We start from the raw sequence: 72089 nt of genomic DNA, 5'->3' as shown, positions 1-72089 counted from the left end.
ATCTTCTTACTATCAATGTTTGAAATATCTTGAAGGTGGAATTGAAAGAAAGATAGTTGCAGATGATAATCATTTCACCGAAGTGGAGACACACTTTGCTGATGCAAAATTCTATATGAGAAGTTATGTTGTTAAAGGGGTCAAATCCAATGACGTCAAATCAATCAAGATTGATAGTATCGTAAGTAAAAGAATTGATGCAACTATCGATAAGGCAAAAATTGACACTAAAGACTCTTGTCCCATTCTTAATGAAGGGAAGATCCTGTCTTCAAAGAAGAAGCAGACTTCTAGGCTTTGTTATGTTCCAAAAGCGAAGAAAGAACAAGATCAACCATCTAACCTTGAAGAAAATGCATTAAGAGGGCTAACTCTTCCTATCAGACGGATTGATGCAATAAACCTTTCTTCTAAGTTGCCAGAAAAGTCAGTCGCTCAAGATCAAGTGCTAGATATGACTCTCCCTACAAAGCGCACAAGAGAAGGTTTTGATCCCAATGCCTACAAGTTATTTGTGAAGGCAGGATACAACCCCAGCGAGCCATCAGCACTAGGGAAACTCCCATCAGAAGATACAACTAGGAAAGCGCGTGAAGGCCTAGGTTATAGCCAACCGCCGCCAATTCGCATTTCCATAAGAAGGGCCAGTAATAATCATATAACTTTTGAAGATGACGTCACTGCTCCCAATAAAAGGCCTTCTGTCTTTGATCGACTTGGCGAAGCGACAACAAGAATTTCTGTGTTTGAGAGGTTAGGTCCTCTAAAGAAGAATAACAAGAACCTGAGAAGTTATTTAAAAGTTACAACGCCTGCTTCACATTTGATTAGAAAAGATTTCAGAAGTTTGATTCCTTCTAGGATGAAGCGACGACTGGAACTTATGGTTTCCTGTAAAGAGGAACTCAAGGCAAAGGTTCATACTGTGGTTTACACCAAAGAGCTCGAGGAAGATGAAGAAAGTGTAGGTTCCTCAAATCATGTTACAATCCAAAATGAGTACGATTCTTTGCCTCAAAAGAAGATTGTGGAAGAGGTAGAAGATATTGTCTCGTGTTGTCATATATCGGTCAATGACAATGATCCTGTGGAAGAGGAAGATGCTAAAGATGCTCCTCCAGAACTTGAAGAAGGAGTAAAGATCACAATAGATCCTTTGAAGGAAGTTAACCTTGGCACTGATGAAGATCCGAAGCCAACTTACTTGAGTGCGTTTCTAGAAATTGATGAAGAAGTCGCTTACATGAATATACTCAAAGAATATAGAGATATATTCGCTTAGAGTTACAAAGAAATGCCTGGATTGAATCCTAGAGTAGCGGTCCATCAATTGGCAGTCAAAAATGGTTCTCGTCCAGTTAAACAAGCTCAAAGACATTTTAGACCAGACTTGATTCCATTGATAGAAAATGAAGTTAACAAACTCATTGAGGCAGGCTTTATTCGTGAGGTCAAATATCCTACATGGATTTCAAGTATTGTTCCTGTGAGGAAGAAGAATGGTCAAATTCGAGTTTGTGTTGACTTTAGAGATCTCAATAATGCATGCCCTAAAGATGAGTTTCCTCTTCCCATTCCAGAGTTGATGATTGATGCCACCACTGGTTATGAGGCAATGTCGTTCATGGATGGTTCTTCTGGATATAATCAAATCCGCATGTCACCAAAAGATGAAAAACTCACTGCATTTCGCACGCCAAAAGGTATTTATTGCTACAAAGTGATGCCATTTGGTTTAAAGAATGATGGCGCCACATATCAAAGGGCTATGCAAAATATCTTTGACGACTTGCTCCATAAAAATGTTGAATGTTATGTTGATGATTTGGTAGTAAAGTCGAGGAAGAGGGGTGATCATTTGAAAGACTTAAAGATGGTGTTTGAGTTACTCCGAAGATATCAACTAAGGATGAATCCATTGAAATGTGCCTTCGGAGTTACTTCTGGCACGTTCCTTGGCTTTATTGTGAGACATCGAGGAATTGAAATTGATTAAGCCAAAGTCGATGCAATATCAAATATGCCTGAACCTCGAGATATTCATGAGTTAAAAAGTCTCCAAGGAAAGTTAGCCTACTTGAGAAGGTTCATCTCAAATCTAGCGGGGAGATGTCAACCATTCAGTCATCTCATGAAGAAAGGTGCTCCTTTTAATTGGGACCAAACATGTAGCGAAGCCTTTAAAAGTATCAAATCGTATCTAGCGAAACCTTCGGTTTTGGCAGCCCCTATACCTGGAAAACCATTGATACTCTACATTGCAGCACAAGAAAGGTTTTTAGGAGCCCTGTTAGCTCAAGAGAATAGTGAGGGCAAAGAAAATACTCTTTATTACTTAAGTAGAACGATGACGCCAAATGAGCTAAATTATTCGCCAATTGAAAAGTTATGCTTGGCACTGGTCTTCTCAATTCAAAAGATGAAGCATTATTTTCAAGCTCATGTTGTCCGCCTTATTTCTAGAGCAAATCCCATCAAGTTTGTTATGTCAAAACCTGTCCTTAGTGACTGACTAGCAAGATGGTACCTCCAATTCCAACAATTTGAGATTGTGTACATCCCTCAAAAATCCGTGAAGGGACAAGCACTAGCGGATTTCTTAGCAGACCATCCTATACCAAATGATTGGGAGTTAACTGATGAGTTTCCTGATGAAGATGCGATGTTAATTGAAGTTCAACCTCCTTGGAAAATGTACTTTGACAGGGCTGCACATCGCGGCGGAGCTGGTGCTGGTGTGGTGTTCATCAGTTCACAAGAAGAGATTCTACCATTCTCTTTTACTCTAAAACAATGTTGCTCCAATAATGTCGCTGAATATCAAGCACTGATACTTGGACTTGAAATGGCCGTTGACATGAAACAATTACATTTACAGGTCTTTGGTGACTCTCAATTGGTGATTAATCAACTCTTAGGAAGTTATGAGGTAAAAAAGCCTGAATTGCGACCTTATCATGATTATGCTCAAAAGTTGATAAGATGGCTTGGGGATGTAACCCTTCAACATGTGCGTCGAATAGATAATAAGAAAGCTGATGCATTGGCTACTCTAGCTTCAACGTTAACCCTTCCTGATCAAACACAAGTAACTGTCTGTCAAAAATGGATAGTACCACCGTCAAATAAGGAAGAATATATTGAAAATAAGCTTGATCATATCGTCGCCATTGTTGAAGCTGCGAAGGAAGATTGGAGACAACCCATCATTGACTACCTATGTTATGGGATACTTCCAGAAAATCCAAGAAGAAGAACTGACATACGTCGTCGTGCAACTCGTTTCCTTTACTATAAGGATACATTATATAGAAGATCATTTGAGGGTAATGTTATTACGATGTTTGGGAGAGGAAGAAGCGATTCAAGCTCTACAAGAAGCACACGCAGGAGTATGTGGATCACATCAATCTGGACTAAAACTTCATTTTCACATAAAGAGGATGGGGTATTACTGGCCAACCATGGTGAAAGATTGCTTATATTATGCTAGAAAATATGATGCTTGTCAATTTCATGCGAATTTCATTCATCAGCCACCCGAAGTATTGCACCCAACCATCGCATCTTGGCCATTTGACGCTTGGGGACTGGATATTGTAGGACCATTACCAAAGTCTTCTAGTGGACACTTGTACATCTTGGCTGCAACTGATTACTTTTCAAAATGGACTGAAGCTGTCGCTCTTAAAGAGGTGAAGAAAGAGAATGTTGCAAATTTTATCCGAGTAAATATTATTTATCGCTTTGGCATCCCTCGCTATATAATAACAGACAATGGCAAACCATTCGATAACAAGTTAATGAACAAGATTTGTGATCTTTTTGACTTTAAGCAGCGTAAATCTTCTATGTACCATGCTGCCGCTAATGGTCTTGCTGAAGCATTCAATAAGACTCTATGCAACCTGCTCAAGAAAGTTGTCTCCAAATCCAAACGGGATTGGCATGAATGAATGGAAGAATCTTTGTGGGCATATAGGACAACATATCGCACACCAACTTAAGCAACACCATATTCACTTGCTTTTGGAGTTGAAGCAGTCCTGCCACTCAAGCGTCAAAGACCCTCCTTAAGACTTGCTATTCAAGAAGGGCTCACTGAGGAAGAAAATGCTCGATTGCGTCTTGCTGAGTTAGAAGCACTTGATGAAAAGAGGTTACAAGCCCAACAAAACCTTGAATGTTATCAAGCTCGTCTATCTCGTGCTTTTAATAAGAAGGTTCGCTTGAGGTGCTTTCAAGTTGGAGATCAAGTTCTCGCGGTAAGAAGACCCATCATTACTTCGCACAAGTCTGGGGGCAAATTTACCTCAAAGTGGGATGGACCATATGTGGTACAAGAAGCATATTCAAATGGTGCTTACAAGCTTGTTGATGTTGATGGCTTAAGGATCGATCCTATTAATGCCAAATTTCTAAAGAGATACTATCCTTGAAGGAAGATGATGCTCCTTAAGGTACGAACCTAAACTGCATGTCACTCCTGGCCCGCAAGAGTATACACTGTGTACGGCACAACCACAAAAAATAAAGAATAATCACTCAAATCCCCAGAACTACGTTGTGACTTGATCCTCTTTATTGAGGTACGTAGGCGCTTAGAACCATATTCTAAGTTCAGTTGCATGAGTGTCAAAAAAAATGTTCCCACTTGATCTATTGCATGAAAGTCAAAGCGATATATGTTTTATTTTTATCTTTTGTCTCATTAAACTTAAGACTTGCACGAAGTATTGATGGGTCTATGGAAGGGGCAAACCCTTATAAAATTTGAATCTCTTATAAGTACGGTGGAAGTCTTTAAATTAGATCAAGTATGCAAATTGGAGTCTTTATATTTTTCGAGTTTATTATTTGAAGTATCCAAATTCTCTAAGTATTCAGGTTGAAGTATTCAAATACTTTAAGTATGAAGGTAAGACTTCAAGTATATAAGTAGAAGCCTCCAAATGCGTATGTGATTGAATTTTATGCCTAATGGTGCGCGAGTTTTGTCCCTTTGCACCTTAAGCTAGCTTTGTTGCGGATTATCCCTCAATAGATCTTTGAATTCCTATGTTTTAAGGTGGACAAACTTGTCCCTTTGCACCTTAAGCTAGGCCTTTTCACGGATGTATACTTAAAAGAACCTTTTTAAATTTTCATGTCTTAAGGTGGACAATATTTGTCCCTTTGCACCTTAAGTTGACCTTTTCACTGGTGTATATTTAAAAGGATCTTTAAATCTTTCATGCCTTAAGGTGGACTATATTTGTCCCTTTGCACCTTAATCTAGCTTTGTTGCGAGCTTATCCTTCAACGAATCTTTAAATTTCTATGCCTTAAGGTGGACAAACTTGTCCCTTTGCACCTTAAGCTAGAGTTCCGACGGATTTATCTTTAAAAGGATCTTTAAATTTCCATGCCTTAAGGTGGACAATATTTGTCCCTTTGCACCTTAAACTGGTCTTTTTACGGGTTTATCCTGTCTCAAGTTGGTTAAGCATTCAGGACCTTGTAACACCTTGAGTTTATCTTCAAGGCAGGAGCGTTACACGGTATCTTATTAAAGCTTCAAGTTGGTTAAACATTCGGAACCTTGTAACACCTTGAGATTATTTTCAAGGGGGGAGCATTACACGGTATCCTATTAAGCTTCAAGTTGGTCAAGCTTATCCTTCAACGAATCTTTAAATTTCTATGCCTTAAGGTGGACAAACTTGTCCCTTTGCACCTTAAGCTAGAGTTCCGACAGATTTATCTTTAAAAGGATCTTTAAATATCCATGCCTTAAGGTGGACAATATTTGTCCCTTTGCACCTTAAACTGATCTTTTCACGGGTTTATCCTGTCTCAAGTTGGTTAAGCATTCAGGACCTTGTAACACCTTGAGGTTATCTTCAAGGCGGGAGCGTTACATGGTATCCTATTAAAGCTTTAAGTTGGTCAAGCGTTCGGGACCTTGTAACACCTTGAGGTTATCTTCAAGGCGGGAGCGTTACACGGTATTTTAGTAAAGGTTCATGGTTAAGCATTCGGAACCTTGTAACACCTTGAGATTATCTTCAAGGCGGGAGCGTTACACGGTTTTCTAGTAAAGCTTCATGGTCAAACATTCAGGACCTTGTAACACCTTGAGGTTATCTTCAAGGCGGGAGCGTTACATGGTATCCTATTAAAACTTCAAGTTGGTTAAAGCATTCGGGACCATGTAACACCTTGAGGTTATCTTCAAGGCGGGAGCGTTACATGGTATTTTAGTAAAGCTTCATGGTTAAGCATTCGGGACCTTGTAACACCTTGAGGTTATCTTCAAGGCGGGAGCGTTACACGGTGTTTTAGTAAAGCTTCATGGTTAAGCATTCGGGACCTTGTAACACCTTGAGGTTATCTTCAAGGCGGGAGCGTTATATGGTATCCTATTAAAACTTTAAATTGGTTAAGCATTCGGGACCTTGTAACACCTTGACGTTATCTTCAAGGTGGGAGCGTTACACGGTATTTTAGTAAAGCTTCATGGTTAAGCATTCGGGACCTTGTAACACCTTGAGGTTATCTTCAAGGCGGGAGCGTTACACGGTATTCTAGTAAAAGCTTCAAGTTGGTTAAGCATTCGGGACCTTGTAAAACCTTGAGGTTATTTTCAAGGTGGGAGCATTACACGGTATTCTAGTAAAACATCAAGTTGGTTAAGCATTCGGGGCCATGGAACACCTTGATAGTTTTATTTATTTATTTTTTTAAGGCATGGCCATTAAGCACATTTTTATGTGATAAATCCTTTGGTTATGTAGCCTCCATAAAATATAAAATTCCTTTTGCTGATCTACAAAAAAAAGAAAAAGAAAAAAAAGAAGGGAAATACAAGTGAAGGAGAAATTGTTACCTGTCAAGATGTTTGTGACTCGAAAGGTATTAAATCTTGAATCTTGGATGTGTTGTAGACCTTTATGTCTAGATTAGAAATCACCAAGTGGATTGTGATTTCGCTGTTCCAACGTCAAGACACGAGATTTTTAGTAAGTCACACAAATCTGAAAATTTTTAGCATGGCAGAATTTAGAGCTAACTTCAAAAAATCATCTAGACGGATTCTGAAGGTGTTAAATTTTGAGTTTTGGATATGTTAGAGATCGAAAAGTCTAGTTTCTGAAAAATCAAACGGTTCATGGTTTTGATTTTTCTACAATGAGATATGAATTTTCTACGATGAACATGTCAGGCTGTAAAAAAGTGACGAATTTTTAGCATGACAGAATCTAGAGCTAACTTCAAAAAATCATCTAGAAAGATTCTGAAGGTATTAAATTTTGAATTTTGGATATGTTATAGATCAAAAATTCTAGTTTCTGAAAAATCAAACGGTTCATGATTTTGATTTTTCTACAATGAGATATGAATTTTCTACGACAGACATGTCAAGCTGTAAAAAAAAGTGACGAAAATAAATAAAAAAGAAAGGAAAATTACCTTGAGTATGTCCTTTTCGTCGTAGGCTCAAAATCTGTAATTGAAGATAAAATTATGGAGACAATGTATCTATTTATAGATGTCATGTGGTGGGATAGAATCCTTCTCCTAGTCCAATTACAATTTCTTTTTGGATTGGGCAATAAAACATAATATGAATATGAAATTGAGTAGGATTACAATTCCTAGTTCGATTACAATTTCTTTTTGGCTTGGGCAATAAAACACAATATGAATATGAAATTGAGTAGGATTACAATTCCTAGTTCAATTACAATTTCTTTTTGGCTTGGGCAATAAAACATATATATGAATATGAAATTAAGTAGGATTACAATTGTTAATTCAATTATAATTCGTTTTTTAACTAAGGTGAAATTAGTAACCAGTTAATGCTTCAAGCCTAGTCTCTAAAAGATAAAATATCTCGACAAGACTTGAAGCAGGGGGCATTTGTAATCATTTAAAATTTATTAAATATAAATTTATAAAATGATTCGGATTATATTGAATTCATAAATATATTAATCCAAATAAATATTGTGGATTGATATAATTGAGTTAAATATTTAAGTCCAATAAATATGGATTTAATTAAAGTCTAAATTAATTGATTTGGGCTACATCGGATGAACTCAATTTGTTAAACCCAATCTCATCTCATTTCTAGAGCCCATCTTGGCGCCACGTGTGCAGATGATGTGGCATGCCAAGTCAAATAAGAAAACCAATAGAATCATGACATGTGTCAAAGATGACAAGCCCGCTCCATAAAGCCCAAATGCCATGTCACTTCAATCTGATTGGCTGAAAGGAATCATATTCCAATCGCAACTCCTCTATTCTAAAACTATAAATAGGGGTCCTCATAATTCAGAAAGGAGAGAGAAAATTCTAAGCAAGAAGCTAGAGAAACTCTGTGGTACAAACGCCATTTAATTCTCTACAAAGCTACAAGTTTAAGAATTCAAGCATTCAAGTTCAAGAACGATCAAGATCAAGACCACCGAATTCAAGAACAAGCTCGAAGCCCTTGAGTTCAAATAAAAGTCAAGATCAAGATAAAGTTCAAGTTCAAGTTAATCGTAGATTCAAGAACAAGCTTTAAAGCCCTTGACTTTATATTTGAAAAGGCGAATTCAGAGGAATTATAGAGATTGTAACACTCGCATTTGAAATAATAAAATCGATTGTTGCTATAATTTTCCGCTCTTGATTATTATTTTCTCGACGCGAATTTTTATTGTCTATAAATACACAGTCAGAATATTTATATGCATAAATACTTGTATTGTTATATAAACTCAAGTTGAAATGTTGATTCGCAATTATATATGAATACATAAGTACTCTATCCAATTTAAAAGATTAATTAGAGAATACAAGTAAAGTTGGTTATATTAATACTGTATTTTTATAATAAAATACTTGAGTTAACACTAAATGTCAAACATTACAAAAAAAATTGATCAAAAAGATATTGACATTTATTGGTTTTTTTAATTTTTTTATATAGCTGATTACTTATAGAGTTTGATATCCACACATTTTATTAATTTTCATTTTCTTGCTTTTGAGTTGTCCAATGCATCTATCTTATGTTTAATAACAACGTATTCATATATATACTATACTAGTGAACTTAGCCGCACTTCGCGCGGTTATGAAAAAGATTAAAATAAAATTACATATTAATATCAATAATTACTTTAATAAAAAAAATTTTAATCACATAATTTTATAGAAGAGAAACTATGAAAAATATTTAGATTAAATATGAAATTTATTAAGAAATCAATATATGTGAACTTCGAAAAGTTAAATATTAAAAATAAATTTTATAGAGAAAAAGGGAAGGTAATAAGAATTGGATGATATTAGAACTACTTAAATGTAAACTTGTGATCATTTTTTTCTTTTTTATTTGAGATTTTCTTAGTATAATTTATATATATTTATGTAAACTTTACATCTAATCGTTCTTTTATGCTTATTTGTAATTTTATAAATTATATTCTTAGTATAATTTTTCGGCAATATATAACTCGGATTACTATTAATAGTTAGTATTCATGACTATATAGTTAGCCAACACTATTATAAATCATTATCCACAATTACTATTACTTGTTCTCGTCATGACTCAATCATCACATGTTTTAATTATTTTTATTGTACAATATTAAATTAATTTAATATTTGTATTAATGACTTTTTAATAATTAAATTTTAAATAAAGAAAAGTTTAAAATCTTAATTAGTTAAATTTCATACTTATTATTATTATTATTATTATTATTATTATTATCATTATACTTAGGTTTAAATATCCAATTATTTTTGAGATAACTTATATTTAAAAAAAAATATGAAATTTAAAAATAACATAAAAGAGAACAAAAGAGAGAATTGGCTACGAAAAAAAGATTCAAAAAAATGACACATACACAATTCTTATTTCTTTTAATTTTATTTGGCTTAAACACAACATATTAAAAAATATTTTTCACATTTTAAATAAATATTACATTTAACATAATAAATTCATAAGAATAAAAAGTCACAGTAATTAAGAGGTAATATGACTTTGAACTTTTGTAACATAATAAGAGTAATATTTGTACATTATTACACTAATAAAGAACATTAATCATAGAAAATGAAAAACAAATAAATTAGAGTTATTGAGACAAATATTTTATTATAAGTAAATAGATAGGTAGGAAAGCAACTAAATTTTTAAAATTATAAATTAATCATAATTTTGAAATAACTTTAGAACTCTCGAAAAATGACAAACATGAAAATATAAAGACTTATTAAACAACTTGAAATATTCTAAGAAAAACAACAAAAATGAAAAATTTAAGAATTGTAATTTTACATATTAATAAATAATTTATTTTTGATAAAACCATGTGTATTTTAAAAATAATAAATTAACTTTACATTTTTATGATTTATCATTTTTGTTAATAAAAATTGTTTCACCGGATTATGAAAGTATATGTTCACATATTTTTTTAAGTAGCATATCAATTTCTACTTCTATGTTTTAAAATATTATAAGTCACAAACACAACAAACTAATATTATCAATAAAAAAAGTGAGAGATTAATTTACCTAAACAAATAATTATTTTGAAGAGTGTTATCATTATATATAGTTAAATTATCTATAAATCATATAGAGGTCTAAGGAGAATAAATTAGATGTTTTTTTTAAAAAAACTCAGATTTCTATCTTCATGAATATAAACAAATAATATTAATATATGATTCAACAAAGAAAGAGTTGTAATTATATTAGACATATCAAATTATTTTTCCTTGTAAACTCAAATTATGCAAGAATGTCTAACCATTTTCATTATAGATATATCTTCTATAATCGGCAAATCTGATTAAATAAGTTAAAAAATTATCTACCAAAATAAAAAAAAAGATAAAGAATAAGGAGAAAATTATATTTAAACACATATAATCATTTTTGACAAAACATAAATAATTCAAAAAGAAATAATATAATAGAAACATTACTTCTTAAGGACCTAAAAAAAATAAAGAATAATCACTATATAGCTCAAAATCCATTAATCTCCATCTCTTTATGTTTTCATTTCATCCTATATATAAGAGTCAAGAAAAATAATAACAAATAAATTATTAGTCTTAAAATGAATCTCAAAGTTAACAAATTAAAATATTACATCTCATAAAGGATAAGAAAAAATTACATTTAATCATAAATTCTGCTACATAATCATTTTGGACAAATAATCAATATATATAACTCAAAATCCATTAATCTTCATTGCTTGATGTTATCATTTCATCCTATATACAAGAGTCAAGAAAAATAATAACAAATACATTATTAGTCATAAAATAAATCTCAAAGATAACAAAACAAAATAATTTATCTAGAAGAAATAAAAATATGATGACATATTAGCCTTACTTGCTAATTAAAAGTAATATATGAAATAATATTTTAAAAAACAATGCACCTCAAAGCTTACAAATATTGTAACATTCCTTCCACTAATTCTCTACCCAAAAATGACTACAAAATAACACACAATTTTAGTGTAATTTTATAGTGTTAATGTAACCTTTCACATTAAATAATTAGAAGTTATGAATATGAAAGGTTTAAGAGGTTATGAATATGAAAGGTTTGAGGTTTATGAATATTATTAATACTAATTTAAGAATAGAATTTATATAATTAAAGAGGTATAAATTTATTTTTAAAAAAAATTAAAAAAATAAAGAAAAAATATCAAGTAAAAGAAGAAAAATAAGAAAAAATGAATGGAGGTCATAGAGAGGTGCCACATCACCTCCTCTGTGATCCTCATTTATATTTATATATAGATTGGTGTATTTATTTTTATTTAACAGTGGTGTATCCATTTTTTTAAAAATTGTTGTGATCTTTTATTAAAAATTCTATAATTTACATTGTTTTATATATTAATACATTAAATATTAATAATACCTTGGATACATTAAAGCTTTAAGTTTTATATGCTAATTGTGCAAAATATGTTATTAATTGTAGCAAAATTAAATTTGATGTGTTAGATCGTCCGATTGAAGTCCCACATAAGCAGATTATGAAAATCATAACATAGTTTATAATTTGAAGGAGAAGCTTTGGTATGTGTAGTTAAATAAATTTAAGAATACATATTTTGGTATGTATGCTCGTATGCATGAGTCTTGTGTTCAAAAATCAAATGTTTAGGTTTTAATAATTTGTGAGTTAGAGGATAGTTCATCAGATACTTTGTTCATTCGTATAAATCAAATCATATTTCAATTTTGCATTCAAGAGTTTGTCATTTTCTTATTTAACAACAGTATATTCATATGTATAGTATATAGGTGTATTCATTATTTTGGTTTAACAATATTGTATCCATTTTTCAAATTGTTGTATTCATATGCTGAAATTGTACTATTTTTTCTTGTTTGATGTATTAATACATTAATTTTTTTATAAATACTTGTATCTTTGATATATTAATAATTTAAGTTTTACAAATAGAAACACCAATTTGAATTCAAAGTATTCATATGCTAATTGTACAAGTAATAAATTTTTCTTATTTAATTATTGTAATTATAACTGTATCAGTGTATAAATTAATAAAAGTAAAATACATCTACAAAATTACAACCAGAAAAAGACATGAATACTATTTTATTTTCAAAATTTTATGAATATCTTTATACAAATATTTAGTGAATATATTGTATTTAGGAATACAAATACAACCTATTGTATTATGTGAATGAATCATATTTGCATATAATATGTAAATATTATTTGGTAATTTAATAATGAAAATTTCAGTTATTTAGGAACATAATAAAATATTGACATATGGGAGTTATAATAACATATCATACCTTATTTAATGCTTTGTATAAATAATAATAATAACAATAAAAAAAATAAAATTTAACATAAACATGCAGCTAGAAATTGACATAAAGTGTAGTCATTTCTAGTAAATAAGATATTTATAGCTATTAAACTTCAATGACCCTATAAACATAGTGATTTTTGTAAGTTGCTCATTTAATTTAATTAAATTCCCAAGGTTGCCATTTCTCTTATATTCTAAAAAATATATATGATAAATATAAATATTTATTTTTTGTAAGTCACTTAGTTTTTTTTCTATTATTAGTCTTATTAATCCCTTTATGTCACTCCCCCTTATAAATGATATCCCTTTTTCCCTAAAAAAAAATTAATTAGAAAATAATAGTAAGTAAGTATATAAATAAAAATTTGAATTTACTTAACTTAATCAATATTTGAAAAAATAAAATAAAAGGTCAGTTTTAGTCAAATCACCGATCAACCACGAATTAGCAGGCATTCCGAGGGCTTAGCACCTTCTCGGAATGTACATTTGAACTTTGAACTCATTTTCAACTGATTTTTATCTGTTTAAATCTTTTGAAAATAATTATAAGATTTTTTCTTGTTTTTTTATAAAAAAATCAAGTGGCGACTCTATAACTTGAAAAATATTTTTTTCTTAAATTATAAGATTAATTAATTTTTTGAAACTTAGTCATTTTTTTTACTATACTTTTTCGTAAAACAGTTCCTCATTTGTTAACGTGAGTTAACCTCTATGTAGATTATCCGGCTCTATCAAGTTTGAGAGTGGTATTAATTTTTTTGTAACGTTATCAAAAGTTGCTATATATATTAATGTTTTTGTAACGTTATTTGTCTCTTGTAAGATGGAATGCAAGAAGAAAGTTTATGTAAATTATTTGTGATATAAGTAATATCTGCGTATAGTATAAAAATAATCGTTAATTTAACGTATCCACATAGCTTTTATGTCGTGCAACCAATTCAAAAATAGGGCGAAGTGTCCACTAAAAGTAAATAATAAACAATTACGAAATAAGAGTGTAATAATTATGGAAAATCAAAGGGTGACAGAACTTACAGAAGTAGAGAAAGGGGAAAACAAACAAACCTGAGAGTAACAGACACAACTGTAGGAGTGAAAACCTGTATCGATATGTGATAGTAATAGTCACAAACAGAGGCGAATTCAGGATTTAAAGGTTTTGGGTGCACCAATATAAACATAGCTCAAATATAAGGTCTAAGTTAAACATAAAATAAAAATAGTCTTAAGTGGAATTCGAACCCTGGTCTAGAGGGTGGTATTTCTACTTTCTACAAATTGCACAAGAGCACTTTTACATGTTATATGGGTGCACTGTTAAGTATATTTTAGTTTCTATCAGTTTTTCAAAATAGATATACATATATACATATGATTTTTTTCGAAAGTTACCGGATGCACGTGCACCTTCATGATAAAGGGTAGGTTCGCCCCTGGACTCACAAATATATAGGGGAAAACCTGTAACAAAGAAAGAAAATTACAAGTCAAGAAAAGTTATGAGTTAAAATAACCAAAACGCTTTTGATAAACAAAATTATGACAAAAAATAGGCATGTTGATACCAATTAATACACTGACACTTCTACTATGGTAGAAATACAACCTTAATTATGTAATCATTTTTGCTTGAATAATAGGCAATTCTATGATTTTATTTTTGTCTGAAAACTATAAAATTTAGATAAAAATAAAAAGTACAAGATTTTTTTTAATTTTTTTTAAAAAAGGTCTTTGTTTTACATTACATGATGTTTTAAAATTTTGAAATAAACTATTCACATCTTGAGAAAATGGTCAAATGCCCCCTCAACGTATACTCGAACTTTTAATTATACACTTAAACTTCACGGGAGTTTTATCATTTTCCTGAACTGTTCAAAAATGAAATTATTATACCCTTAAAAAGCCATAACCAGCACTATGATAGCATGTGAATATCACGCATTTGACACGTGACAAGTTCATTAAATATAATTTTTTTTTTATATTCATTTATCCTCTTCTTTTATATTTTTCACCCATCCCTTCCATCACCAAAACACTTTCACCATTTTCAACATTACTAGAACACCATAAGTTCATCAAAATTGGGTCTTTGAAGAAGGTAGGTGAATAATGAACTGAGTCTTTGAGGAAGATAGGTGAATGATGATATCAAAATATTTGAACATTGCTTTGAAAACCTAAAAAACATATTAAAAAAAGTGAAAGAATAGGAGAAAGAGGACGAACATGATAGATTGTTGTCATTAATAGAGGTCACTGAAGCTCTTGAGCAAGATGAGGTGGAGGAGCCTATGGTGTCTTCCACAACATCATCGATAATTTCGAAGAGGAAAAGCTCGATTCACAGGCGATTGATGAATTAATGAGATTGATAGCGACAAAATCTGAGGTGTAGTTGATTGACTGAGATTTGGTGGCAATGGTGGTGACAACAACGGCTTAGGATGAAGATATTTGATTTAGATTGCTATGGAGAAGAAAGAAAACAAATATGAACAAGAAATAATTTAAAATGAATAAATTTACTACAAAAAGATATTTAAAACAAAATTTTAATATTTTTTGGCTGCTCGCTCTCTCAAAGAGAGTGAAATACACTCACTTTGCCAGGTAAGCATTTAGAAAGGTAAAAATTTTAATTTTATAAATTTCAAGGGGATAATAGGACTCCCGCAAAGTATGAGTGTGTAGTTGAAAATCCGACTATAGATTAGTAAGGATTTTCACCATTTTCTCTAATATTAATAAATAAAATTTTATACAACGTCATCCAACAGACTAATATAAATGTCACTAATCATTTCCATCCATATATCCATAGCTTATATATTATGAAGTTAGGCAAAAGAAGAGTAATGTGACACATCTTTTTGGCTAACAAACTACTCTTTATCTTTTTGGCTAAGAATACTAGTTTTATTTCGCACATTGGTGGACCCCTAAAAGTTGGCATGGTGTTTCACTTAGATACGAGCGATGTTTATTTTAGACACCTCACATAGAATTTTATCGTGTCATTTTGATATTTTTTTATTTTCCGGAAAAATATATAATATGGTGTGTTACACTCGTGAATGATGTGTAAAGTGATGAATTAAACGAAAATATTTGTTATTTATGTTAAAAATAATTTTTTTATAATTAATTTTGAGTAAAAATAAAATTCAACCAATAAATTAATAACAACAAAATAAAATAAAATCCAAACCAAATAAAAGAAATCAACCTCCGTTAACTAAGGCAATGCCATAAACAAATTTGACTTAAAACGTTCCATTTTTTTCATAACTCTTGATACTTTAGATTTTCTTTACAAAATATCATCAAAAAATTAAATGTGTAAACATGTGTTGTTTGCACATGTAGTGAAACTTAAAATCCGATAGTTCATTCATATTAGTAAGGATTCTGTCGACATTTTTGTTAATCCTGATATGGTCAATATTATATGGGTCAATTATTTTGTTTCATGGATACATTATTTCACCAATGGGAAGGTGGTTAACTATACATTATCCCACTACATGGATCCACTATCCTACCACTCTAGTAGTTGGTAACTTTCAATAACCTCTTAATCGTTTTTGATGGAAGCACAATTATATAAAATCACTCAAAATGGTTCTTAAAAATTCAACCCCAAATTAAAATCACTCAAAATGGTTCTTAAAAATTCAGATTTTGTTTTACAATTTTTGAAAACAATTTCTAATAATAAAAGGCAAAGTGATTGTTGTTTTGTTGCATAACGTTCAACAATAAATCTTGTATATGATTTTGAGTTAATATTTAGTTATTCATATAATTTTATTTGATTGAGATTTAGCCACAACAATCTTAATTAAATGATATTATATATTATATTTTGAATAACTAAAGGAAATAAATGTCTAAGTGATCTAGACACAACAATCTACTTTATATATCTATTTAAAGTTCAGATGTATGCGTTTGTAAAAATTCGTCATTTCAAATTTATTCAAAAATAGCCCAATTATAGAAACGTACAAGCAAATTATACAAACTCACCCGCGAATTATACAAACACGTGAATTATACAAACAATACAACACAAACAAGATAATTTAAACCGTAAGTATAACTTGTAAATATGCAAACTATAGCTATTAAAGTAAGTTCAGAAATAAGCCATAAAATTTAAAATAATTACATGTTCATATCCTAATCTAAAGATAATATAGTAAAATTAGTTTGGAGCTATATATTGCAAGAGGAATATGAATCTAAAGGGATATATATTGAAGAATTTTCACAAATAACCACTATAATAAATTCAATTAAAATGACACAATAGAAATCTACTTTTGATATTCAAATTGAACAAGGCCTAGTTAAGTTAATTAAGTGAAAATTAATATCAACTATGAGTTAAGCCTTTAAACTACCTAGTCATTTTTGGCTAAAATCTCAACCGAGGAAGTACAATTTTTACTGCACAAGGAACAAGCAAAGTGTATACTCTTGTTCAAACCCCAGATTAACATCATCGTCCCAAGTTAAAGGAATTTGCAGTGGATCTCAAGTTTGAAGAAAATGGCGCTCAATCTTCGTCAAAAACATACAGGTAACTGACTGTTCAGCACCTAAATCTATCGATTTTATAGAATGAATATAGCCATATAAACTTTGATTTTCAATTGAATTTTTGTTTGATTTGATTGTTCAGTGTGTATCACGCGGATGTTGAATCTGAAACAGCCGGTGGCACCGCCAACGAGGAGGTTTACAAAATCCTCATTTACGATCGGTTCTGTCAGTACATTTTATCGCCGTTGATTCATGTGAAGGACCTCCGTAAGCACGGTGTTATCCTCTATTTCCTCATTGACAAAGATCGTAAGCCTGTTCCTGCTGTATATTTCGTTCAACCCACTCATCTCAATGTCCAACACATCATTTCCGATGCATCCAGCTCTCTTTACGATTCTTTCTATTTGAATTTTTTGTCTTCCATTCCTAGACCTTTGCTCGAGGATCTCGCTTCAGGTTCTGATTCAATTCCATCTTTACTTACTTTTCGTAAACTCTATTTGGATGGTGCTTACATTATTGTTTCATAATGAATCATATTGATTTAGTGAATATAACCTTTGCAAAGATCACGACATTTTCCGTCCTTACATAATGTCATACTCAATAATTTAAATGATACTTTTTGTCATTACCTAACAATGAATTTAAACGAATAAATTTTAGGAAATAATCAAAACAAGTATTGAAACTATCAATACAAATAAAATGCAAAGGGTAACAACCATCCAAACAAAGCCTATGTTTTTGTTGAAGAGTCCCACATTGAATGAATAATTATGGGTGAACTTGGGAAATCTTCTCATCCGGAGATAGCTTTAGGGGAATGACTCGCGAGAGAAAAAATGGTTATTTTGGGAGGTGTTAGGTGTAAGACATTGTATCTGATTTGTTTGATATTAGAAAGAAAAAAGAAAAGAGTATAAGTTGAAGTTCAAATTTCTATTGTTTGTACATGAATCTTGTTTGGAAAATAAAGTTGAATTTTGTGAGCCAAGACCATGAATGTTGTTTGTAAAATAAAGTTAGATTTTGTGAGCCGAGACCATGAATCTTGTTTGAAAAATAACGTTAAATTTTTTGTAAGCCAAGACCATGAATCTTGTTTGGGAAATAAAGTTAATTTTTTGTGAGCTGAGATCATTATTTCACATGTAATATTTCTCATACCTATTTAAATTTCAAGATTGAAGTTTTGAAATAATAAACAAGATAGTCACACAATTACTTGAAATAATTTGCAAATATTTCAACTTGTTGAGTGAGATGCTTGTTTTTTGCTTCAGGTACGATTAATTCAGAGTCTATTGTAATATCGCGAAAGTGCATGATCAGTACTTGGAGTTTGCCACACTTGAGGATAATTTGTTCTCCCTTGCCTACAAGAACTGTTATCTTCAGTTAAATGATCCCTCAGCTGGGGATAAGGAAATTGATGAGATTGTTGAAAAATTTGTGAGTGGGTTGTTTAGTGTGTTGGCTACTCTTGTTGTTGTCCCTGTCATCAGGTGCCCTGGTGGTGGGCCTGCTGAGATGGTGGCATCCCTGTTGGATCAGCGACTGCGAGACCATTTGTTGGCGAAGAACAATTTGTTTTCAGAGGGTGCAAATTTCACCAGCTCATTTCAGAGGCTAGTTTTGTGTTTATTTGATCGGAATTTTGAATTGTCAGTAGCGATACAGCATGATTTTAGGTATAGGCCACTTGTTCATGATGTGCTTGGGTTGAGATTGAACATATTAAATGTGCAAGAGGACAAGGGTGGCATAAAATCCTACGAGTTGGATAGGTCTGATCCATTTTAGATGGCCAACTGGTCATTGCAGTTTCCAGAGGTTGCATTAGAGATAGAGTCTCAATTGGGGAAGTACAAGAAGGATGTTGAGGAGGTAAATAAACGAACAGGTGGGAGCGGCGGGACAGAGTTTGATGGAACAGACTTGGTTGGCAATACTAAACATTTGATGAATGCTGTAAATTCCCAACCTGAGTGGACTGAGCGAAAGCAAGTGATTGATAAGCACACGAATATTGCTACTTCATTATTGGGTGAGATCAAAGAGAGATCCCTTGATTCGTATGCTAAAAAAGAGAGTGATATGCTGGTGAGAGGCGGGATTGATCGTAATGAGCTCCTTGGAGTGCTCAAGGGAAAAGGGAGTAAAGCGGATAAGCTGCGTTTTGCTATAATTTATCTAATCTCAACTGAAAGCATGCCACAATCTGAAGTCGAAACGATTGAAGCAGCACTCAGGGAGTCCGAGGTCGATACCAGTGCTTTTTAGTATGTAAAGAAGATAAAATCATTGAATGTCTCTTTTGCATCTAGTAGCGGTCATCTTATCTTCTTCTTGATCCTCGTGCACCGAAATCAAGCTCTGCATCTAGTAGCGGTCATCTAAAAGGACCATTTAAAGAAGCTATAGTGTTTATGATATGTGGTGGAAACTACGTGGAGTATGGAAGCTTGCAAGAATTTGCCCATCGCCAACAGCCAGTCAAGCATATCATATACGGGACAACAAAATTTCTTACGGGAGGTGAGTTTATTGAGCAGCTTGGAGTACTCGGGCAGAAGATGGGATTGGGAAGCACTATAGCAGTCCCAAACCATTGATAGGCATACTACTGGTTTATCCACCATTTGTGTTTCTATATCACTGTTGTTCACTTTACTCAGCCACCTAGCCAGTCACTCGAAAAGCTTACGTTGAACCTAATAGTGTGTAATGTTGATAGCGCTAGACTTATAGTATTCGATAGTGAGGCGTACTGGTCTTTAAAATATATGAATGACTTCCTTTTCAAATTCTGAGGTTTTGATTTAGGTAGCTGTACTATAGCCCATACAGTTTGTTTCTTTATGGATTACCTACTCTGTCACTCAAAATTACTGTTTATGGGTCGAATAAATAAGTAAATCCATTTTTTATTTGTAAACCTTAATGCATGTAGCTTGTTGCTCAGCGTTACACAATAAACTGTGAATATTATTATACCAAGTCAAAATAGTACAAATTAGGGCGCATTCTATTCTCAAATCTCAATTCCCTTGCCAGAAGAGTGTTAAAAGAAAATCTAGACCTCAGTGTTACTCTCTTAGGACTATAATTGAAGATTTATGATCCATCCTTTTTTAGCTTTGGAAAAAAAAGGAATAAAGACTTTTTCCAAATTTTATAATAAAACTTGAAATATTTTGAAATCCAAATTATTTACAACAATTTGACGAAAAAATAAATAAATAAACGGAAGTATTTTATTGTACAAACGGAATTGGTATCAGACGTTAAAAAATTACTAGTTGACATATTGCCCCTCCCTTTTCTCTCGTGGGCCGTCAGTGGTGAGTCTTCCGGCATCTCCTTTTTCCTCTTCCTTTCCTTCCCTTTTCCCCTTTCATCACCTGTCTCTTCCCTTCCCTTCCCTTCCCTCTCACCCTAATTTCCATGCCCCAATAGTCAAACTTCCTCTACCATTTCCGATCAATGGCTAAGCGAACCCTACCCATCCTCAAGCACTTCCTCACCTCCTCATCTCCCTCTCCATCTCCATCTCATGCCTTAACATCCGTTCGATCCGTTACCTACATGCCCCGACCCGGTGATGGCACTCCACGCGCCGTCACACTCATCCCCGGTGACGGGATCGGACCTCTAGTAACCGGTGCTGTTGAACAAGTCATGGAGGCGATGCACGCTCCTGTGTACTTTGAGCGTTATGATGTTCATGGAGACATGAAGAATATGCCTCCGGATGTGATGGATTCGATCCGGAAGAATAAGGTCTGTTTAAAAGGAGGGTTGAAGACGCCTGTGGGTGGTGGTGTTAGTTCTCTTAATGTTCAGCTTAGGAAAGAGCTTGATCTATATGCTTCCCTTGTTCACTGCTTCAACTTGAAAGGCCTTCCTACGCGTCATGAGAATGTTGATATTGTTGTTATTAGGGAGAATACTGAGGGCGAATATTCCGGATTGGAGCATGAGGTTGTTCCCGGTGTTGTAGAGAGTCTCAAGGTACTCTTACTCTCACCTTTATTCATACTTGTTTATTCTGAACTTGACTTGATTTCAAATGCTCTTGTGATTAGGATCGTTATTTCTGGAATTATATTCATGCAATGTCAAGTAGTAGTTCTTTTAGGTAATCAAAGAGGTTTTGGTGCTATATTGATATCAACCTTATCGTACACATCTAGAGTAAATGGAAATGACAGCAGAATGAAGTGACTAGAAGCTTGGATTAATTGAAAACCAAAGAGAATCTAAACTTAGAAGTTTCATCAACTGGATTTTGAAGTAGATTAATGCAACTGAGTGTTGAGGGTCATAAGACTTGTCTACTTTTATTCCCTGTAATGTAGAAGTTATTTTATTTTGTACAAAATTGCAAACAAGTTAAAGATATTGAAGGCATATCCTCGTCTTTTTAACGATAGTTAGACCCATCTAGGCCAAAGCTTATCCTTGTCGTGTGATGGACAGAATCATTCTGGATTAAATCAAATCTCCCCTTCCTGGATTTGAAGACCCAAATCCTCATCCTTAGTAGGATTTCAAATTGTATACCAGCTGAGTTTAGTCCCATACTTACTAAGATTTGACTTTGTTTATTACCCTCTCTGCAAATGGAGGTCCATGGTTGAACTCATTTCGTTATATTATTAAGATTGTTCTAATAGATGTTGGAGGAAAAGCCTAAAGAAACCTTAAATATATTCTGAGAAAGTCTAAACAGTGCTAAGCATCCGGTTCTGCTTACACCTTTAACAAAAAGAACTGTGTTTTGACAATTTCGGATGGAGACCGAAGTGCTTGTAACCTTATACTGGGCTCGAACAAGGTCTATGTTGATTGCCCATATAGCTTTAGTTGTAGGTCCTGCTGCAATGAAGAGATCAGAGAAAAAGGCGCTATTCTGCTGCTCTTTGCACACATTTAATCTGTTTTTAACTGCAAATTGATAGTTAACACCTTTCTGATGGTATCCGATCAAATAGTTCAGGTCACTGCAGAGAACCATCACATTGACTCTTATCACAAGCGGGGAAAACACTAAACTGTCAATGTCATAATAGATTCTAAGTGAAATAAAATTCAAAATAATTGGGGTTAGGCCTCTAGAGTTCCAACTCATCTTTGGGATTAAGTAGAAGTCAACACTTTGTCCTAATTCTTAACTATTACCTATGGTTGCTCAGTCAAGTGTGCCTGACCTGTGGGCTGTGGGATGATTGTGAAACTTAGAGTCATAACTTTGTATGGGCAGGATAGCTATGGATTTCACCTGCCTGATTTATTGAATAATTTGGTGTAGTTTGTTGACCAAGGAAGATAGGTGTTTATATAATATTAAACACCACTGCTAGCTATCATTTCATTTTTTTGGAACAATTTTCTTGCACTTCTAAAGATGCAAACAATGGGAACAGTTGATAAGATTTTGATGGTGAATTTGAGAATTTTATTACGCACCATTCAAGAAAAACGAAAAGTAAAAATAATAGGAACTTACATACAATTTATTTGTGATACTGCTGCATCCCAGCTGACTTCTTATTTGTGAAACTTGATCAAAAGAGAGCATGTTACTTCAACCATTCAACTAGGTGATCCTGATCCCTCAGATATTTTGCTATTTCTGTTTTCTTCATATTAACCAAAAAACAAGATGGTTTCAGTCTTCCAAATTTTATTCTAGCTCCTGGAATTGCTTATTTTCCAACTTGTTGCCGGCTCTATTGCAATACTGGGGAGCACTGATTGAATGTTAAGAATGAAATATCGAGGCCACAACTCTCAAGAGAAATTTCAGTTAAGTAGAAGATAGATTCTCCTCCTGCTGCTTACATAAGCAACACAAATTATTACAGCATAAACAACACTACTAAATACCATATATCTCCCCCTTAAGCTATCTAGTCAGACAGGCACCCACATCGGACTCGCACACCATAAAGAACTCTTTTCTGGTGCTCTAGATCCATAAGGGCCTTGAGTCACCTCCATAAAGTAGGCAGTAATATGAGATTATCATAACGTCATCTCGAGATGACTCTTTCCTCATCTACCTATCAACCTACCCAAACAGTAAGTGATCATACTTGTTATAAGTTACAACATTGTGGTGATTTCCATTCTAAACATAATACAACCATGAGGTGCAATTTTATGATGTCAAATGAATGAAAAATTTAAAATTTTACTAAGTTGAGTCATATTTATCCATAAATGTTGTTTATAAGAAGGGAAAGTACCATTGAGGTCCTAACTATCTTTTTGTGGCAACTTCTCCTTAAACTGTATAGTTTATTTTTTTCATTTAAAATGATGGTGGACATGGAGTTTAAGATGTTATTTGTCTTATATATTAAAGGCGAGACACATCGACGGCCCTCAAATTTGGCATAATATTTCATTTTGACACCTCATCTTGGGGACAATAACTAGCTCAGAAAACAGAGAAGCAATCATCGGACTTTGTCTTGAAATTTCCATGTTTCAGGCATCATCTTCTCTCAGAAAGTTATAAGTGGGTTTATAGTTAACCAGAAAAAAATAAAACTATATATGACGACCTCAAGATGAGGTGCCAAAATGAAATAGTCCCAAGTTTGGGGGGTTGTCAATGTATTTAGTGGAAGAAACTATTTAAGTAATGGTTGAAAAGTTAGTATGCTGGAGAAAATTAAAGGTAAAAGCTCAAAGTTTGAATAGCTTTATGGATTTGAATTCTTAATAGTTGTAAGTTGTATAAAGATGGAATGGTGTCAAACATTTGGAAAGATCCGAAAATCAAAGAGTGTCATATATATTGGGACATTGGGAGTTTGTTTATCTTATTGACCCTTTAACTATTGGATAATTAGCAACCTGTCTGTAGCACCCCCTTTCCATTCATAGAGAGATCCGAGTGTCAAAATCAATAAAATGGCCCTTTCCTGTAAAATTCTGCTTGGAATTGTGAGAAAGTTTGTCAAGTACTTCTTTAAATGAGTAAATTTTGAAAGTTAGACAACTCTAAGAATTTAAGGTAAAACAAAGAAAATAATAGTTTCTCGTATTTTCTACCCCTTTCTTGCCTCTTTCTTTTCTTCTTCTTTGTCTTCACCAAGTGCTTTCTTCCTTTTCTGAATGCCATTTTGCTGCGAAGTCTGGTGGATCGAAAAGCTTGTAAATTAACACTGGCAATTTATAATGGATGTGGAAGTGGAAGGAAATAAATTTTAATTTATGCTAATGTGCCTTTTGATTTAAGGTGATAAAAAAAAAAGGAATCGAACAGCGGGACTAGTTCTGTCTTTTGGGTGGGGGGAGGGATGAGGTGGACCTAGAAAAAGATTGACAAGAAGAGGTAAAAGTGAAAATGTAATTGAAATAACTTTTTATTCACTCAAATGTGTTTTTTTTTTCTAAGGTAATAAAAAAAAGTTGAACAGCAGCATTAATTCTGTTTTTTGGGTGAGTATGGTTGAGAGGAAGGAGGACGACCTAGAAAAGGTGATCTGAAGGAGGGGAAAAGATGCTCCTGGAATGTTGGACCTTGAATCATTGCCAAGAACGGGTAAAAGTGATAATGTCAATGCCCATAAACTTCATAGTTGCTGTAGTGAAGCTAACTAAAGGTAAACTTGTCATCTTTTGGTGAGGCATTTGGGGAAAATAGAGTTAGAAGGAGTAAGTTGCCACAAGTTAAATAGTTGAATGAGCTCTGCGCACTTGTTCATATTGAAATGGTTCTATGAGAAAAGTGCTAGTGTTTTGTATTTGTTAGGGATGTGCCAGTCTCCTGTTAGATAAGTTGGTCATGTATAATTTTGTTTCTTACCAGATTTCCAATCTCCTATTTGATAAGTTGCTCATGTATAATTTTTTTCATTATAAGATGTCCAATTTGATGCAGAAAAGTGTATAGTTCTGTCAACATTTCTTTCTTGGTTGTTTTGCCTTAATGTATGAACAAACTCAGTCTTTGGGCTTCTCTGTTATTCTTCAAGAGTTTCTTTCTTACTTTAGCTTCTGAACATACTCTCCCAGTGTTGTGAAAAGCGCGCTTCAAAGCGAGGCGACCCTTGTGCGCTTTTTTATCTTGAGGCGAGTCAATCTGAAAAAAGCTCTCGCTTCAGATGAAGAAGCGAGAAGCGACCCTAGGCAAAAGCGCAATAAAGCGCGCTTTTTATAAAAAAAAAAAAAGCGACAATTAGGTTTTTTTTTTAAAAAAAATTAGGTTTTTTTTTTTAAAAATAATCTGAAATATAACCTTCTCTCTCCTCACGACTCTTTCCCTTCTTTCTTTCCTCGCGACTCTTCTTTCCCAATACTTCTTTCCCTTCTTTCTCTTATGACGATCTTGACTGAGGCTGCCTCTCTTCAACCTCGACCGCGACTGCAGGTAACTTTTTGTTCATCTCTTTTTTAGCTAATGTTTATTAGTTCATCTCTATGAGTTTCTTTTCTCCTGAAATATACAATCTTCGTCTGTGCTTCATCTCTTCATCTTTCTGAGTTTCGACTACTCTAGTTTTTTCTTCTTCTTCTCTTCTTCTCTTCATCTCTGCTGCCTGCTCTGTTTCTAATTACTGACTGCTGCCTCCTCTGTTTTTTTTTTCAATTCTTTTGCTTTTTTTTTTAATTTTGTGAGCAGTCTAGCAGCCTTGTTGAAGAATAGGAGTTTGAATCTTTGTGATTTAATTATGTTTTTGATTTTTTGCTTTATATGTTATGACTTATGAGTATTTTTGCCTATGTAATTTCTTTCAATCTAAGACTATATTACCTCTATTTAGTTATTTAATATTTTTTTATTTTTATACTAAATGTTGCTCTTTTTTAAAAAAGCGCGCGCTTCGCTTCACGCTTCTCGCTTCTGTGAAGCAAGCCCTCGTCGCTTTTTTCCGCTTTTCGCTTCCCAAAACACTGTACTCTCCTTTCACTCTTTTTGTCAAAATTTCTATGTTAAGGCCCAAAATATTACATTTTTTTGTTGTTAACCAGCACCTAACATATTCTGTGCAGCACAGACAAAGATATGCTGTGCCAATAGTCTGTGTTGTACTGAAAAGAACTCGCTCAGGTACATCATGTGCTAATCTGAATGATATTTGTCTAAACCAGATAACATTTCCTGGTTTTTAAGTAGTTTGCAAGACAGTTTAATTACACATCTGAAGCTAGTATCGATGTACAAATCAATCACTACAGTCTTTCTACCAGAGATCTGGTATGAGCATTATTTGCTCTTACCTTGATTTTTCTTCCAAGTTGGTAGACTTACTGTAGCGAGTAGCATTTTCATTAGATCAGGACCTAGCTCGTGCTTGCTTTTAGAGGATATATGAATTGTCAACTCCATCATCTGCTTGTTGCAATATTTCCAGTGCAATTTTGTTTGTCTCGCTGTTGCAATTTCCAAGCTGTGACAGATTGTTACAGTTTTTTGCCTTTTTCCAATTATCTTGTTGTGGAGTACTTGTTCAGTGATCCCTAAGTACTTTTGTTTGCCTGTGTGCGGAAGAGTTTCTTTCCCCTCTTTTTTATTTTTAATTTCCCCGTGGCTTTAAGTGCGAGTACATTATGGGCCACTTTTTCTTTGCTTCTTTCTTTTTTTAGGATAAATTTTAACCGCTCATGTTAGACCGGATGATTCTTCTCAAGTTCTTTATACTATCTTTTGCGCTTTCCAGTTTAACTTTAAGAGACATCCAACATTTTCTTTCCTTCAGATTCTTATTGTTATTTTCTTTGGTATGTGAATTTTCTAGGTGATGACAAAGTTTTGCTCAGAAAGAATTGCTAAATATGCCTTTGAATATGCATACCTCAACAATCGGAAGGTAGTGACTGCTGTGCACAAGGCAAACATTATGAAACTTGCTGATGGTTTATTTTTGGAGTCTTGTCGAGAGATCGCAAGCAAATACCCTGGGATCAAGTACAATGAGATAATTGTGGACAACTGTTGCATGCAACTTGTATCAAAGCCTGAGCAATTTGATGTTATGGTACAAGTTTTGCCTATTACTCTCTTCTACTTTAAGATTCTTGATTGTTCTCTTTTATGTTGATGTTTGATTCCTGACATGTTGAGTTTTTCTGCATGATGGTAAAGCTATATGCAATTTCTTCTCTATCTAGATTTCTCATTTCATCCTGAAAAAAACGGAAGTCTTTTTGGGGTTGGGGTTGGGGACAGGGATAGAGAGCTAAAAGCTTCTCATATAAGTCGGAGTATAGGAACCTGATGATTGCTAGGCTAAACATCACATGTTAGACTAGTTAAACTACAGTGCTGGGTTGACCTTTTAGCATATTTATCCGTTTCTCTTTCTCTTGCTATTAGAATGGGTAAAAGGATTGAGAGTTCCAGCAAATGAAAAGATGAAATTCTTACTTTAGGTTGCTGAAATGCGAAATATAACAGCACTTCCGTCTTGCTGACATTTAACGAGTATGGAAGTTTACAGAATAGATTTTGTAATCCTTATCCATACTGTATAGCAGGAACCTACTTTTGTTTCCTGTTCACTGTGTGTGCTTTTCTTGACATTACATTGTCACTAAATGTTTCAGTCTGGATATGAATTTGAAGTTGTATTTCACAGGTCACCCCTAATCTCTACGGAAATCTGGTAGCAAATACAGCAGCTGGTATTGCTGGAGGCACAGGTGTTATGCCAGGAGGTACATGTAATTGACAGTCAGAATTTGTTCTCTCTATATTGATGTGGATATGTTTCAGAAAAAATTCCTGCATATTCCATCCTCTCTACTCTGTAAAATGATCATATTCATCTTTTTGACTGGCTTCTTGTGGTTCAGGCAATGTGGGGGCTGACCATGCCGTGTTTGAGCAAGGTGCTTCAGCAGGAAATGTAGGAAATGAAAAGATACTAGAGCAAAAGAAGGCAAACCCAATTGCCTTGTTTCTTTCATCAGCCATGATGTTGAGACATCTGCAGTTCCCTTCATTTGCAGATAGACTAGAGACTTCAGTGAAGCGTGTTATTGCCGAAGGTAAATACATGACCAAAGATCTTGGTGGAGACTGCACCACCCAAGAAATCACGGATGCTGTCATTGCAAATCTGGACTAATTTCTAAACCCACTCCCATATCTTCCTTACTCGAGATTAGTCATGCTTCAACATGTTTTTAATTTATCATCCTTTCGACGACTTCAATTGTTCTCTACTTCTCTTGGTGCACCATGCCTTTCAAGATGGCACACTTCACAAAATAACGTGAATCTCCCATGTGGAAATAGTACTGTAAGAAAACAGGATTTTACAAGCTTATAGCCATTTATTTCCTATAGAATGTCTTTTTTTGTAATGAAGGTGAATAAATTTGATTCCAACTTTTGTGCTTGAGGCAGACTTCCTCACAAACACTTTGTATCGCTTGTTTGCCAAAAAAATGTCAAATGGTTCATTTGTTTGCTCCCTTTCCCGGCAAGCTAGAAGGACCGTCTTACTTAGCTATTATAAGAGTCGTTAGTGTGAGCTATAAGGTATAAATAATTTTAAAATTATGTGTATGAATTACTCTATACCATATTTAATTGGAGGTATTAGGTACTTATTGGATCATTTATTGTATCATTTTTGTCATAGTGATCGAATAACTTATTTTGAAATAACATATCATGTGATTAATTACTTATTCTCAATTAAATGACCTTTAAAAATGTATAATGCTTATGGATATAAGTTATGTTTCATGTTTTTTGAAAAAAAAAAAAGACGGTAAAATATGTCTGCGGTCAATCACATTCAACTTCAATAAAAGTTTCACTAAAATTAATTTTTTTGAAACAATAAATAATGAAAATTTATGATAAAATGTGAGCTAAATTATGTAAAATAAGTGACTACTTTCTAACTAACTTAAAAATATTCTCTGGTTACTAATTCCAAGAACTTACTATTAAAGAATATAGTGAAGTGAATAAAGTTACTTTTTCTTTAATCAAATGATTTGTATATGAAAAAATCCTTAATAAATAGTTAATCTTGGATTCAAACGCAAAATTTTATACGTGAAAATTTTAAACACAAACTATTAAGAATGAAAAAATATTTACCTGTCCGTCCATTCACAGCAACTTGTTTGATATATTTAGGACATGAATCCGACTGCTTTGCATGTTCTCCACCACCAACAATTATTCTACTTTTCTGACTCCTTCCCTTTTTATCTACATTTGGCCAAACTCCATATATGTGCACTTGATTAAAATAATATATATATATGTGTGTTGGGTAGAAGTACCGACTCTTTTGATTAGAGGTTTTGAATTCGAGCTTTAAGTATGAAAAAAATTCTTGTTAAGAAGTGCTATCTTTCGAATTAGACCTTACCTAACATAAATTTAAATTAATCGAACTTCAACACAACTAAGATATACGCTATATATAGTACACATTAAGGATAATTAATAATTAAAAGAGAAAATTACTCCTTTTGTTCATTTTTATCTGTCCAATATATTAAAAATAGTTGTTCAAATTTATTTGTTTTGTTTCAAAAAATAAGAGAATTTATTATTTTGTATCTACTTTACCTTTACTATTAAACACTATTCATTTTTTTTCATTTGGAGGACTTATAACTAATACGGCTGATATAGTAAAATTACTCATCTATTCATTGTTTCTTAAGGGGTGTGTCAAGTTTACCTTTACTTTTAAATACAATTCATTTTTTTTTTCACATTTAGAGGACTAATTTTTATTACGACATATAATAAAATTACTCAACTATTTATTGTTTCTTAAATGGTGTGTCAAGTTAAATATGAATAAATAAACAATGAAACGATGGAATAGTAAATTACAAGTATAACTAGTGATTATTGGAATTAAAAAGATGAATTTTTTTTATTTTCCGAACGTTTGGAATTCATATCCGCAATAAAATTCGACTATCTCAAATTCAGGTCCTGTATGAATCCATTAGAAGAAAAACACTTTTTACTAAAAAATTTTACATACAAAACTCAAATTTAAAATCTCTCATTAATTATGAATGATAATTTAAAAGATCTAACTATTAATCCACTCAACATTAATTATGAATGATTGGGGATTGTCAACGGCCTCATATAACAGTTGACCAAACCCTTCTAAAATTCTTTATTTTTGTTTATAAGTTTGGTATATACTAATTAATAATATAGTAGTATATATTACATGATTCCAATTTTCAACAAACAACTCAAGCTTACGTTGCAATTACGACACAATTTAATGAATATCGCACGTCTTCACAATATACGAATACGTTTCGCATCTGCTCTATTTGTTCAACTTTATATCGACACGATATATAATTTAAATTCTTTTAAAATATAATATTACATATATAATTTGAATAAAAAAATAATTAAATAATTTAATTTTCGTATCGTCTTATTTTGGGATTGAGGGTGTAAAAATTAAGTAAAGTAGATGTCACAATTGTTAGTCCCAAATTAATCTTACTACCCAATTAGTCCTAATTAGGATGTTAATTAATCGTTATCTATATTATATCTAACACCAAACAATTTGACATCTTATCCGTTAAACGCCCCACCCCAAATCCATAAACTAATCATCCTCGTGTGTATTCATGCTATGACTAGAAAAGATTAAAAAAAATAATAATAGTTTATTTGATTATAATTTGTAATTGTATGTTTTAAGAGGAAAACAACGAGCGAGATTGGGAGAGGGGGGAGAGAGTTGAGAAAGAGATACGAATTGTATTTATATATCGACAGAATAATTATATATGTCGACAGAATAATTATATATGTAACTAACATGGATATGTACGAATGATTGTATTTATATATCTGTTGGATGATCATATATATAACTAGTATGCATATGTATCAATAGATATAATTGTGTTAATATTTGTATCAATGAATAAACTGTATCAACAAATACAATTGTATCATGTTGTATCTGGTTCGACATTTATATTTGTGTAATAGATTATTATTATGTGTACCAATATTGTATCAATTTTATTAACGTATACAATTTGTATCTGAATATAACTGTATAAATATTGTATGTAGTTCAACATTTGAATTTGTATCATTGTTGTATCAGCGAATACAAATAGAGAGAATTTGTATAGTTCTCATATTCTGTGTCAAATTATTCAATGAAACCTTTCTTCAGCAAAAATATTGATCAAGTGGAGGGGGCTTATCCTCATTTATATCTTACTGAGATATTTATAGTCTTAAAAAATAAGTATTATTAAGGATAAAAGGAGGAAAAAAATTAATTTAGTTTTGACCTTCTAAAATGAAAAGTAACTTGAAATAACTATTTTAAAAATTACAATGAATAATTTAAGCAAGTGAGAATTAATATCTTTCAATATTTTCACTATAACAAAAGAGATATTTAATGATAATAAAAGAATCTTTAAAATATCGCGATGAAAATAAATAATTGAGTTAATGTCATCACAGAGTTGCTAAGACATTTATATAGTGTGTTGATTATGAAGACACATATTCTTATTAATGTTAAATATAATATAACAACGATTATATTAATGTCAGAAATAATTGCAATAAAATCTTTTATCTTATCCCCTTCGTTCAGTTTGGTCGACTCTAATTCTTTATTAATCCGTTAAAATAAATGATATATTTCTATTATTATATTTTTAAAACATCTTATATACACATACATATTGTTACTTTTTTAAATTTATAAATTTTATAATTACATAAATATTATAATTCAAATAATAATATTTATAATTTTCATTTTATTGTTCAATCAAATTGAAATAGAATAAAAGGCCTCTTTGATTACTAGGGCTCGTCCACTAGGTTATCGGTCGGTTCTGTTCGATTTTAAAATTTATCGGTTTGATTTATTGATTATCAATTTTTAAGATGCTAAATCGTTGTAGAACTTTAAGACATTTGCTTCAGTTATTGGTGTAAGTGTTAAGATTTGACACAAAAAAAATTATTAAAAATCACTTAGAAATAAGTTGACAAACCAAATAAACCATGCACATGAGTTCACAAGTTACATCTTGCTTAAAAACAAACACTTTTACATTATATAATAACCAAGCGTTTCAAACAACCAAAATAAAGTAGGAAATCAAACTCTAAGTCAAGAACTTTATATACAAAATGATAAAAGTATAAATATTTCATTTACTATCAGATTATCAGTTAATCCGTTAAGAAAAAACTTCAAACAATGAAGAACCGATAACCCGATAACAAAAAAAAATTCAAAATCGTTATCAAAACCACTAAACTAATAACTTAATACTGATAAACTAATAATCTTTTCTCAATTCAGATTATTAATTTTAATTCGATTTTGAACAACCTAGCGCTCCACTAAATGCACAAATACTCCGAAGCATGATTTTTACATATATACCAATTGAGACTAGATACAAATTTGATTTTTTATAGGAATATTTATATTTAAGGAATCAAACAATTTTTTCTTTGACGATAATGCCTTAAACATTTTCTTAAAATGTTTTGAATAATTAATTTTTGTTAATGTATAGTATATTTCATTTACTCTTTAAGTAAGTAAATTTTATCATAAAAAATAAAAGCATTTGACTCGATCTATAATCAAATTTAAATATTTTAACCACTATAATCGACACACAAATTAAAACCATCAATATAATCGTTGAGAAATATAAGCAATTTTCTACTTATCACAAAAAGAAAGTGATAATTTATAAGCACAAAATACTCAACTATATTTTAATCACTATAATTCATACAGATTAAAACCATCAATAATATAAGCAATTTTCTACTTATCACAAAAAGAAAGTGATAAAATATAAGCACAAAACACTCAACAATATTTTGTTACGAAGACCAATTCTATTGTTGTTTATAAACACAAAAAAAAAACTAATTCTCCGCATTTATTTACATTATCAAATTAAATTAATAAAACATAATTGGATATACTTTTTAAAATTCCGTTGTAAAAGTAGTCAAAATGTAACTCTATCATCTTACAAACGATCCAAATATACTTTTTTTTAATCTAACAAAAATAATAGATTTAATTCAATTTTTAAAAAAAATTGTATATAAGAGTAATAATAAAATCCAAAGGTTTATTTGACCCTTTTCATACCCCACCCCTTTCAAATTTGAAAATAGAAGAGATGAAATTTATTTTTTGAATTTTATGGTCTAAATTAAAACTATGTCAAAACATATTAATTTTTTTTTAATATTATAATATTAAATATGTCGGATAAAAAACTAAAATAAAAGAGTTGTTAAAAAAGAAAAAAATCTAAATATTGATTACGAAGAATTTAGAGTTTTCGACTATACCAACTAGAACTGCCCGACTATACCAACTTCAATCTCGATTGGAATGTCTGCCATGAAAATTTTAAGCCCTTGCGTATTTTATTTTATTTTTTAAAAAATAAAAGTCAAATAAATTAAAACGAGGAAACGGAGAAATGAAGTTCATGCAGATTTGACCGTATTGTTATACTCCGTGCAGATCAGTTCAAAATAGAAAGTCATGATAAATGTGACTAGTCTTAATATTTTGTTAACTAAGATTTTAGGTGCGATTTAGTCGAGGCTACACTTACTTTTTTAACTAATTAATTAAGGATTAAACAGATAAATACGTATTAATTAGTTGTTGTAAGCATATATATATATATATATATAACACAACACATTATACGTTACCTGCATTTTCTGTTATCGTCGGAGGCGGAGACTCCGAGCAGATTGTTAGCTCGCCTGAGTTGTTGAATTACCGGCGATATTGATCGATTCTTAAGTTTTTTTTTTTTACGAAACATGAAGAACAGAAAACATCACCGTGAAACGACGGTGTTTTTAGGATTTCCGATCATTCTTTTATACCGGAGACGGAGCAACATTTTCCAGCTTGTTCCTTTAATTACAGCTTTATCCGTTGTTGTTCTCATTCTATTTGTGTTGATATCTTATATATCTCCTCCCATAGATAGCCGCCATGATCAGTTCATCAGCTTGGTGAGAACACGAAATGTTGTTTACGTTACAAAAAAAGTTTTTTTTTTTTTTATTAATTTTGTGTTGCTATTATAGTTCTATAATGGAACAGAGCCCCGAAGGAACCTGCTTGAAGAACAAGTGATTCAGGAACCAGTGAGTGAGCGTTTTTACGGATTTTACATTTCTATGATGAGTTTTTTGATTTGATTTGATTTTCGTGGTTAATTTATCCTCGGATAGGTGGAAGGAGGGAGATTAAGCCGAGATATATGGAATTCGAAGAAATCGAATCTCTACCATGGTTGCAGTATTGCCAGTGACGAGTTTCCAGGTGAGTGGGTTTCCCTTTTTTAGGTTTCCAATTCAATTGATCACTCATTTTCATCATCAATTGCTAATGAGGGAGGCGGGCAGAGGTGTAAGTGTAATTTTTTCAAATCCAGTGAACAATCTATGGGCTCATTTGAAAATGGCATTTATACTGATCAAGGTGGTAGAATTACGAATCTGAACCCATAAAAAATTTAAATTCTAGATTCGTCTCTACATTTGTTTCTCTCTGTTTGATATGGGAACCTGATAACATTTTGCAGCTGCTGAGGTTAATACACTTCCTAATAGGTACTTGTTGATTGCAACTAGTGGAGGCTTGAATCAACAGAGAACAGGGGTATTGCTCTTGTCCTATTAACTGATAACTTTTCACTCATAGAAGGTCAATAACATGGACAGACGCTAGTATTCAATTTCATACTTAACAGTAGTGATTGATGGAAATGGCTCTTTCGTCGATGTGTTACTATTTTGTAAGATATGCTATCTTTGTCATTTCAACGGATTCTTCTACTGTTACAAGTGCATCTTCCCCATGGCATTTTTGAGTATTTAAACTAACTCCAAGTTGTGACTTTTGTAGCTGTTGAGAAATAAACTAAAGTAAGGTAAAAGACAACCTTGACATGTTGTTGAAACACATCAAATCTTAAATCCCAAGGTTTTCCTACCGCGGATTAAACCATGTCAAATAGGATTCTATGAGGCATCTTCCCTCACAAACTTTGTTCGAATTAGGTAATCACCAATTATTGACATGAGTGAGCAGCAAAGCAAAACCAATGTGATGAAAGCTTCACCTCATATTCCATCAAATCTAAGTAAAAGAAGCAGACAATCTTCTCCTGAATAAGTTTACCTCATTTTAAGTATGCTTCCTTTGACCTAGAAGAACTAATAAGCAACACCGATCTATGTTGCTCGAACTCTTCAAAAATGCCAACGGGTGCTCGTCGGATTTTCCAAAAGTAGTGTATTTTTGAAGAATCTGAGACGGGTGCGGTATCACAAGTGAAGAGTCCGCACAACTAAGACAACGATCTGATGCATATAGTCACTGGGAAATTGAAGAAAATCGATAGCCAGTTATTTCCTTTTTCGTGCTCTTTTTGTCCTTTAGTAATGGATCTAGTTTTTCTTGTTCATTCCACATTTATCATATACCATCATGGTGTCACATGTGACCAGGAGGTCACGAGTTTGAGCTGTAAAATCAGCCTCTTGTAAAAATGCAGGGTAAGGCTGCATACAATAGGTCTTCCATAGACTCCGCGCATAGTGGGAGCTTATTGTCAGTGACGGCCCAGCAGAGTGCTTTCGCCCTTGGTGTTCCTTCCAATCTCTACGCATTCCACCGCTCCACCGGAAATTCCCTCTGCCCCTACCGTACTCCTGCTTGGTAGTTTCCACCGCCTGTCCAGGGTTGAGCCCTGGGATTTGACGCGCTCAGAATACCAAACCAGATTATATTTGTTGAGAAGTGCAAAATTGTGTCCATACGATTCTCATTTTGTATCGTGATTAATTGGATCGTTTCTTTATGGATTCCTATCCCAAACTCTTCAAATATCATTTGAGAATACAAACTCTTGTTGCACCCCAAAAATGGATTTTTGTTAGAATCATTAGTAGAAAAAATCAAATGATTCTGTTGATCCATTCGAGTAATTAACCGTTCCACAATTAGGAAAATAAATTATTGTTATAACCTGAATTTTCCAACAAAATCGACCTATTTCTATTTAAATCATGATCCTGAGCAACTGGGCTGCCCTGCCCATCTTGGTGTCCCATCACTTCTTGAATGAAATTAAATCCATGCATGTTGTTAAATTGTTAATGGATTTATGCTATGAACAGATGTTTAGCCTGGAAGTTTTTTATTTCACTGTTACATTTAAGAGACTGTTGAAATGATGCGAGTTTGTGTTCTATTATTGCTGAATGCAGATTATTGATGCTGTTGTGGCTGCTCATATCTTGAATGCTGTCCTTGTAATTCCAAAGCTGGATAAACAATCCTATTGGAAGGATTCAAGGTTTTTACTTGATATGATTTATACTTGGATGCATTTTATCATCAATCCCTTCTTTCGTTTAGTGATTTCATTTTTTGGGAGTAATCATTCCTTTTTTTGCAGCGACTTCTCTGAAATTTTTGATGTCAACTGGTTTATTTCGTACCTTTCAAAGGATGTCAAAATTGTTAAGGATCTCCCTAGAATGGGAAATGAACTCATAATTCCGCACACAACACGTGTTCCAAGGAAGTGCAATGCTGAGTGTTATCAGACTCGTATCCGGCCAATTTTAAATAAAAAGCATGTAAGTCAATTTAATGTTAGAATTACTTCACTGAGCTCGACTTGTTTCTTGTATCTTAACATGGTGCCACTCCTTGACAGAAATTTTTGCAAGATTACTTGCAGTCTCTCTAAGTTAATGTTCTGTTTTTCTTGTTGATTTATGTGTATGTCCTGATTATTGTGAAAGTCAATATTTTTTTTTTCCAGTCGAGACTGATGCAGATCCAAATCATAGTGTTCATATTGAAAATTCTGCTACAGAAATTAGGAAATAATATTAGCTACATTTTGTATCAAGTGAAACTTATTTCCTAGACTAGAAGTTTTGAAGACTGGCGTATCTGCTTTGCTGATGCAGGCTGTTCAGTTAACAAAATTTGATTACAGACTCTCCAATCATTTGGATACGGAGCTACAGAAGCTGAGATGTAGAGTCAACTATCACGCACTGAAGTTTACTGATCCCATAATTGAAATGGGAAAAAAATTGGTTGAGAGGATAAGAAAGAAAAGCCAACACTTCCTTGCGCTGCATCTAAGGTAATGTGCATATTTGATACTGCCACGAGATTTTCCTGGCTGTAATTTTTTTCTTACATGTAAATCAATAGAAACAGGTATCCAGATATTCTGAACTCCATTGTGACTCTTTAATCTCTAGATAGGATGTAATTCTAAAGCTCAGTCTTGTTGCTGTTGCACTAATTCAGTAGTGTCAAAATCTAGAATGCCTATATTTTGTGCTGCTTTTTTTTTTTAATTCAATGAGTTTCATTTAGCGACCTTAAAGTTAATCATGTTAGTGTAGACTGTGGACTTCTCCACGCCATTATTATATGCTAGCTGAAGTTTTATTTCTCATGTGATAGGTTTGAATCAGACATGCTAGCATTCTCTGGATGCTACTATGGTGGAGGAGACAAGGAAAGGCGAGAACTGGGTATAATACGAAAGAGGTGGAAGGCATTACGTGTATGTCATAAAGCTATTATAGTAACTGGTAATATTGAGTATGTTGATCCTACTACTTACTTAAACAAGATGTTGTTTCTTTGGCATAAAATGCAGGTAACAAATCCAGATAAAGAAAGAAAGAACGGCAAATGCCCACTAACTCCTGGGGAAGTTGGCCTTATGCTTAGAGCACTTGGTTTTGGTAATGATGTTCATATTTATATTGCATCAGGGGAAATCTATGGAGGCGAGGAGACGTTGGCTCCTCTCAAGGCTTTCTTTCCAAATTTTTATACCAAAGAGACACTTGCCAGCAAGGAAGAGCTGGCACCATTTTCTTCTTTTTCTTCCAGGATGGCTGCTTTAGATTTCATTGTTTGTGATGAGAGTGATGTCTTTGTTTCAAATAACAATGGAAATATGGCACGAATGCTTGCTGGACGAAGGTATGCTCTTGCTAATTTCAACTTGAAAGCATTATTTCATCGCTTCAGTTAGAGCTACTCAATTTAGTGGAATCCATTACATGTTGTAGGCGATATTTCGGTCACAAGCCAACCATCCGTCCAAATGCGAAGAAGCTTTATAAGATGTTTACTGATCGAAATAACATGACATGGGAAGAGTTCAGCTCACAAGTTCAAAAACAGCAAATAGGTTTCATGGGAGACCCAATGGAGGTAAAGCCAGGCAGGGGCGAGTTTCATGAAAATCCATCAGCATGCATTTGTGAAGATACCAATGTCAAGGCTAGAGAAGATGTAACAATTCCCCGGAGTCCTGCCATGATCTTTGAAGAAGATACTGATTCTGCTGATGATGGTACCAGGAAATCTTCTGGAGAAGTGACCGATAGACACATTATTGAGGATGAGCAATATTGGTTTGATACAGATTATATGGAGAATGAAATTGGAAGAATTCAGAGCATTGGCGGAGCCACAATTTCACTAAGGTAGTTGAATATATGAAGAAGTGAATCCACAAAAAAAGGAAAAAAAGGAGATCCAACATCTACTATATACAAAAAAAAAAAACATAATTTTAGCCATGTATAAACAGTGTAATTGTCCGTTGACACCAATATAGCCTAGGGGTAGAAAGTTGTACATAAGGGTTAAGTGCAGATTGATAACTTGTTTCTCCAGTTATTATGGTGGTTAAGGGTACAGTTTTGTGGGCAAGATGATCAACTCAATCATTTGCTAGTTTTGAGAGGATTCTTTGCATTTGAATGCAATATACAGCACTACATCTTGGACAAGGATTAGTCTAATTCTCAGAAAATGGGAGGAAACCTTGATGTAATTTAGAAAGACTGAAGGAGATGGATAATTAGATATGGGAAGAAACCGACGAGGTATGTTTTTTGTTTGCATTTTTTCTTGTAGATGTTAAAGAAAAGGAATGAACAAATTGGATGTGTATTCTGATGATGATTGATAATGTTGGATGAACTATTGATTCTTATGTTGGTGATTAGAAGAGATTGATAGTGAGTTCAAGATTGTTTGACAAGAAAATATGCAAACTCTATAAACTAACTACCAAATGTGCATATATGTTGGATAAAATTATGGAGATATCTTGTCCATACAACAGATAAAATAATTGGATTTATATAAGGCTATATGCTAGACAAACCTGAGATTTTCTGAGTAGTATATCTATATTTTTCAAGTATGCAGTACAAAATGATATTAATTGGGGGTAGGGAAAAGGGGAAACGGACAGGGATGATTACAAGGTAGGGAATCAAACTCTCACCAACAAAGTCAGAGTTCAGGTAGTCAACCAATTAAGGAGATGTTTGGGTTGATTAAAAGGTTGGTCAAACCTACTTTTAAGTCAGAGTTCAGGTAGTCAACCAATTAAAAGGTAGGGAATCAAACTCTCACCAACAAAGTCAGAGTTCAGGTAGTCAACCAATTAAGGAGATGTTTGGGTTGACTAAAAGGTTGGTCAAATCTACTTTTAAGTCAGTTTTTGACTTCTGAAAGTGTTTGACGAATATAAAAATAACTTAAAATAAATTAGAAAGTGTTTAAAATAAGTTAAAAATCATTTAAGTTTGACTTTTTATTCTTGACTTAAAAATTATTTTTTTTAAGTCAATCTAAACGGGCTCTAAGCAAATACGATTTCCTACTATATGATTAAAGTTCTATTCTAGAAAAAGAGTATATTGATATAACTATCAATTTGTAATTATTCTTACTCTAAGAAAGATTGTCTTTTGTGCCAAGTATACCTAATAGCCTTCTCAAAATGGTATTGGTGATAACATAGTAGCAATTTGGAGATGAGAGATATATGTCACTACCTTTGTAAACAAATCGATAAGGTGATCATGAGAAGAAATGTATTGTAGAGTGATGAGATGATCGATAATCAATTCTAGTGTAATAACAGTCTATCTTTTGTACTTTCCATCTTGCATGGGGTTATAATATGCACATTAGGTATGATTTAAGTCAATTTTGAACTGAATTTTAGTCTCACTAGTTGAAATTCGAAGTTACAGTTAGAATTATATTGAACTTATATTATAATTTATGTTTGAGTTGTATGAAAATTGTATTTTAAGTTTGTATGTTGTTGGAGTTGTTAAAATTTGTATGGAAGTAGTAAATAGACATTCAATGTATAATTAGTTCAATGAAATTTGTTCATAAGATGTAAGTTGTTATAGATGTTTTAAAAATAGGATATAATACAATTTTAATACAGATATTAATATCTTACATATTATATCAGATATCGTATACCTTAATAATTTATAGGATTTTAATACAGATCTTATATATATTATATCAGATTTCGTAATTCCTCTTAAAATAAATTTTTCATTAAGAATTTATAGAATTTTAATACAGATCTTATACATATTATATCAGATTTCATATACCTCTTAAAATAAACTTTTAATTAAGAATTTTATAGAATTTTTTATTTAGAAACCAAAATGAACGTTACAATTTCTATGCAACTATACAAATATTTCATAGAAAATTTGTAGAGATTTATACATGAAATTGGGAATAAAATTTGAAGTGTCCAACGAGATTAAGTTAGATTTTTGAGAGAAAACTCCTGCTATGTATACAAATATATACATATTTCACATAAAATTTATAAAAATTTATACATGAAATTGCCAGTGAAATTTGAAATTTTTGAGCGAGATTCTAAATTTGATTTTGCATATATTGCTATGTTTAATAAACCATACATTTGATAAATCTTAGTCAAATTTTGCATCATATAAAAAAGAAAAAAAAAGTGTTTATCGGAACATCCATCATTGCGTCATAAATAAGGGTGTCATATATGGCCCAAAAAGTAATGTTCCATCCAATCCACCCAAGGTAATTGGGATATTTTCATATGGGCTTACATTTATTCAAGGAAAAATCGTATAAAATAGCAAATTAATAACCTAAATTAAATTGAATAGCTAGGGTTTGATTTAATTGTGCTCCATAGCAAACATTGACAAAAAATTGTCAGGCGTCTCTCTCCCAGAAGTCTCGCTCGCCACTCTCCCATTCTCGCCTCTCTCGCTTTATACACAGAAGTGTATAATTTCTGTTTCTGTTTTGTATAAAGCGAGAGAAAATTGTATATACACATGCAAAATGTATATCTTCGTGTTATACACTTAATTATATAATTTACAAACATTTTACTTCAAATATTGCAGAGAAAAAGGCCAAAAAATTATACAATTGTGAATTATACGATTGCAGTGAAATACAATTTTTTCTAGTTTAATACAACAGAAGTGTATATATTGTGTTTCTGTTTTTGTATAAAGCGAGAAAAACATATATCTTCTTGCTATACACTTATAATTATGCAATATACATACATTTTAATTCGATTCAACTGTATGCAAAGCTAATTATACAATTGCAGCGAAATAGGCCAGCGAATTATACAATTTAGGCCAGCGAATTATACACTTTTATATGTATAGCGAATTATACAGTTTTTATGTTTGCTATGGAGCGCAATTATGCAAAGTTTGCTATATTATACAAATATGATTTTTTTGTTTGCTATATGTGAAAGTTGCCCTTTATTCAATCTAACATAACACATTTTGGAAGTGATCTTTATTGAGTAAACTTTAGTAATAACAAACATAAAAATCATATTAGCACTATCTATACTTTTTTCTATTTGTATGTTATAGCAAATGTATATGTATGTTTGTTATGAAGCATCTGATTTGTATAAATCGCAGTGATTACTATAAATTGCGGTGATTTGTATAAATTGGACGTTTGTGTCTATGAAAATTGCATTTGAATTTGTATATGCTCTTTGTGTTACCTAGAGTTGTGAGAGAGATTAAGAGAGAGAGAGAGAGAGGAGAGAGGGCAGAAAGTGGAGAGAGGTGAATTGTGTATGTATATCGGTTAGGTAATTCTATATATATAATTACTATGTATCTATATCAGTGATTGTGTTTGTATATGAATAAAATTTAAATTTGTATACAATTGAATCGAGTTAAAAAAATTATTTGCATATCAAATCTCTCTCGCGCTTTATACAAACACAAATTGTACATTATATTTGTATAAAGCGCGAGAGAGAGACAAAAGAGAACTAGGTAGGGAAATATTTGTATTAGTTTAATTATAAGTATAAAGGATGGAGAGAGATGTGTTTGTATTTGTATTGGTATGTATAACTTTATAGAAAGACAAACACAATTTATACATTTATGTTGAATAAAAGTGAGAGAGGCGAGGGAGAGAATTGAGAGTGACGAGCGAGATTCAAGGGAAAGAGGCGAAAATGATAATGTGTTTGCTACGAATTAGAATTAAGTTGTAGCTATGACATTTATTTTGAATTAATAGTTTATTATAATGTACAATTTTCTCATCTAGTTTTGCCTTTGTATTCATCTTTTGTCAGGGTATAACATTTTTTACCTTGTTGTTCATTATGTTAATTATTTTCATCACCTATTATTAGTCACTTATGGTTGGGTTTGTTCTCTTCACCTATTTTATATATATATATATATATATATGACAATTTCATATCACAATTCTACAAATACTAATATTTTAAAATATTAATCAATTTCATATAACTTGATTCTCGAAATATCAAATATGACAAGTATTTTAGGCCGGAGAAATTACTACTACATTTGAACTCAAAAAAATCAGGTCACAAATGTCATTTTCAAGTATATTTTTCATTTTTCTCCTAATCAATTCATGTGATTATTTGTCCTCTTTCTCAACATAAAATTTTACGGAATCATTATGATATGTATGAACAACTATTACTACTCCCTCTATAGCTTGAATTTTATGTCTTGTTAATTATTTTACTTATTCTTTTGCTTGGTTAAATTAGAAAAAATGTTTGTTGATTCAAAATTTAATTTTTCGCTCGGTTAAATTAGAAAAAAATGTTGGTTGATTCAAAATTCGATTTTTTGCTTGGTTAATTTGAATATATAAATAGTGGTTGATTCAAAATTCGAAAGTAAAAGTTGTGTGACAACAATATTGTGAATCTTATCTTAAAAAAATTAAAAAATTAACTCAAATATTATATAAAATATACCTTCTTCGCTTTATACCATATTACGTTGTAAACTTTTACATTTAGTTCAAAATACATATTTTTTAACAACTAAGGTGGTGTTAACTATTTTCTCCATTTTTTTCTTATTTAAATAAGTGAGTACTTATCGAATCAAGAAATCATATTAAATAGATATTTACGGTTAATTAAAGAATAAAACTTAATACTTCGAAATATCACTTAGTAATCCTTGTTTTATTAATTTAATACTTAAGGCATCTGATGTTGTTATGCTCCAACTATAATGAAGAGAAAAAAAATACAATTTAACAATGAATCAATGATTAAAAATACGTTTAAATTATCTAACTTGATTGAGTTTTATATTTAAATTGTTGAGATGAGTTTTCACTTGAATTGTCACCTAATGGTTGGCTAAACACACCTAAATATTTGTATAAAAATACCTCTATGCACATTTGTACATAAAATATTCGTCCACCTAGTATATATAACAACTCTATTCGCTACACATTAATTTTTTTATATATATATACTTTAAATTATCTTTTTCATAATTCTAAATTCTTTCTTTTCAAGTCGAAAATACACCATAGAGACCAAATTACGACTAAAAAGATGGAGAAGAAGGTGGTGCATGTCACGACTGAAATACATTAGTTTATACAATAATTGTTTTAATTGTTAACCTTAATTTTAACACAATATTTTTTCTTTTAAGATTTACTACAGAAAAAAATTATTTTTCACATGATAGAATTTTTTAACAAGAGAGAGTATGCTCACATCATCAAAAATTACTCTACCTGTATTTCACTAATTATTGAATAAATAACAAATTTAGAAAAAACTAGAATAACTAATTTATTCTTAATCATAACTCTTTAAAAGTTCAAATTTTATGTCTAAATAAAACTTTCACTTTATATTAATTCAATTTCATTCTCCCTCTGTTCACTATTAATTTTATCATATATTTTTTTTCATTTTTAGAGTCAATCTATAAAGAAAAGGGCAACTTTCACATATAGCAAACAAAAAATTCATATTTGTATAATATAGCAAACTTTGCATAATTGCGCTCCATAGCAAACATAAAAACTGTATAATTCGCTATACATATACAAGTGTATAATTCGCTGGCCTAAATTGTATAATTCGCTGGCCTATTTCGCTGCAATTGTATAATTTGCTTTGCATATAGTTGAATAAAATTAAAATGTATGTATATTGCATAATTATAAGTTTATAGCAAAAAGATATATGTTTTTCTCGCTTTATACAAAAACAGTAACACAATATATACACTTCTGTTGTATAAAGCTAGAGAAAATTGTATTTCACTGCAATTGTATAATTCGCAATTGTATAATTCGTTGGCCTTTTTCTCTGCAATTTTTGAAGTAAAATGTTTGTAAATTATATAATTAAGTGTATAACACGAAGATATACATTTTTGCATGTGTATATACAATTTTCTCTCGCTTTATACAAAACAGAAACAGAATTATACACTTCTGTGTATACAGCGAGAGAGGCGAGCGAGATTCCTGGGAGAGAGACGCTGGCAAATTTTAGATAATGTTTGCTATGGAGCACAATTAAATCAAACCCTAGCTATTCTATTTAATTTAGGTTATTAGTTTGCTATTTTATACAATTTTCCCTAAAAAAAATTGACTACCATTTCAGTATATATATTTTTTTATCATATTAATATATAAAAAGTCGCAATGTATAGTATATCTTGTATAATTTTTTAAAATCTAAATTTTTATTTAAAATATTAAATTTTAAAATAAACCATATTAATTTTTTAAAAATATAATATAATAAATAAAAATAAACAAAAAGATATCATATATTCAAATAAATCATTAAATTATAAACACCTTTTACTATTTAGTAATGAATAAATTTTTTACAAAAGCGTGCCCACCCTAAATATGCCATATAATGACAAGAATAGGTAGAGAGATATTTCAGTTAGTTTCAAGAAAAGTAGATGTCACTATTACTCCGTTGTGAGTGAAGTAACTTTTAGATTTCGTTTGAATTGATTTGAAAATTAATTAAATTTTTATTTTTAAATTTTTTTTAATTTTTGAAGTGCTTAATAAATTTAAAAATATCTTTACAAATTATATAAATTTAACTTTTTTCACATTTGAGTTTTTACTGTACTCATTCATCATATATAAAGACAACATTTTACCACTAAATTAGGGCTACACTTAACTCCAAAAAATTTACCCAACGGTCATTTCCTGCGAATTGGACATATAGTGAAACACATTGATTTTGGCATAATTCCAATTCGAAAAGAAAAACAAAAAAGGTAGAATTTTTGAAAGTATTTACGTTTGGAAATAAAGGTTTTTATATCGTAAATCAATGGAATTCATAAAATAGACAGAATAAATAAATATGACTCATAACTTGATTTCAGCAGATAACTACTATTATTAACTTTGTCAAAGCACAAGTAGATATTATAACTATGCAAAACTTAAACAATAATACCCTCGAATCCTACCCGAAAAAAATGCCTGAATACACCTATGTCACGCACGTCGAAGGTAAAATTTGAGTGTTTAATTGTTCATATTTTAATTATATATATATAAGAGATGTGAACTTTTTCGTATTATAAATTCTCTTAACGAAAAATTCTGACAGTGCTAATGACCAATCGCCTTTATCTACGTTAATATCAACTTACGAGAAGTTATATGACATGATATAAATTAATCAAAAATTCATTATAAATATTTTTTTCTTTTAACGGGTCTTACATGACGCAAATCTTAATATATTTATCAAATAGATTATATAAAAAAATTTGTAATATCATGAATTACAATTAGACAAAATCCAGACATGGATAAAGTCAAACAGGGGACATTCATGTCTCAGATTTTCAACCTTTTGAATTAATTAAGTCTGATTACGGTCTATTTATTCACTGGTCAAACTTCAAACAATTATTAATGTAAAATATGTTTCTTTTTTTAGTCTCTCATTTAATTTTAAAATTTTCACTTTACCATGAATAGTAATTTATATTTGTAGAAATATTTAAAAACTTATTTTATATTCATAACTGAATTTTAAATATTTTAACTTTTTAGATTTGGTACTCAATCAAATAGGACCACATATATTGAAATGAAAGTGATAAACAAATTATTTGAAGTAGGTTGTTTAGAAAATATTTAAGTTAAAGCTTTTTCAAAAAGAGTTTTAAAGTTAAATTATAAAGAGTTAGAGTTAAAATTTCACTAAATAAATATAGGTAAAGTCATGAGATATTGTTATTTTACGTTGCATTAGACTTGATTCAGCTCATATTCTAGAATACCTTTGTTTTCGGTAATTGTGAGAAGGCATATATCATCATTCATTGATTCTGCATGATTGTAAAACTATATATCAACATAATTTTAAGATAAAATAAATTAGCGGATCAAAATAAGTAGAATCAATAATAATTACTAGCCCAAACTTAATTAATGAAGTTATTAATTGTGTCATGTGCTGACTAATCATCTCACTTCTTCAATCAATTTTGATCTCTTCAAAATTTTGCTACAATCATCCTCTAATGCCTCTTTACTACATAACCACACACCTTTTTCTCGCATATACAAATCATTATAATCTTTTTTTTATTATTTTATTTTTCTCTCACCTTATCCCATATAACTTCGTTTCTAATCATTTATCGCGAAAAAATTGCGAAAGTGATTGCTCACAGTTAGTGATCTTGTGTGCTTTCATTTCAATGTATCTGATTGGCTCTTACTTTTTTCACAAATATCTACTAAAATGCAAGAACTTCAAGAGAAATAAAGGGTATACAAAGTACACACAAATTAAGAAATACCTTGTCACATGCACAATGGATTCTACCACAACTTGGATATGCATGGAGGACCCTAATTGGTTTGTCCTCCCAACAATATCTATTCTCTGCGTCTTAATTGATACGATACATTTTATTTAATCAAATTTCAGAAAATAATCATTTTTTATATTTTATAATATTTTAATTTTAAATTATTTAGTTATATAAATACTATTTATGATTTGTCTTAGGTTATATTTTAAAGTTTTTCTTTTTCATGCTTTAATTTTATATATACAATCATATAAAATGATTGATCAAGAGTAATTTAATTTTGAAAAATTTAACATTCAAATTTATTATATTTTTAAATACAAAATTATTACGTGTCAAAATTATATTATATTTGATTGTGCATTCGGACATAGGTTGTTTTTTAAGGTTTAAACAAAATTTACATATTTCAAAATTACATAGAATTACTATAATGAAATCACTATAAATAACCATTCAAAATGTTAAAATAATGTATATAAAAAATACGATTAAAAAAATTCATTTGAATCTTAAAATCAGATGAACATATCGCCATGCACTATTGTAAAACACTTATACCATACAATATATATTTGGGTCTAGATGTGGGGGAGAGTAATAAATAAAATTCTGACATCGATAAGTAAATGAAATCTTCAACTCTTTATAAAAATCATACTCTCTTAAATTAATAAATTTTACATTTCACAAATATATTTTCTATTCGGTTGGATGTGAGGGAAGCTAGGGTGATTAATGAAATTTCAAAATTGATGAATAAATAAAATCTTAATCTCTTTATAAAATTTAGGCAAATCCCCCCCCCCCCCCCTTAAAGTTTAAATTAGTAAAATTATTTTATATTTCACACATATCCTCTCTTAATTTTTTTTTATTTTTTTATTATAATTATCATTATTGTTATTAATATTATTTGTAACACATGAAACTCTCGTGTATGACACTGCCAGTGATAATTTGCTCCTGAATTTTATAACTACATGATCAGTATGTACAAAAAATCGTGTGTATAATATTAAATTATATTATATCATATAGTATTTGAATATTTTAGTTAATATTTTTTAAGAATTTAGTATAGTCCGAACATGTATTAAATAATTATTTAATTTAATTGATAGTTGAAAATTTTGATTATTTTTCTTATAGTTTGGAAAATAAATCAACTAATCATTATAGTATGAAAAGTTTTGTCTACAGTATTTTTTCTATCAGTAAATAATCCAAAATCTATCGATAGGTTGTATTCATGAGATTTATAATATAATTAAGATAAATGAAATAATTATTTTTTTAATAATATTTCTTCAAGATATATACAATTAAAACTCTTTATAATATTTCTTTTTTATAACAACATATCACCGTACAATTAAATTTTTTTAATTCAAACCATGTTTTATATGTATATTCTTTATAACTGTATTTCACGATAGTAATCATAAAGTAAAAAATATTCAAATAAATAACACCGTGATAGTGAGATTTAATGGTATACACCAATGTTTATAATCCAATTTCGAATAAAAGTGAAAAGTTTTTTAAATAAATGAATAATATTTTATTAATTTCAAATAAAATGAATACTTTACAAACTTATATTTTATAATTTAATTATAATATTAGAGAAGAGAGTGGAAGCTAAGGAGTAGTCAATTCAAAGTTGAATTATTAGAGCAGACTTGGCAGTGACTGAGAGTCCACTTTGCATGGACATAAGCCACCTTCAACAAAAAACCAACACTTTCTTTTACGTGAAAATCTACATACGATTTTTACCTAGTTTTTGTTTGATCATAAATTTTATGAAAAAAAGTTAAATATGCTTCTAAATTCTATAACATAGATTATTTATATTTTTTGTTATATTTTTGAATAAAATATGCTTTTACTATTATCCTAAGAGATCATAAATATCCTCAAGAGTTAACAACTCAAAATTTTATTGATGTAGCAAGTCTCGTGAGACTAATCCTTCCACCCAAGTATTGTCAAATATGAATTATGATTCACTAAAATAGAATTAGACCTTTAGCAGCGATAACAATCACCACAAAAGCCATAAAATTGTCACTAGAACTTTTCAATATTAAATTCTAATTTTGTATTTTTTCATTATTTTTAAAAAATAAAAAATTATATCGATTAAGTAGGAGTTTGAAGACATTGTATGTTTTATTTTCATGTCATATATAAATGTATAAAATATACAATGATGCATTATATAGTAGGAGATTGAATCGAGCAGTAAATTTGATGATTTTTAGTAATAATATTGGATATTTTTAATATTGATATTGCAGGTTATTTATTTTTTTAAAAATTAGGTTTGCAATCAAAAATTAATTATCATTTTTTTGTTGAAAAAATAGGTTTTACTAGTGAATGGTTGTCGGATCCTTAGTCGCCATTAAATATCACTCATAATCTTTAATGACAATATTTTTGGATTTTGTTGTCACTAAAGGTCAAGTTCTATTGTAATGAATTTTAGTTGACAATACTTAGGTGGATGGATTAGTCCCATGTGGCTTGTCATGTCACTAAAAAATTGAAATCTTAATTCTTGAGGTTATTTGTGATCTTTTGAGATAATAGCGGCGATATTTTTTATCCCAAAATATAATGAAAGATATAAATAGTCTTTTTTGTATTATTCAGGGGCAATTTTGACCCTTCGTCAATTTTAAAATATTGAAATTATGTTTGAAAATATATTTTACTTGAAAAAATTTAAAATTTTGTGAATAAAAATTCTAAATATCTAAAACTAGGCTTGAAAGTATTTGAATTTTCTTTTTATAAAAAAAATCAGATCAACTTTCACAAATCTTTAAAATTTATGAGTTACCACGACCAATAAAACAATGTTCTTCGCAACTAATTTAATTCGAATTGACAAAACAGATAATCTTATTTTTCTTTTTATGTGTTTCATTTCCTAATCTCCATATTACTTTTTCGATCGTTTCACATTAAAAAAAAAAAATCACATGCTAACCAAAATAACATTTGTATTGAACTTCCAAACCAATCTTTTTATCACTATCTATATATATGGTGACTGGATTTATCAATTGCCCTGAAGTTTGAACTAGTAAAAATTAATAAAACATTCGATCTCATTGAGTTTAATTTTCACAATGTGTCTTTAAAATTAAACAAAATATTTAAATATGATTTTCATAAAATTTAATGCATACACATAGACCCCCACACCCATACTCACACCAAACTCTCTTTTTCAAAAATGAAATATTTATAAATAGAAAATATTAGAGGTGTACCTTTCTCCTAGCTGATCTGGCTTGTATGCTAGAAATGGGTAAGATTACAATTAAAATTTAAGGTAATATATATATATTTTTAAAAGAATTGATTTAATTTTTAATTAAATCAGTGTCAGAAAGTTTAAGAAGTTTGATGCATGTGGTCCTTTATTAAATTAATTTAAGAGTACATATGTTGTACAAGGTACCAAATGTATTCTCTGCTCCTCAAAGTTACATTGGAATCAACCTTGCCTTTGACCATGCTAGCTTTAATTTAATTTCTACTTATAAACAATTTAACCATTGAGTCTCTCTCTAACTTTGTGGGCAAAGTTAGTTAATCAGTCACTTTGACCAACATATTACTTGGAAAATTCTACTCCATCCATTTATTCATTATATTGAAAATAAATATCTAATGATATTTATTCACTTTAGGAAATTTATAGATAATTTTACACTTAGTTCTTAATATACTATTTTCAATAATTATAGTCATTTATCTATTATAATTTATTATATTACTCTTCTATTTATAAATTATTAAAGAGTGTGATACGTCAATAGTTAACAACTCTTGTTAGACAGAGGGGAGTTCTTCTTTTATTCAATTTGGAGGAAAATGTTTTATTGGAAAACAAGTTGGTTACTAACTTGTTTGGTTGTTGAGTGAAAAATACTTTTTGATTTTTTTTCTTCTAATGTTTAGTTGACGAATGAAAAACATTTTCTAGACAGTATTTTTAATTTTTACTAAGAATAGAAAATATTTTTTTAGGAAAATAGTTTATCAACTGAAAACCAACCCAAGCCAATTTGGGAGCCGACCTTGACGATCAAACCCCAACACTTAACCTGGTCATTCGAACTGGGGTCCGACCTCAACCTCGACACTCGAAGTCACACTCAACCCTAACGATCAATTCAGAATCCAACCTTGAGAGCTGACCTGGGACGTGATATTTAAGCCAGGATCCAATTCTGATCCTGACTTCGACACCTGAATTTGGGCATGATCTATACAATGGATTTAGTCTATGACCCCGACACACGATTCGGGACCTGAACCGGACTCCTAATCCAAAGACCTGACATTCAAATTGGATTCAACTTTGACCTCAAATCCAACACTTAACCTCAATGATTAGTTTATGATTTATATTCCGACAGACACAAGACTTGATAACCAAATTAGGACCCGACTTCCAAATAAGGACCCAACCTCAATACGCATTGTGGGACCTAACTTTCGATTAAGACCTGACCTCGATAACTAACCAGAGATCTGATCCCGACTCTCGATCCAGATGTTGACTTCCAGATAAAGACTAGACCCTAACTCCTAGTTCAAGATTCAACTTCTAAATCTAAATCTGATCTCGAAATCCAATTCGAGATCCGACTTTCGAATCGATATATAATCCTGACATCTTATCTCGATGATTTATCCAACCCAAACCCAATACTTCACTTGGACTCAACTCAACTCTTAACCTTAAACTTGACTCCGACATCTACCCTGACACAGACCCTGACATTTGACCCATAATTCAACCTCAAATCCTAATTCGAGATCCGACACCTAAATCGAGATCCGACCTCAACTCAACCTAGGACTCGGGAGATGGGTCTTGGATCGAGGACAGAAGTCAGTTTCCAAATCGAATCTATACTTAAAACTTGAGTTAGGGTAGAAAGTTGAGGTGTGAAGTTGATCAAAAAGAGTTTTTATTTTTTATTTTTTACTTTTTGGAGGTACATCGTTTTCTAAAATTCCAGAAAAATAAATTAATTTATGAAATATTTAAACCAACAAAACAATGAAAAAAATGGAAAATATTTTCCTTCATATATATATTTTTACATTACCTTTTATTACATTTCACTAGTAAATGCTTGTATATGTGACTTTTTTTTAAAAATTTTGTAGGATTTTGTTGGATCAAATAATATTGATGGCCTAAGCAATATTGCTGGATCATGAACAAACAGATGATGAGATCTTCAAAAGCAAGGGGAAGGTAAGAAGAATTAGTTTCAATTAGTCATTGGTTCTATTTTGCACCTATTCCACATGTTGTTTCTCAATCTAGTGCAATAAGTTCCAATGCACTACTAGTTGAAACACCTATTAAAAGGACTAGGAGAATTGAGGTACATTTATTTGTTGCTGAATGAGTTTACAATATACAACGTAAGTGGTGAAAATTGAGGTAAATTTTTACTCCCTCGATAATTTTAATTTTACTATATCACCCTTTGAATATAACAAATAGAATGTCTTGAAAAATGTAATAGGAAAATGATTATAATTAATGACAAGGATAAATTAGGAACTAAGTATAAAATTATCTATTGATTTCATAAAGTGACCAGACAATTATTGTTAGACATCTCAAAATAGTATAGTAGATAATTATTGTTGAACGGGGAGAGTAGATTTTACCCCAATAATTCTGTCTTGATAGCTAAACATGATAGACTAAAGTCACATTCATAAAACCAATAACTCTAGGATCTAAAAAGCAATCCTTGAAGGATGAAAAACTTTCATGAAGTGTATTTTTAATGTGGTTCATGAGGGAAATGGTGCTAACTTGGATTACGACTATAACAACAATAACAAATTCAGTACAGTTTTACAAGATAGATTTGAGAAAAATAGTATATACAGATACCTTATTCTTATCTTAAAGATAAAATAATAATTTTTTATAGATTCTCAAAATCACGACTCCAATTATTGTATAAATTTAGTTTAGTGTGAATTCACTTTTGTAACTACAAAAAAAAATAGGTAGAAGACATCACTATCACAACCATAAAAAGCAGAATACTCGCACAAAAAGTAGTAGTATTAATATAATATAGATATCCTCTTAATAAAGTATTGTATAAATATTTATCCAAAGTTGCACGTTCATATAAGGGCATATTCAATTTCAATTGGCATCTTTAAATAACTTTTTCTTACTTTTGTCACAAAGTAAAAGAAAATTAGCACTGCACAAACTTTGTTACTATTGGTAAAGGTATAAAAGGAGAGCAGTCTGACCAAATGTATGAGCTACATATATTATACCTTTTTTCCCCCTCTTTTTCTTCTTTAGAAAGTTAAGTGCCCCATTGACATATATTGAATGCAAATGTTTTGGAAATATGAACTTGCTTGGCATAAAATTTGACTGAAATAAAGAAAAGTCAAACATATAAAATTGAGATAGATCGAATAAAATTTTATTGAAAATTGTGAATGTTATAGTTTTGGCATTAAATATTGATTGATGAACTTGTTATGAAGAAGGAAGAAGATGAAGAAGAATTAACAGATGAGAAGAGTAAGAAGAGATAAGAGGAAGAAGACGAATCTGTAGAGAGAATATCTCAAAGTTGTATATTAGAGATGATCCTTTTACATTATACAATGAGTGTTTATATATAGAAGACTTAATAAAGAATCTTCCTAATTAACTAACTTCTTAATTTGTAACTAACTACTCTATAATTGTAACTAACTAATAAAGTTAACTAACTACTTTTAACACTCCCCCTCAAGCTAGATAGTGTAAAAATGTTACAAGTTCCTAGCTTGGAATTGAGATACAAATGTTGAGCAGTATTAAGACCTTTTGTAAGTAAATCAGCAGGTTGATCTTTTGTTGATATGTATCTTGTTGCTACCAATCCTTTGTCTATCTTTTCCCTTATGAAGTGGCAGTCTATTTCAATATGTTTGGTTCTTTCATGATACACTGGATTAGCTGCAATTTGTATAGCAACTTTGCTGTCTGAGTAAATATCAACAGGTAGTTGTAAGTTTACTTCCAACTCTTTCATCAGACCTATAATCCAAATTAATTCTGAAACTGTGGCAGCCATGCTCCTGTATTCTGCTTCTGCAGAGCTCTTTGAAATGGTTGTTTGTTTCTTTGATTTCCAAGTTAATAGAGAATCTCCAAATTTAACCAAGTAACCTGTCACTGACCTTCTTGTATGAGGACATGAAGCCCAGTCTGAATCACAGTAGGCTGTAAGAGTTGTATTCTTGTTGCTGGACAATAGAACTCCTAAACCTGGTTGGTTCTTCACATACCTTACAATCCTTAGTGCAGCTTCCATGTGTGATTTCTTTGGTTGTTGAAGAAACTGACTTAAAGTATTGACTCCAAATGCTATATCAGGTCTTGTCACAGTTAGATATAACAACTTTCCTATCAGCCTTTGGTATGCTCCTTGATCTGCTAATTGATCATTTGAGTTGACCTTTTCTGGATTTCTTAATCTGATATACTCATCAAGCTGCTTAGTTGTTAATTTAACATTTGTGTCCATTGGTGTTGCAGCTGGTTTAGAACTGCTGAGCCCTGTCTTTGATATAAGCTCCAAAGTGTATTTTCTTTGATGCATAAGTATACCTTGATCAGACCTGGCAAACTCAATTCCTAAGAAATATCTTAGTTCTCCAAGATCCTTCATTTTAAACACCTGTTTTAACTTCTCCTTTGTTTCTTTTACAATTCTTAGACTATCTCCTGTGACTAACAGATCATCCACATACACAAGAATAATCACCATACCAGATTCATCTTTCTTGATGAACATAGACTGATCATATTCACTCTGTTTGAACTTAAGCTCCACTAATGCCTTAGACAGCTTAGCATTCCACTGTCTAGGGGCTTGTTTCAATCCATATAATGACTTCAAAAGTCTACATACTTTTTTCTCCCCCTGACTTGTGAATCCTTGAGGCATTTCCATATATATTTCATCAAACAAATCTCCTTGTAAGAAAGCATTAAACACATCCATTTGGTGTACACACCATCCCCTTTTTGCAGCTAGTGCCAATACTGTTCTAACAGTCTTCATCTTTACTACAGGAGAGAATGTTTCTTGGTAGTCAATACCTTCTTGCTGGTTGAATCCTTTAGCTACTAGTCTGGCTTTATACCTTTCTACCTCTCCTGTGGATTTATATTTGACTTTGAATATCCACTTGCAGCCTATTGGAGTTTTTCCTTCAGGAAGAGTAACTAGATCCCAAGTATGGTTACTTTGTAATGCTTCAATTTCAGTCTTCATAGCTTCTATCCATCTTGAGTCTTTAGCAGCTTCTGTGTAAGACTTTGGTTCAGTATGAATTGAGGCTGCAGCTATGTATGCACTATATTTGTCAGAAATATTCTCATAACTTATATAATTTTGAATGCCATAGTCTGATTCCTTCTGAATATTGAGAGACACAAAGTCTTTTAACCAAATAGGTGGTTTACTGCTTCTTCCAGACCTTCGAGATGGTTGTAAAGGAATCTGTGTTGTATTCTCATTTATCACAGTCCTTAACTCCTCTTCCTCATTCTGTTGGCATGATTCCCTATCTTCATATTGTATGTGTTGCTGAACTTGTTGAGTAGGTGTAGTAATAGGAATACTGTACCATTGACATGCATGATCTAAAGTTGATTGAGTGTCTTTAAACACAGGTTCTAACTGTTTTCTTTTACCAAATGGAAATGTTGTTTCATTGAATATGACATCCCTGTTAACAAAGAACACTTTATTAGTTAGATCATACAAGATATATCCTTTTTGCACCTCTGAATATCCCATATGAACAGACACTATAGATCTTGATTCAAGTTTATCATGTTGGTTAGGCATTCTAGCAAAGCATAAACACCTTAGAACTCTTAGATGAGCTATAGAAGGCTCTTTTCCATGTAGTTTATTAAAGGGAGTTTTTCCTTTTAATACAGAGCTAGGAAGCCTGTTTATCAAGTAAGCTGCAGCTAGGACACAATGTCCCCAGAATTTTATAGGTATATTAGCCTGCAACCTAATGGCTCTAGTTATTTCAAGAATATGTCTATGTTTTCTTTCAGCTACTCCATTTTGCTGGGGTGTATACACACAAGTAGTTTGATGAATAATTCCTAATTGTTTAAATAGTTGTTCACATACAGAGTTAATGAATTCAGTTCCATTATCAGTTCTAACTATCTTAGCTGTTTTACCAAACTGATTTCTAGTAAAATTCATAAAGTATTGAAGAGATACACAAACATCAGACTTCTGTCTTAAGAGAAAAATCCATGTATATCTTGAATAGTCATCTACAACTGTTAAGAAATATTTGTGTCCATCATATGTATTGGTTTTATAAGGACCCCATAGATCTAAGTGAATCAATTCAAAACAACTACTACTTTTTATACTACTAATCTGAAAAGGTAATCTACACTGTTTAGCACAAGGACATACTACACAATCTCCTATCTGAGTTCTAATAGAAGTAAGCTCAATGTCAAACATTTTATGTAATACTGAAGTAGATGTGTGTCCTAATCTTTTATGCCACAAGTTTATCTTGTCAGTTGACACATTCTTAACATCTTAAGCAGCTAGACTGATAGATCTTCTTGCATCTTTATTTAGTAGCCAATATAATCCATTCTGCTCTCTACCAATCTCCTTCACCTTCCCAGTGAAGAGATCCTGCAAAACAAAAAAGTCAGGAAAGAAAGAAGTGTAACTCTTTTGTTAGTTTTGAAACTGATAACAAATTAAATTTGAATTCTGGCACATACAACACATTAGATATAGTACTCCCATCAGATATACTACTTAATCCAGTATGAGTAACTTTTGTTTCATCTCCATTAGGCAATTCAACAGTTCTATTATAGCCTAACTTATTAACTGATAACTTATCTAGTAACTCTAAGCTTGAAGTCATATGATTTGTTGCTCCTGTGTCCACAATCCAATTAGGTTTGTGAGACACATTCATAGCCAATGATTTAGTCATACCTGCTGTGTTTGCAGCTGTGTTAGGCATAGAATTTTGGTTGACTTGATGACTGGATTGTGCTAGCATCTGAACTATATGATTGTATTGTTCTTGTGTAAAGTGACTGGCCTCAATTTGACTTGGTTTGGACTGAATTTGATCCATGCTACTTGAACCTTTTCCATGATTAAACACATTTGTATCAGAACCATACTTGAACTCAGATTGTCCATTTTCAGCCGGAGTACCTCATTTTGAGTATTTTCTTTTGCACTCACATTGTAAGCTGCACTTCCACCTTCAGAGATTTTCCTTTTTTTAAACTTGAATTCAGGGGGATATCCCACTATTTTCCAACAATTATCCTTATTGTGACCTCTTATTTTGCAAACATCACAATACAAATGAGAATTTCTTGTAAACTTTTGATTACCATTGGTTCTGCTGTACAAAGCAGATTCATAGTTGCCTGTATGTGACATTGGATTTGCACCCAAGATTCCATTCATAGCTGACACAGACCTTTGACTCTCATCACTCATCACCATAGCATAGGCTTGATTGATTGAAGGTAATGGACTCATGAGTAGTATCTGACTTCTTGCTTGATTATATGATTCATTCAGCCCCATCAAAAACTGGAACAGTTTCAGTTTTTGCAAATGCAATACGAACTCTTTAGATCCTTCACAGTTACAACTAGGAGGAGGTACCAAAGCCTCAAACTCCTCCCAAAGAGTTTTAAGCTTAGAGAAGTAGACTGTTACAGAATTTACTCCTTGAGTTAAAGTGGCTATTTCCTTATGCAGGTTGAAGGTTCTTGAACCATCTATCTTGGTGAACCTTTCTTGTAGATCTTGCCAAACTGCTTTAGCTGTGGCTGCATACATAATGCCACCTAGTAAACTCTTAGATACAGAGTTCATCAGCCAAGATTGAACAATGGCATCAACTCGATCCCAGTGATTCCACAGATTTTCACTATATTTTTCTTTATCACATGATCCATCTACCATTCCTAGCTTATTTCTCCCTAGTAGAGCAATACGCATAGATCGAAACCAGATTGCATAATTTTTCATACCTGTTAGCTGAAATGAAATGATCTGATTTCCACTAACATTTGATGGAGATAAGAACAATGGATGATTGTAGTCAATTTCTTGACCAATGTTGGCAGCTCGATTGACATTCTCTTGAACAATTACAGGTTCATCATCTCCAGCCATTTTTCCAGAGATTTCGATTTCTTCAGTCTTTTCACAATCGATTAGCGCGGAAGCAATTGGAAGTAATTCAGATTTCACAGGGTTAGATCCCCTGCTCTGATACCATGAACTTGTTATGAAGAAGGAAGAAGATGAAGAAGAATTAACAGATGAGAAGAGTAAGAAGAGATAAGAGGAAGAAGACGAATCTGTAGAGAGAATATCTCAAAGTTGTATAATAGAGATGATCCTTTTACATTATACAATGAGTGTTTATATATATAAAACTTAATAAAGAATCTTCCTAATTAACTAACTTCTTAATTTGTAACTAACTACTCTATAATTGTAACTAACTAATAAAGTTAACTAACTACTTTTAACAATTGAATCACTTGAATCAGACTTTGAATGACGATTGATTTTGTATACTAATAGTTGTTATTTCTGATTTTAAAATATATTAGAGATTTTGCTCAATTTTTTTCAAAAAAATCAACTGATCTTAGCTCCTTGCTTTTCTTCTTCTTTGAGATATAGGATCTTCTTGGTTTTTCTATCACTAATGGCCTCAATGATTTGTTAGTAATAGTAGTTCGTACGAGAAACTATTTCTTTTGTCACTTTGCTTTTACTTTTCACTTTTATTTAATTTCTTCATCTTTTTTTTTTAAATAAAACAAAACAAAACGTATGACAAAAAAATGTTGATGGTACGTGTGTAAGGAGCACCACACATACTCTTGATTAATTGTGTAATATACAAATCAATAATTTAGCTACTTCAATACTTATTTCCCCATATTTATTATCAAAAATTAAATCACAAGCTTCTAATAGATAAAATTCTATAAGATTAGTATATGTCTAGGTTAGATGCGTACCCGCAAATGCTCCTTTTTTTTAAAAAAAAAAAAGAATTAATAAAAAGGAACTTTCAATTGATGTTTTTTTAAAAATACATTTTCAACATAACAGAAAAGGCTCACTTTTCAAAGAAGAAACAGAATGAAAAGTGAGATTAAAAACTTATTATAATTATTATTATTATTCTTATAACTATAATTATAATTGTTCTTATTTTATAAAAAGAGTCAAATTACACACATTTGACCTTTCCGTTGTTATTCTCCTAGGACAAAGTACAAGTAATTTTAAAATTATATTGTGGTATACAATTTGATTTTGTAATAAGAAATAATAAATATAAAATTATTTTACTTCACAGTTGATTAAATTTTTCATTTTGAGATAGAAAATTTTGGAAAAATATATATTATAATTGTGATATTATTTTTATATTAGATCAAAATGTGCGATAATATTTCTCATGATTACTAATTTTGAAATAAAATATTTAAATAAAAAAAATATTTTTTCCCACAAATCTTCTCCCAAGTCTTTTTAAAAAGTAACGGTTACCATTGAAAATAAAAAATACATCCCAATTTATAAACTAGTGCACTATTATTCCATTAAATAATTTTTTATCATGATTTAATAATATAACTTATTCACCGATCAAACGAGTTTCACTTATTTACTTATTTCTATTATTAGTAGTAGTACTATATTTAACATGTGACCGACCTAGCCAGCCCAATCCAGTCCTTTGATATCCAAAAATAGGATCGTATTTGTATTCTGTTTGCTTTTGAAATAGTAAATTCACATAAAATAATCATATTTTGGTGTAGATTGTAGTAGTGATATTATTTCATTTTTAATTAAATATTTCAGATTCGAACTTTAGATATGAAAAGAATTCTATTGAAAGTGTTACTCATTATAGATTCTTATAATTTGCTAACAAACTTTACTCAAAATTGTAATATAAACTATAAATATCGAATACGGAAAAAAAATTTCAATAAACAAATCACTTTTAATAAACTTTATCTGATGGTCAACACAAATATCAGTAGTAGCATGTGAGGTGGGACAATACAAAATGTGCTCAAAGAATTACAAGTCTGAGAGTACTAAATGTATGTGGTGTCGGATTTGGCATATTGGTGACATCAATTCTAGTAATATATATATATTAGTAATAATAATAACATTATCGTTTAGTGATTGCACAAATAAATAAACCAACTCACTTCACCATCATGTTAGTTAACTCAATCATTACTAATCCATGATGAGAAATACATATGTCAAACTAAGCTATGATAATTGAATTTTATATATATATATATATATATATATATATAATGAATTTATCATATAAATATATTATTTGTTGGATTGTATAATTATCTCATTTAAAAATTTAAATGGTTAGAGAGAAAATATTTATTTTATTTAATTATATTTCAACACACTCCTAATATAAGAGTCTGATTCTTTTTCATAATTTTTTAAATCAGATGATCGATCATACACTTCAATATGATATCATAGCAGACAAAGATCATTTGATGGAATCTTTTAGTCACCCATATCAAAAAACTAAATTCATGTGTGTGTCTCATTAAAAAGAATCAAGCTTGTAAGTGAGAGTGTGTTGAGAAAATAATTAAATAGAGTAATAAAAGTATGGTTTCTCTAACAACTTAAACTTTTAGATAAGATAGTCATACAATGTAACAATATATAAATAAAATTTATTGAATTTGATCGAACTCACATACAAATTACTAACTCTGCCTCTCAGCGGATAGTCGGATACATTTCAAATCGATCAAGTTAATTTAAAACTAAGTACGTAAAAAAATATATATGGTCACTGAGTTTTAATGATTTATGGTCCATGTTATTTCGTCCTAACATTACTTTGGCCATGTGAAAATTACGTAAATTTCTCCACCTGTAATGATGAAGTCAATTATCACTTTCAACTCGATTCTCATAGGGAAAAAATTAAAGTAAGTTTTTTGTATATATAATTCAAAATGATGTACTTTTCTTGTTTAGTGAAAAATGATTACATTTTGTTTATACAAAGCATATCATAATAAGTAAACAATTGAACTTAAAAATGTTTAGAAGAAATTCAAATATATAACGGTTGGAAGTGTAAAACTTATATACACCATGAATATATATTTAAAGATTTTTTCGTACTGTGGTACCATCCAAAAGATATTTACGTGGTAGCCTCCTTAAATTATTAGTGAAATGGTACCTCAGGTGAAAGTTAAGTATATTTACAAAGTAAATTTTGTTGGGTACATAGTAAAGATTAATGGGAAATGAAGGGAAGATGAAAAGAGAGAAACTTGAAAAGCCGGGAACTTGAAGAGTTGGGAATTTGAAAAGTCCTTTGATGCTTTAATGAAAAGGTATTTGTCCCTCATCAGTGATAGAAAGAAAAAATTCTTAAAAAGGTTGTGAAGAGGGACCCCCTCGCGCCGCCGACGTCGCTCGCTCGGCTTCGAAAATGATCGAGAGATCATTTTTTGAACAAAATTTGTTTTAATTATTTATTTAATTAGTTAAATTAAATTAAATGCTCAAAACATTTTCAATAAATTAGTTGATAATAGAAATGTTTTCAATTATTTAGTTGAAATTAACCGAAATGTTTCAACTTTTTAGTTGATTAACCCAACCGACTCGAAGCTCCGCGACCCGTTTTATTTAAAATCTTTCCCGGTTTTATTTAATTTTCCACCATTTGAAAATGACTGTTCTGAAAGGTTGCAACTTTCAGGAACAACCAGGATCGTTTGAAAGGTTGCAAACATTCATTAGTGGTCGTGTGGATTCTGAAAGAGTTGCAACCTTTCGGAACCTGTTCCTCTTGCCTATAAATACCATTCATTCTTCAAAATTTTTCCTTATGAATTTTTCTAATTTCTTCTGCACAAAAGTTTCTTCGTGTATTTTGCTGCTACTGAGTGATTCGCTGACACCAGAATTTTTGGTATCAATACGTTGGTGATTGAGATCATTCTATCCTGGGAGGACATATTACAAATCAAACCTCGGATACTAGAGGAGAATAATTTCCTTAAGAAGACACTATGTATTCAATGGGCTTGATCTTTTTCTGTTCTAAGTTTCCAGATTCTAGTATGTTTACAAATTTTAATTTTTCTGAATTAATTTCTGTTCATCTCTCTTATTGGTTCAATAAACTTTGGTTACTTCGTATTTCTGCAAAGTTTTGTTGAAATCAATAATTCCTTTTTTTCAAACACACAAAGATTGAAAATAAATTTAAGTTAGTTTAAAGGGTGTATTGATATGATTTATTTATTATTTCAAAGTGTGTGTGTGCGTGTGCGTGTGTGTGCGTGTGTTTTGTTTATCTTTCTATGGTTGGTTAATAAGGATAAAATGTTATCTTAAAATTATTTATGCATAATTTAGGAAAATACCATGACACTAAAGCTTGATCTCCTCAAAAACCTAACTACTCCAACACTGATCCAAAACACGACTTTAAATCTAACATGGGATCACGATTCGGGTTGGGATGGGGAGTCGAGTTATAGAGTCGATAATTGGGTTGGGCCCCACAATCCTAGGATGAGGGTTTAGGTCAGAGCCAACAACTTAATCTTGGGTCGAATTCTAAATTAGGATAGAAATCAGGAGTTAAGTTTAGGGTCAAGATCAAGAGTGGGGGCCAGGTTTGAGTTCCTAAATTAAGGTTGGGGTCGAGGTTCAACAGGGTAGGTATCAAGAGTAGGATCACGGGTCAAGTTTGGATTCAGTGTTAGGGTTAAGTTTCAAGTTTGAGTTGGGTCAAGTTAGGGTAAGGTTTAACATTAAGTCATGAGGGTAAAGAGTCGGGTCATGAGTCAGGTTTGTGTTTGGGTCTTAGCCTTGTTTTTCTCTATTAATCTACAATTTCAATGTGGATTATCGTTTAGCTTCAGATTTTGATAAAAGAGAAATTAGGATTATATAAACTTCTAAGGTTGGGTAAGAATTTGAAGGTTTATCGTGAGGTGGAAAAGCGAAGGAAACAAAATGAGAAGAAGAAATCAAAATAAGATTTATTTTACTTTAATTAGTCATTTTGAATAAATTGTTATAGATGATATGTGAATAGAGTTTTATGGGTTTCCACGATATCAAATTTATTTACACAAAAAAAAATTTGGGTAACTTTTACATATAGCAAATAAAAAATTCATATTTGTATGCTATAGCAGAATTTGCATAATTGCGTTCCATAGCAAACATAGAAACTGTACAATTCGTTGTACATATACAGTTGAAGCAAATTGTATAAAACGAAGTGTATAAAACAAGAAAGAAAAAGACACTTGGGCAGAGAACTGTATAAAAATGAAGTGTATAAAACGAATTATATTATTATAAGTGTATAGAACGATTATATACAATTTAAATTTGTATAAAATGAGAAAGAGAGAAAGACAAAAGAGACTTGACAAGGAATATACATTTCGCTTCTGTTTGTATAAGTGAGAAAGGCGAGGGTGGCGAGCGAAATCTGGAAGAGGGGAGAGAGGGGAACAAAAATATATGTCTTTATACAATTTTCTCTGCTTTATATAATTAGAAACAATTTTTATACACTCGTGTTTGTATAAAAAGTGAGGAAGCGAGCGAGAGATTGGAGGAGAGTGGCAAGCGAGATATTTGAGAGAGAGACGTCTGACAATTTTTTGCAAACGTTTGCTATATAGCACAATTAAATCAAACCCTAGCTACTCCATTTATTTTAGATTATTAGTTTGCTATTATATACAATTTTCCGATAAACAATAAGATGTTGTAGTCACTTAAAATTTATTGAATATAAATTTATAAAGTTGTTCGGATTATATTAAATTAATGAATATATTAATCCAAATAAATATTATGGATTAATATAATTGATTTAATTATTTAAATTCAGATAAATATGAATTTAATTAAAGTGCGCTTCATAAAGCCCATATGATATTTTACCTAAATCTGATTGACCAAAGGGAGTCCTGTTCCAATCGCAACTCCTCTATTCTAAAACTATAAATGAGGGTCTCATAATTCAGAAAAAGAGAACCAAGAATTCAAAACAAGAAGCCAGAGAAAACTTGTGGATCAAAAGCCATAAATTTCTCTACAAGTTCAAGAATTCAAGCGTTCAAGTTTAAGATTTGAAAGTCAAGATCTAGATAAATCTCAAGTTCAAGATCAAGCTCTAAATCCCTTGAAATAATATTTGAAAAGGCGAATTCAGAGGAATCATATAGATTATAACACTCGCACTTGAAATAATAAATCGATTGTTGCTATAATTTTCTGTTCTTGATTATTATTTTTTCGATGCAAATTTTATTGTCAACAGATGTATTTTAATATAAAAAGTGTGATAAATTAGACATATGAAAAGAACACTGGGTAATAAGATATGAAACTTGCAAAAAATATTCATTCTTAATTATACGAAAAAAATGATAAATTATAACTTGCTATCATATATTAAAATAGATTCACCAGTAATATAAATTATTTACACTATCAGTGTATGTAAAATATAATAATTTCTTTTGATTATAGATCTCGAATAATAAGTTTTTCGAATAAGGTAATTAAATAAGCGTTACAGTTTTGACTATTAAGTGTTACTCTCTCGTTCGTATTAAGTGAACTATTGAGATTTTTTTCATAGTTCAAAAATAAGTTAATTATTCAAAATTTAAGAAAATAATATTGAGGTTTTATATATATATATATATATATATATTCTACATTTAATGAGATTTTTAACTTCTTTGTATTATGTAGGAACTAATACAAAAATAATAGCAAAAATAATTTTTAATTTATATCCTTAAATGTATTTATTTTAATAAAAATTATATCATATTGCAACACTAGTCTACGAGGAGTAAAACTGTTGGTCAACAAAAAATTGCTAATTGTTCTAAATATATTCAGTGGTAGAATACATAAATTCAACATTCTGATTTCAGACGAGTCAAAGTATAATCTTGATGGACTTGGAATATCAATCATTATTAGGATTCTAATTAATAATAATATGATTTCTATATTCCCAAATATTATGTGATTTCACACACTTCATTATTGACTAATGTCAATCCTAAGGAGGAAGAATTTTTTTTTAAAAAATAAATAAAAATGATAATAACATTTTTAATTTGTTACATGAGAAAAAAGAAAAGGGGAAGGAGAATAAAGAGAACTAATGATATTATTAGAATTTTCACTAAGATAATCACAAATTGAATTACTAAATGTACGAACCAGTGAGAATTGAGGAGTGTTCGTCACCTACTATGTAAATATATAATATTTTTAATCATATATAAATATTATAATTTTTCGCTAAATGAGATGCAGTGAACATTCAATCTCTAATGAGAACTGTATAGCGCGAATTTAGGGATGATAATAGGGTTGACAACGGAATCGAGACGACTTTAAGGTTCTGCGGGGAGGTGAGGTGAGGGATGCATGACAATAGATAGGTTGTACTGTTTTTTCTCTTTTTAAACTAATGTGTGGCAGGGTAGGTTGCAAGTTTATGTAATTTTATACAAATTCAAACTTAATTTTAACTATGTATATGCTTTTAGTGTGATAGAACATTATCTATTAAAATAGTTTTTTTAAAGTTACTAAAATATTAAAGACAGTAAATGAAAATGATTCAATCAAAACAAATACAATTTCTTATATGCTTTCCAATTGACCACTAAAATATTTTTTTTAATTCATTATGTATTAAATAAATATAACTTAATAAAAAATAAATTTTTATTATTGATATCAAACTTAACTAGAAAAAAAATATCAAAAAAATTATATAATTCTGATTTATATGGAGGCAGAGTGAGACGAATTGAAAATAAAAATAATTTATTATGTAAAACGGAATTGGACCAATTAAACTTTTTACGAGTTAAACTCAACCTTGCCCCGCTCCATTTTCATTCCTTACGCTCACTAAATATGGTTCATGAAAAAAAAAATGTTGGAATATCCGTTGCATTTTTTACTCAGTAGCATAGATACGTGTTTTGAAAAGTTAGTCCAGTTGAGTCCACGTTCTATTCTGCAAATCACAGCCCTTAAAAGCTAAAGCTCACACTTCAAACAAATTGTCAAGTACTTTCTCTCCGTTAAAAAAGAATGATTTAATTTAATTTAAAATAAAATTTTAAAATAATTATTTTATTTTGTAATATTAAGTTAAAATTATGTTAAATGTATAAAATTATTTTTTTAATCTTATAAATTAAATACATTACATGGAAAATTGAAATTAAAACGTTATCATAGAAAGGAAAAAGACTCATTTTTTCAAAATAGATTTTTATAAAAAAAGGAAAATGGTTCTTTTTTTTTAAAAAAATAGAGAGTATTTTATTACAAATATTTATTGGGAAAAGGGTCTGATATACCCCTCAACTTTGTCATTTGGAGCTGATATACCTCTCGTTATGAAAGTGACTCATATATGCCCTTACTGTTATACAAACGACTCACATATACCCCTACCGTTACAAAATGGCTCGCATATACCCTTCATTTAAAGGAAGTAAAAAAATTAGTTTTAAATTTATATTTATTACTTTTAATTTTTTTAAAAAATTATTTAGGGGTATATATGATTCTTCAATCAAAGTTCAAGGTATATTTTAATTTTTTTTATACATAAATTATTTTTTGACTTCTTTTATTATAATTATTTGAGTTTCTTATTCTTATTTTATTTTTATCTTTCATTCCTTTTTTAAAGAAACAAAATTTAAACTATTTTTTTTGTCTATATTGTAATTTGATTTTTGTACTCGAAGAAAAAAATTTGGTCATCTATAATAAGTTTTACAAGAATATTAGTGAAACATAAATAAATTTGATTATCAAAATAATAATTCTAAATTAGTCATTGAAACAAAAAAAAATCAAAAAAATATGTTTGACGAGGATTAAATTTACTCATATGGGATATATATTGTAGAAAAAATAATAAAAAGTTAGATTAAAATTATCTTTTTTTTTCATTTCCGTTAGAGAAAAAGGGTATATGTGAGCCATTTGTTTATAAGTAGGGATATATATGAGCCAATTTTATAACAAGGGGTATATCAGCTCCAAATAACAAAGTTGAGGAGTATATCAGACCCTTTTCCTATATTTATTTGAAGTTGAGGCACAAAAAAGGGGAAAATAATAATAAATGAAAAGTGCATGCAATGAGTTATGAGCAAAACTAGATAGAGTAGTCCTATCTGGTAAAGTAAAAAGGGAGACCCTCTCTCTTTTGGCTTCTTTCACCTATTCCACGAAAGGCAATTAACTCTATTTATCACTAAAACACTCCTTTTTAGTACCCTCTATCTTTCCTTTTTTTTTTTTTTAAAAAAATAGATATTTATATTAAAATTTGACTAATTTATAGCGTCTCATTAAGAGGTAGGGCTTATTTTTGCATCAAACATAACATTAGTTTTTTCTTTTAATTTTAAAAAATACATATAACATGTACTTCTTGTTGCGTGAATGTATTCAGTTGAATAAAAAAAATTTTGTATAAAAATCGTGTTTAAAATAATCTTCAAAAATATCTCCAGCTATAAATTTATTTTACAAAAAAGGTAAAGATATCCTAATATTATATGATGTTAGATAAGTATGTCTTTCGTTAATAGTTCATTTCATAATATTCCTACAGTCAATATTTTAATCCAAAAATGCTCTTCTCGTTAATATTTTAATAATAAATATTCGTTTTTCTAATAAACATATAGCAATATTTTTTAATAAACACATTATTTTCCTAATAGAACTAGAATCACAGAGGACACTTGAAAGTTAGTGTGAATCATCGAATATTACCTTAAAAGACAGATGATATTTAGATTGATTAAAAAATTGGTCAAACATATTTTTAAGTTAATTTTTACTTTTAGAAATATTTGACTAAAATAAAAATAACTTAAAATAAGTCAAAAAGTGACTTAAAATAAATTAGATTGCGTTTGATAAAATTACTTGAAAATAAATATTAAATAACAAAAGTAAATCTTTCACTACTTTTTATTTTAGGACTTGAAAGTTATTTCATTTTGACTTTTTATTTTTGACTTAAAAATTATTTTTTTAAAGTCAATCCAACGGGCTCTAAACATTTCGAAGTGACCATAGGTGACGTAATATTGTAAAAATTAAAAAAAAACATTTTTAATTAAATTAAAATAAATAAGTAAGAAAAAATATATTTTCATTTGTAAGATTGCTTCATCCTTAATCAGAGGTCTTATATTTCAATCTTCAGTATGAATTTTTTTTCTAGAGTGTTACCCCTTAATAAATTCTATTGTGCGCGATCTAAAAATTTAAATATTCAGTGTGAAAAAATCTCGTCCAGAGTGTTACTCCTAAATGAACCCTATTGTGCGCAATCTGAATATTTTAAGCTTCAGATGAAAAATCCTGTCCAGAGCGTTACCCCTGAATAAATCCTATTGTGAGCGATCGGAAAAATTCAATATTCAGTATGAAAAAATCCCGTCCAGAGCGTTACCCTGAAAGAACCCTATTGTGCGTGATCTGAAAGTTTTAAATTTTTAGTATGAAAAAATCTCGTCCAGAGTGTCATCCTTAAATGAATCCTATCATGCGCGACCAAAAATTATTAATCATCCGTATGAAAAATCTCGTCCATAGTGTTATCCCTGAATAAACCCTATAGCACACAATCTAAAAATTTAAATCTTTAGTATGAAAAAATCTTGTCGAGAGTGTTACCCGAATGAATCCTATCGTGCGTGATCAAAAAAAATTTAATCATCTGTATGAAAAAATCCTGTACATAGCATTTACCCTGAATGAACCCTATCACACGCGATCGAAAAATATTAATCTTCAGCATGAAAAAATCCCGTCCATAGCATTACCCCTTAATGAACCCTATCTCGCGCGATCTTAAAATTCGAATCTCTAGTATGGAAAAATCTCGTTCAAAGTATTACCCTGAAGGAATCCCATCGCGCCCAGTCTAAAAGTTTCAATCTTCAGTATGGAAATTTCTATTCAAAGTGTTACCATGAATGAACCCTATCGTGCACGATCTAACAATGTCAATCTTCAGTATGAAAAAACCCTGTCCAGAGCATTAACTTGAATGAACCATATCGTGCACGAGCTAAAATTTTCAATCTTTCGCATGAAAAAATTCCGTCCAGAGCATTACCCTGAATGAAATGTATCATGTATGATCTAAAGATTTTAATCTTGAGTATCAAAAAATCATGTCTAAAGCGTTACACCGAATAAAAAACCCAGGAATAAAGGGAATTGTATTTACAAGTAGCAATAGGAATAACAATAGCAATAGCAAACAATTTTGCAGTAACTTTTTACTTTCCTTTCTCCCTACTATCCAGTGTGCTTTTTCTCTTTGGCAATATACCACTCTGTTTTGCCGGTGCGCCCCCCCTTTTTTACTCTCCTATTTTACAAACACACGACAAATCTCCGAGCTGTCAAAGATTCCATCTTTTATTGTCTCTGTTTCTTCTTCTTCTTCCCCATTTGTTCCTCAAACCTCAAATTCTCACAAACCCCACTTTCATTTTTTTATTAACCAACAATCATTCTCCATCTTGTTTATTTTTTTAAATTAATAATGGGGTGCACCAGTTCCAAGATTGATGATTTGCCGGCGGTTGCTCTCTGCCGTGAACGTTGCTCATTCTTGGATGAAGCTATTCACTATCGTTATGCTCTTGCTGAAGCACATCTTGCTTATCTTCACTCACTTAAAACTGTTGGAATCTCTGTTCAGCATTTTTTCAAAGAAAATGTTGAAATTTCTCATTCCCCTGTTTTTGTTAAAGGTGACCCACCACCCCCTGAACCTCCCAAGAAAATGATTCCTCCTCCTTCTGCTCCTCCTCCTGTGGATTCTCATTCTAGTTCTGGTTCACATCTTCATTTTCATTCTGATTCTGATTCTGATGAAGGGTCTGGGACTGATTCATTACATCATCATCATTTAGATGGTACTTCCGTACCGTTTCATCAGTTTAGTTATGGGGATCATGAAATGCTTGGTTTTGGTGCTTCTTATCCAGTTGGGGGAAATGGGGGTGGGTTTATGCATATGAATTTCATGAGGAATCAAACGACGCCGTCTGTAACCTATGAACAACGGCCGGTGACTGTTCAGATGAGTGAATCCTTTTCTTCTTCTTCTTACTACCCTTATCCTTATGCTACTAACTATCCGGATTATGCCAATTATGGAGGGGGTTTTTATCCCTCATCCACAACGCCGGAAGCGGCGGTGGCCGGGATGTCATTGGCTCCTTCAAGTTCAAAACCGCCTCCCCCTCCGCCGTCTCCTCCGAGGAGTTCGCCTTGGGAATTTTTGAATCTTTTTAAGACGCTTGAGAGTTATCCAGTGTACCCACCAAGCAGAGACTCGAGAGAGGTGAGAGAAGAGGAGGGTATACCTGATTTGGAAGATGTGGATTTTGAACATGAGGCTGTTAAGGAAGTTCATGAGGATCAAAGGTTTGTAGATGAGGCTGCAACTGCAAGTGGAAGTTATTCAAAGGCAGTTGAGGAGAATGAGAAGGCAGCTGATTCAGAGTCCATACACCACCACTCAAGCACAAGTTCATCTGTGGAGGATGACCCGATTGAGTATGAGGTACACGTCGTGGATAAGAAAGTGGTTGATGATGCGAATCGGGGAAATGTAGCTGGTTCCAAGGGTCGTAGTTTCAATAGTGATTCTGATGTGGTGAAGGAGATTCAAGTTCAATTTGAGAGAGCTTCTGAATCAGGGAATGAGCTTGCTAAGATGCTTGAAGTTGGAAAACTTCCCCACAATCGTAAGCACGCGACATATCAAGGTATGTCGTTGTGGCCAAGTTTGAATTTTGATGTCTTTTTACTTTGAAAGATTTTGTCTTTATGCTTGTGAGCTTTGACAATTAGCTGCCACTGAGTTTTTGTTGATTAGTGCAAGTATTACAATTGATTTGTTGATCTTTTGACTTTCCATTTCATGGTCATTTTCAGGGATAGTTTCTTCCAAGATGTTGCACGCGATTACCCCTTCCTCGGCTGTACTCTCGCTACCGTCTACTTTAAAGAACGATGCGATTGAGATTGCTGATCATGCCATTTTAGATGTAGAAGGAGATATTAGTTCAAGAGCTAGAAACATTTCTTCCACATTGCAGAAGCTGTACCTCTGGGAGAAGAAACTGTCTGAGGAGGTCAAGGTATTGTTCGATCTACTGATTCACCCTTCTTTGAACGAGTCTTTCAATTTTGGAGGATGGCAGTCACTAATCTTGT

General features: G+C 31.1%; 5 protein-coding genes and 1 pseudogene across 5 annotated transcripts in view; all 6 read left to right on the top strand.

Moving 5' to 3' along the window:
• Positions 1-1282, top strand: part of LOC138338952 (uncharacterized) — a 1812-nt gene extending 530 nt beyond the window's left edge. Inside the window, exon 1 of the mRNA XM_069290049.1 lies at positions 1-1282. This exon is cut by the window's left edge and continues 530 nt beyond it. Within this exon, the coding sequence (XP_069146150.1) occupies positions 1-1282 (1282 nt within the window).
• Positions 1283-1294: 12 nt separating this feature from the next.
• Positions 1295-4439, top strand: LOC138338951 (uncharacterized). Its single transcript, XM_069290048.1, has 4 exons — positions 1295-1703; positions 2517-3448; positions 3537-3873; positions 4045-4439. Exons 1-4 carry the CDS (start codon positions 1295-1297, stop codon positions 4437-4439), a joined length of 2073 nt encoding a protein of 690 aa, XP_069146149.1.
• Positions 4440-17321: 12882 nt separating this feature from the next.
• Positions 17322-20406, top strand: LOC101252032 (SEC1 family transport protein SLY1-like; annotated as a pseudogene).
• Positions 20407-20808: 402 nt separating this feature from the next.
• ICDH1 (isocitrate dehydrogenase [NAD] regulatory subunit 1) lies at positions 20809-28907 on the top strand. Its single transcript, NM_001247437.2, has 4 exons — positions 20809-21482; positions 27227-27466; positions 28067-28145; positions 28284-28907. Exons 1-4 carry the CDS (start codon positions 20955-20957, stop codon positions 28556-28558), a joined length of 1122 nt encoding a protein of 373 aa, NP_001234366.2. The 5' UTR covers positions 20809-20954; the 3' UTR covers positions 28559-28907.
• Positions 28908-30343: 1436 nt separating this feature from the next.
• On the top strand, positions 30344-39551 carry LOC101262161 (O-fucosyltransferase 6-like). The gene is made up of 10 exons (XM_004249653.5): positions 30344-34506; positions 34582-34641; positions 34729-34819; positions 35082-35158; positions 36772-36860; positions 36963-37146; positions 37486-37667; positions 37997-38099; positions 38196-38527; positions 38617-39551. The coding sequence occupies exons 1-10, from the start codon at positions 34309-34311 to the stop codon at positions 39038-39040; spliced, it is 1740 nt and encodes a 579-aa protein (XP_004249701.1). The 5' UTR covers positions 30344-34308; the 3' UTR covers positions 39041-39551.
• Positions 39552-70097: 30546 nt separating this feature from the next.
• Positions 70098-72089, top strand: part of LOC101251428 (protein ALTERED PHOSPHATE STARVATION RESPONSE 1-like) — a 5302-nt gene continuing 3310 nt past the window's right edge. The window contains exons 1-2 of the mRNA XM_004248953.5: positions 70098-71638; positions 71808-72013. Coding sequence (XP_004249001.2) covers positions 70405-71638; positions 71808-72013 — 1440 coding nt within the window. The 5' untranslated portion in view covers positions 70098-70404. The remainder of the gene's footprint in view (positions 71639-71807; positions 72014-72089) is intronic.

The sequence above is a fragment of the Solanum lycopersicum genome, chromosome 10, assembly GCF_036512215.1.
Source record: "Solanum lycopersicum chromosome 10, SLM_r2.1".
NCBI classification, from domain to species: domain Eukaryota; kingdom Viridiplantae; phylum Streptophyta; class Magnoliopsida; order Solanales; family Solanaceae; genus Solanum; species Solanum lycopersicum.
This window is presented reverse-complemented; position numbering and strand designations above follow the sequence as displayed.

Excerpts from the sequence above, each read along its gene's own strand:
- LOC138338951 (XM_069290048.1), top strand. The coding sequence starts at position 1,295 with ATGCCTGGATTGAATCCTAGAGTAGCGGTCCATCAATTGGCAGTCAAA. Across the intron at positions 1,704-2,516 it reads TGCATTTCGCACGCCAAAAG|CAAGATGGTACCTCCAATTC; the intron begins GTATTTATTGCT and ends GTGACTGACTAG. Across the intron at positions 3,449-3,536 it reads TTTCACATAAAGAGGATGGG|CCACCCGAAGTATTGCACCC; the intron begins GTATTACTGGCC and ends TTCATTCATCAG.
- ICDH1 (NM_001247437.2), top strand. The coding sequence starts at position 20,955 with ATGGCTAAGCGAACCCTACCCATCCTCAAGCACTTCCTCACCTCCTCA. Across the intron at positions 21,483-27,226 it reads GTGTTGTAGAGAGTCTCAAG|GTGATGACAAAGTTTTGCTC; the intron begins GTACTCTTACTC and ends TGAATTTTCTAG. Across the intron at positions 27,467-28,066 it reads CTGAGCAATTTGATGTTATG|GTCACCCCTAATCTCTACGG; the intron begins GTACAAGTTTTG and ends TGTATTTCACAG.
- LOC101262161 (XM_004249653.5), top strand. The coding sequence starts at position 34,309 with ATGAAGAACAGAAAACATCACCGTGAAACGACGGTGTTTTTAGGATTT. Across the intron at positions 37,147-37,485 it reads CAATTTTAAATAAAAAGCAT|GCTGTTCAGTTAACAAAATT; the intron begins GTAAGTCAATTT and ends TTGCTGATGCAG. Across the intron at positions 38,528-38,616 it reads CGAATGCTTGCTGGACGAAG|GCGATATTTCGGTCACAAGC; the intron begins GTATGCTCTTGC and ends TACATGTTGTAG.